The 55,389-nt window shown below is 40.9% G+C and overlaps 2 protein-coding genes across 5 annotated transcripts; both read right to left on the bottom strand.

The window, feature by feature from the left end:
* Window positions 1-11,227: 11,227 nt before the first annotated feature.
* On the bottom strand, window positions 11,228-34,214 carry eif4ba (eukaryotic translation initiation factor 4Ba). Of its 3 annotated transcripts, XM_034682726.1 has the most exons (15): window positions 34,088-34,214; window positions 29,430-29,624; window positions 25,662-25,867; window positions 22,584-22,700; window positions 22,388-22,442; window positions 21,624-21,767; window positions 21,347-21,475; window positions 19,069-19,257; window positions 18,568-18,913; window positions 18,157-18,245; window positions 16,407-16,659; window positions 16,257-16,282; window positions 12,868-12,997; window positions 12,446-12,518; window positions 11,780-12,200 (listed from the first exon to the last, which is right to left on the bottom strand). In XM_034682726.1, the coding sequence occupies exons 1-15, from the start codon at window positions 34,098-34,100 to the stop codon at window positions 12,123-12,125; spliced, it is 2,043 nt and encodes a 680-aa protein (XP_034538617.1). In that variant the 5' UTR covers window positions 34,101-34,214; the 3' UTR covers window positions 11,780-12,122. The 3 variants fall into 3 exon arrangements, with proteins under 3 accessions (XP_034538624.1, XP_034538633.1, XP_034538617.1); XM_034682733.1 differs by lacking the exon at window positions 12,868-12,997 and having other exon boundaries at window positions 11,228-12,200; window positions 34,088-34,100; XM_034682742.1 differs by lacking the exons at window positions 12,446-12,518; window positions 12,868-12,997 and having other exon boundaries at window positions 11,228-12,200; window positions 34,088-34,112.
* A 7,784-nt stretch (window positions 34,215-41,998) lies between these two features.
* LOC117818116 (keratin, type I cytoskeletal 18-like) lies at window positions 41,999-47,859 on the bottom strand. Of its 2 annotated transcripts, none has more exons than XR_004632321.1 (7): window positions 47,310-47,859; window positions 45,899-45,981; window positions 45,040-45,196; window positions 44,590-44,754; window positions 44,385-44,510; window positions 42,323-42,597; window positions 41,999-42,186 (listed from the first exon to the last, which is right to left on the bottom strand). XR_004632321.1 is itself a non-coding variant. In XM_034690990.1 (7 exons), exons 1-7 carry the CDS (start codon window positions 47,754-47,756, stop codon window positions 42,147-42,149), a joined length of 1,239 nt encoding a protein of 412 aa, XP_034546881.1. In that variant the 5' UTR covers window positions 47,757-47,859; the 3' UTR covers window positions 41,999-42,146. The 2 variants fall into 2 exon arrangements, 1 of the variants encoding a protein (XP_034546881.1); XM_034690990.1 differs by having other exon boundaries at window positions 42,377-42,597.
* Window positions 47,860-55,389: the final 7,530 nt, after the last annotated feature.

Here is a 55,389-nt window from a genome sequence, read left to right as displayed (position 1 = left end):
AGAGAGAGAGACAGAGAGAGAGGACAAGATAGAGAGCAGAGAGAGAGACAGAGAGAGAGAGAGAGAGAGAGAGACAGAGAGAGAGAGAGAGAGAGAGAGAGAGAGAGGCAGGTAAGTTGGAATCGTTTATTAATGCATATATATATATGTAATATATGGTTGATATGTATGTGATGAATATAATATGTAATGAATATGGTGTGTGATTAATCTATATATGGTGAGTGTAGCGTGTTGTGAATATATATAATGTACTGTATGAATTTATGTGCTTTGGCAATAATATCTTGTTGTTCATGCCAATAAAGCAAATTTGAATTGAAAAATTGAGAGAGAGAGAGAGAGAGAGAGAGAGAGAGAGAGAGAGAGAGCAACACAATGCACACACTACTCTTAATAAACAACACTAAGGACTCCTGGACTGCTTTCATGTATGACCCGTTGCATCATTCCCCTCCACTGCAGAGTCCACCCAACCAGCTGGGACTATGTTATCATAATTTGGCTTGGTAAGGCCCACACATACACAAGCACACATTCACACACAAAGAAACTCAGACAGACACACAACTGGAGCTTTAGGGGATTTGAAGTCACATGTGATCTGAGTAATGTTCTTGCTGCACCTCGCAGCAAATTTCAGTTCTCTTTTCTCTATCTGACATATAGCATGCCAGATTGTGATCCACTCTGACATGTGTGAACACAGAAATTCTGTAGTGTGGCCTTGGTGCTGAAGCAACACACACTTTTATTTTGGTCTCTATAAAAGTCCCCTGGTGGCTTTACGTGTGGAGCAGAGCGGCATGCTCCTAAATCCATACATGTTCCTAAATAGAGGCAGCAGACATGCAGACGGCGGGCCGGAACTGGACAGTAACTTATACCACTTCCTTTTGAACCTCGACCCCAGAGGGACATGATTAACATCAATTGAGTGGGTCATCCCTTACAGTCTGTGTCTTATTTTAAACTATTTCCTTTTGCATGCAGCAGGAATGACACATAAATAAGGACTTCCAAAACTTTTCACTCCAGCTCCAACATACCAACACGGCTACCTTGCATGCAACTCGTGCATCTGATGCAGCTCTAAGTGGGACCTGTTAACACAACATCTTTATGTTTGGGTATGCATGCATGCATGTGCTGCATGAGCTCCTGCTGCTCTGCTGACAGTGATGTCAACAAAATACAGAGGAGGGATTCTTTTTCTGGCATCGTCTAATTTAGAAACGTAATGATAATACTTTGGATTGCTTTGGTTGAGTAGTGTGTTGTAAAGTTGAGAAACTTATGCTGAGTCAAAAGGCAAAAAAAGTAAAGAGTGGCATCAGCATGAGCCCTAAAGGAAATCCATGACATCTATCAGGATCTATTGCTCTATAATAAAAAGAAGCTCTACACTGTGTATGATGATAACTGGGGTCCTTCTGCAGTGTATCACAGACTGTTTCCAGCTCCCTGAAGAGCACTCATTCACTTACCTCAGCAAGTTGTAGGATTTCAGGATGCACTTCTGGGTCTGCCTTTATGGGGATCCCTCCTGGGTCGGTATCATGCCAATGTTTCTTCATCCTGCTGCTTTTGCTCGTGCTGTGAACGCACCCCATACTTCCAGCAGATTCCTCTTCTTACCTCCGATCTTTAGTTTCCCCCCAACTTTTTTTGCAAACAACTCCACAAGGTCCCTCTGTTTCCTCCTCTCAGCGCTGCATGTCTTTCAAGAGCCACCTTATGCTCCTGCGACAGCTAACGTCTCCCTCTCCAACATGCTCTCGCTTCCCAAGCAACTCCTCACACCTCTGCCCCCTTCTCTTTGACAGCTTGTGCTGCCTTGTAATCCACCCCAGATGACTTTTTTTTCTCGCCCTCCTCTCTCCTTACAAGCTTTCTTACCCTGTCCAAGAAGTGTCACCAAGCACAGACCCTCCACTCTCCTAACCCCCTCTGTCCTTTGCTCCCTGGCTGTCCTCACTTGGAAAGCATGCAAACTTACACCTCTCTCTTCCCTTCCCCCTTTTTCACTTGCCAATACCTCCTTCTCCTCTCTTCTCTTTGCCTCTATAGACCCTCAAATGTCTTACACGCTGCTCTTTCCTTCTTGTCTCTCACAGACCCTCTAGTCTTTCCCCCCTCTCGCTCTCTCTCTCAAGCTCCATCAGGCTCCTCTTGCTGTCTCTCCACAGGGGAGAAGGGGGCAGCTGTTTTGGCTTGTTGATGTCAGGCCCTTCCCCTTTCCTTTGGCTTCTCCTCAGCCTCGTCTTGCTCTCTTCTTCCTCATGGGGGAGTGATTAGATAGAGGCTCTTTCACACACGTCATCCCTCTAGACTCTGTAACTTCGCACATGAGACCATACTGTAAGCTTGATCCCACGTCTTCCTTCCTTTTAGCTTATTGTGAGGAAGTGAGGACTTTTAATCATGATCTTCCTCGCCTGGAGCAATGAGACTCATTTCTTTTGTCAACATGGGTCTTTCATATCTCTGAATATTCCTTGGGTTTGAAAAAAGCGAAATCTAATAAACTCAAGGAGCCTGTTTGACAGGACACGTGACATTAATGTCCACTCTTGATTCTCTTAGCTGCTCCCTCCAGTGAAATTAAAACAAAGATATCCTCTGTGCCTAAATCTAAGATCTGCTTCTCCCCTCGATGAAACCCTTCAGACTACAGCTCTCTCTGTCTCTTTGTAACACACACACACACACACACACACACACACACGCACACACACACACACATACATACATAACTACATTCCTCAAACTGGGTTCTTCGGACAAAATGCTGCTTTAAGCTGGGAGTTTTAGGACTGTGAGGGGAAAAATCTCCAACAATAAGCTCTTTCTACAACCATGTTTTTAGCCCCCAGTTAGACCGTACAAAGCAGGCCTTGGTTTGAAAGTGAGACAAATCTGTGGCTGAAGGCTAATTTAGGGGACAAACCATCACCACACGATAGTGCCAAAGTCCCATTTGAAGCCACTTTAGTGTTGCTTCTGTGTCATAGTTCTAGAGATAACTTACCAATGCAAAAATATATCTTCAATTTGAAACTATTATAAGTTTTACCTGATTCGTTATACAGGGGAAAAGAGTGACACACAACCTAGTCATGTTGTGGTTTGAGGTGGAGTTGGTTCAGACCCTCCTGTGTGTACCAGCTGCTGATTCACATAGTAGGAAAGTTCGGGGGCTGGAGGGTAAGTTGCACAAATGTTAAACTCAAGGATGCACCGGCCTTCTTTGTCACAGACACATGAAGTGCTACTGAAAGAAAAATCAGTGTAGAAATTATACAATTAAAAAAAAGGTACTGTCCTCTCACTCCCTGAGCTGGACTCATTGGCTGAGAAAAACTGAGATTCACAATCCATAACTCCTCTGATAAGTTTGAGAGAACATGGAAACCTTTTGGAGACTACATTAGAGACAAGCCTTATTATAGAGATAAGCCTATATAATAATATATAATATAAAATAATATAATAATACTTCAAAACGCCGCAGCTTGAGTATTGACTAAAACTAGGAAGAGGGAGCACATCTCTCCAGTGTTAGCTTCTCTACACTGACTCCCAATAAAATGTAGAATAGAATTTAAAATCCTTCTTTTAACCTACAAAGCCCTTAAAAATCAGACACCCTCGTATCTTCAAGAGCTCATAGTGCCCTATTACCCCTCTAGAACTCTACGCTCCCAACATGCAGGCTTGCTAGTTGTACCTAAAATCTCTAAAAGTAGTATGGGAGGTAGAACCTTCAGTTATCAGGCCCCTCTCCTTTGGAATCATCTACCAGTCAGGGTCCGGGAGGCAGACACCCTCTCTACTTTTAAGAGTCGGCTTCAAACTTTCCTTTTTGATAAAGCTTATAGTTAGAGCTGGATCAGGCTTGGACCAGCTTTTGTCATGCTGCTATAGGCCTAGACTGCCGGGGGAACTGGCGCACTGACACACTGGGATCCTAGCTCACCCCCTTCCCCCCAACCCCCTCATCACTTACTTTAACTCTGCCTGTCCCATTAAAGTTACTAACCATAGACCTTTCTGGAGTCCCTGAGCTCCCTTGTCTCGTAGATTCCTCTGAGCTGCCGTAGACGTCCTCCTGCTGCGGACGATCTGGACTCCAGCTGATACGGACGTTCTGGACTCCAGTGGCAACAGCTTCTACTACTCGTCTCATCACTATCACTTCTCTCTCTTACTCCCCTCTATCTGTCTTTCCAGACCCAACTCGGTCGAGGCATGATGGCTGTCTAACATGAGTCTGGTCCTGCTGGAGGTTTCTGCCTGTTAAAGGAAGTTTGTCCTCTCCACTGTAACTAGCTAAATACTGTGATGTGCAATGCTCATGATGGATTAAGGTGGGGTCAGACTGAGTCTTACTCTGTCTTGAGGTTGGGTCTCTGTTCCTATGTTTGTAAAAGTGTCCTGAGATAACATTTGTTGTGATTTGGAGCTATACAAATATTGATTGATTGATTGATTGAAGTCATACCCATTATAAAACTCTTAATCTGCTGCCACTGTTAGAGCCCATCACTTAAAGTGAATTTTGATTGATTAACTTCCTTATTGTTGGGTTATCTTTCTGTTTATTTTTTATTTGTTTGTTTTTTTCGGTAAAGTTAGTAATGTTTGAATGTCCTGAATGTTTTCTAATAAGAAAATGATCAATACAAATATATTAACAAATATACAGTTGTGCTCATAAGTTTAAACACCCTGGCAGAATGTATTGTTTCTTGGGTAGTTTCTGTTGTCTTTATGATATAAAAAGAGTAAACACAGTTGTTTGATAAAAATTTTACTAAACTCAACCACTAACCATGAGGGAAAAATACAAAGTTTTTCTCTTATCATTCATATTCTCTGAAAAATGGCATAAAAAATCCCAAATTCTGCCAGGGTATGTAAACTTCTGAACACAACTGTATATATATATATATGAAATATAATAGAAATATATTTTGTGAATGTTTTTAACAAACATTTTTTATTCTACACTGCATTTAATTAAAATCACATAATTTTTTAAAAATTTAATATTTGTAGGTTTTGAAAATGTTTAATTTGGTGTTCATGTGAAATTATTTTGCTTTATGTGTTTGTTTTTTCCTTTTTTGAGTTTGATAAATATTTATCAATTTCAGGAAAAAAAAAACATTTAATAAAATACTTCAGTGTTTAAAAAAAAAAAAAAAAAAAGGGTAACTGAATTTCATGGATTTCATGGAAAAGTCCAGCCTGCAGGATCTCAAGTTAGAGCACAGAGGAAGTGTCAGAGTCGCTCAGCAGTTATATTACAATACAGTGTGGTTATATATTATTTTAAATTCTTCTTATTTTTAATTTGTATTATTATTATTTGTATTATTATTGTCTTCCCTAATATGTCTGACCATTGTTTCATTTCTGCTTCTTGTTTTTCAATCACTGTAAAGCACTTTGGGTTGCATTTGATTTGTATGAAAGCTGTTATATAAATAAAGCTTGATTGATTGATTGATTGATTGATTGATTGATTGATTGATTGATTGATTGATTGATTGATTGATTGATTGATTGATTGATTGATTGATATATCCCTGTTATTATATCAAAGTTCATCTGATGATTATTACTTATTAACTGAACTGGATGAAGCTAGTTGCTTTAGACCAGGGCTGTCAAACTCATTTCAGTTCAGGGGCCACATACAGCCCAAGTTGATCTGAAGTGGGCCGGACCAGTAAAATCATAATATAATAACCTATAGAGAAGGACAACTCTGAATTTTTCCCTTTGTTTTAGTGCAAAAAAGTACATTCTGAAAATGTTCACATTTAATGAACTATCTTTCTACAAAAACGGCTGTTGTATTTTTCGCCATGATGAGTCTCATAGTGGGGCCCGAATATGATATTCTTTGACCCCTGAAACCTGCTGCGAACACACCAAACACACAGGTTACCCATTCACCTGACACACAGAGTGTAATGTTTAAGAAAAGATAGATTATAATAATGAACAAGGTAGAGTTGACTATTTTGGACCCCCCCAGCTCCAGCATGAACAGATTGCTTGCTGGACAGTGTTGTATGCAGGGGTCCAAAAAGTCTGAATTTCTGCCGATTATGCAAACTGCAAATATTCTTTTTCCTCACTTTGAAAAAAAAAGTTTCTTGGTGCTGTTCAGGTGTCCTCTGTCAGCTGTTTGATTGTAGGACAAATTTGAAATAGTAGGTACTTTTATTGAAAAATTGCAGTTAATGTCTTCTCACTTTGCAAAGTCATCCCGCTGGCCGGATTGGAACCTCTGGCGGGCCGGATTTGGCCCGCGGGCCATATGTTTGACACCCCTGCTTTAGACTAACACTGCTGCTTAGTTTGATAAAAATGTATGCCTCAGGCTCAGTAGCAAAAATCTTATATAAACAGTAACGCCAAAAAAGCCTTCAGAGCAGATCAAGTGTTGTGTGTTTATCTGTAATTAGGGCCCGAGCACCGCTGGTGGCGAAGGCCTATTGTAACCCTAAGGGTTTCATATTATAGGAGATTGCAGTTTTGGACCCCCTGAACGTTAATGAAAGCACGAGTATTTTTGCACACTCATCGGGCCTGGTGAAAATTGCAAGTTATTATAGGTCTTGCAAAAAAAAATCTGTAGCGCCCCCTAGAGGTAAAAATAACACCCTACGCATCGAGTTTTTTGAGCTACATGCATGAAAAATCTTACACATATTTATGGCATCAGGACGCACAAAAAAGTCAGTGGCACCCATATTCAAAACTCAACAGGAAGAGCGCCACCTAGCTTTTAACATGAAAAAATGGGCCAAAATGGGTCCGTGCAAGGGTGCATACTTTTGCTAATTTCTCCTAGAGCTTTTCTCCGATTCAGTCCAAACTAGGCACATTCTATAGTAAACACATTGACGATTAATACAAAGTAAAGGCATTCCGTTTAGACGAAAGTTGTGGGCGTGGCAGACTTTGGGGAGGGGCTTAAAAAAAAAACGTCGGAAAATTGATTTTTGTGACTTTAAAATGCACGTAATCTCACCTCATCCAACACACTCGTCAGTGCTGGGAAAAATTGCGATATTTTATGGGTTTCACAAAAAAAGTTGAAAAAATTTGCTCACTAGCGCCCCCTACAGTTTTCAAAAAACCCTCCCCATAGGGGTTATTTTGAGCTACATGCTTGAAAATTTTTACACATATACATGGCATCAGGACGCACAAAAAAGCCTCTTGCACCCATATCCCAACCTCAACAGGAAGAGCGCCACCTTGCTTTGAACATGAAAAATGGCGTCAAAATAAGGGTGCATACTAACGCTATTAACTCCGAGAGCTTTTCTCCGATTCAGTCCAAACCAAGGGCAACCTATAGAAGACACCTTGACGAGGAAAAATTATCAGAACAAATTTTGATCAGACAAAAAATGTGGGCATGGCAGGTGTTTGGGCGGGGCATCAAACACACATACAGCTTTGAATGTGAAGAATGACACCCAAATAAGGGTGCATACTTTTGAGAGCTCCTCCTAGAGTTTTTCTCTGATTCAGTGCAAACAAGGCACATTCTATAGCCGACATATTGACGATTAAATTATTGTTAAAGGAATTCTGTTCAGAAAATGTCTGTTCTAAAATTGTGGGCGTGGCACTCTGTCAAGTTTGGAGCTTTTCTTGGCAATCTGCCAAAAACTTGGAACATTTGCCCCACCTGAGGTAGCATATACTCTCAGATCTTGCTTTGGCATCATGTGGTGGCAAATATCAGGCGGTGATTTACATGTGGCGGCTCGCGTAGTAGGCGGCGGCTCGCGTGCGAGGGCCCGTTCATCGCTGCTTGCGGCTTTAATTAAATATTATAACTGCAAAATAGTGTAGTATGTAGTCTAGTAAAACTTATATTTACCCAGACATAAAATAAAAAAATATGATTTCAAAGTTCTCAGGTAAAGTACTTAAAAAAGTGCTTTTTAGATTGCAGTCAACAATCACTTCTGGTTTCTGGTTAGCCCAGTGTTTAAATGTTAATTATAATTGTACAGCATTATGTGACCTTGTAATTATTCTAACAGGTAGTTGATTTTACACAATGAGGAATTGGCCAAAATATATGTGGATGTGTATGCATGTTTATATGTTTATATGTATGCATGATGTATGCATGTACAGACAGATATGTATGTGTATGTATATGCTGGACTATATATAATTTTTGATGAATCCCTCAGTGATTGTTTTGTTTTTTGCTTTTATTTATAATTTTTACATGGCTCCTATGTTGTGGAGGGATGTGTTCAATCAATCAATCAATTAATCAATCAATCAATTAATCAATTAATCAGGTTCACATAAACCTAATGCTCCCTGAGGGGTCACTTTGATATAAAAGCACACACTGGAATGACCGACAGGAAACTAACAAGTCAGTTTGTTATCAGAAAACTTTGTCATACAGAGTTGTCATTGTTAATGAAAAATATTATTACTCTATAGAAGCAGATATTTTGATTTTGGTCACTCAGTTTGAACCATCAAACTTGTCTGCGTCTGAAGAGTCTAGAGGGCACCCAATGTGTGTGTGTGTGTGTGTGTGTGTGTGTGTGTGTGTGTGTGTGTGTGTGTGTGTGTGTGTGTGTGTGGTGCAAAGCTCAGCAGGATCCTAACCAGCTGCCACAGGGAGTCTGGCCCTCAGCAGGAGGCTGAGACTGAAGAAACACTGCGCAAATTGTCTGCTTCAAAGACCACACCAGGAGATCATAAAACCGAGGGTAATTAGGTTTTTGTCCTGCAACTGTCATAGCTTCATTAAAAGGTTTGTTTCATCTGTTTGAGTTCAAATGTGAACATTTCTCTATTTGTCTAAAACAATCTTCTTTCCACATCTCCCTCCATCAAACTTCCTCTGTACATCCTGAGGTTTCTTTCCTGTTGCAGAGTGTCTGTTCATGGTGGATTCATGTTGGGTCTCTTATCATTTTGTAGAGTCTAGACCGGCTCTGTGTACGGGGCGCCGTTTGTAAAGTTGTGCACTCTGAAAATAACATTTCTCCACATTTAGCTCCAAAACATCCTAAAAATGTAGAGTGAATTTTTGAAAGTCACTTTTTTTTAAATCACATTTAGAGGAATATTTGTGATCTTCACATTTAATTTTGTTGTGAAAAATATATTGTTAAAATAATTGTTGAATCCAAATGCTAAATATAAATCCAAATGCTAAATGTAAATCTAAATGTTAAATATAAGTCTAAATGTTAAATGTAAATCTAAATGTTAAATATAAATATAAATGTTAAATGTAAATATAAATGTTAAATATATATCTGAATGTAAATCTAAATGTTAAATGTAAATATAAATGTTAAATATAAATCCAAATGTTATATACAAATATAAATGTTAAATATAAATATTAAATATAAATCTAAATGTTAAATGTAGATATAAATGTTTAATATAAATCTAAATGTTAAATATAAATGCTAAATCTATATCTAAATGTTATATATAAATCTAAATGTTAAATATAAATCCAAATGTTATATACAAATATAAATGTTAAATATAAATATTAAATATAAATCTAAATGTTAAATGTAGATATAAATGTTATATATAAATCTAAATGTTAAATATAAATGCTAAATCTATATCTAAATGTTATATATAAATCTAAATGTTAAATGTTGCTCTGCGATCCTAAATATTTATCTGATATGCAGATTCAACACTGCCGCCAAGCGGAAATACCAAAATAAAAGCTTCATAAAGAGATACAGAATTAGCAATAGCAACTTAGCTTGTCCGTACCATAGACTGGGTCAGTTCTGTCTCTGAGTGTTGTGAATTCTCTTTATATCCTCCAAAACTGCATATAAAACATTTTTACAGCGGGCAGTCCGGCTTTAACCTGTAGGAGTCATACTGACAGACTATGATTGATTGATTATGATCTGTCTCGCTTTATGAAGCTCTTATTTTGGTACTAACAGCGCCCAATATAAATTCACACGGCTGCCTAGCGGAAGTACCAAAATAAAAGCCTCATAAAGTGATACAGATATCCTAACTATAGTCTGTCAGTATGACTCCTACAGGTTAAAGCCCGCTGTAAAAATGTTTTATATGCAGTTTTGGAAGATATAAAGAGAATTCACAACACTCAGAGACAGAACTGACCCAGTCTATAGGTACGGACAAGCTAAGTTGCTATTGCTAAGTCTGTATCTCTTTATGAAGCTTTTATTTTGGTATTTCCGCTAGGCGGCAGTTTGAATCTGCATATCAGATAAATATTTAGGATCGCAGAGCAACATTTAACATTTATATTTATATTTAAAATTTATATTTATATTTAACATTTAGATTTATATTTAACATTTAGATTTATATTTAACATTTATATTTATATTTATATTTAGCATTTAGATTTATATTTAACATTTAGATTCATATTCAGCATTTAGATTTATATTTAACATTTAGATTCATATTCAGCATTTAGATTTAATATTTATATTTAACATTTATATTTAGCATTTGGATTTACATTTAATATTTAGATTCACATTTAACATTTGGATTTATATCTTACATTTAGATTTACATTTAGAATTTATATTTCAATTTACATTTAATATTTAGATTTACATTTAATATTTAGATTTACATATAACATTTAGATTTATATTTAGCATTTGGATTTAACAATTATTTTAACTTCATATATTTTTCACAACAAAATTAAATGTGAAGATCACAAATATTCCTCTAAATGTGATTAAAAAAAGTGACTTTTAAAAATTCAGTCTACATTTTTATGATGTTTTGGAGCTAAATGTGGAGAAATGTTATTTTCGGTGTCATTAATTGTGCTTTAAATAAGAGGGGATTGAATGGGTTTAAATTAAAATGTCAGTCATATGAAGTGTGCAGGGTGTTGACAAAGTGAAGCTGATTGGTGGTTCTATGCTTCTGTAAAATTTGATTCATTACAAATAGATTAAATGTTTAACACTGACAGTATTTCCCTCATGAATTGCATACTAAGTCAATGACAACATACTATGTGAATGTGCAGTAAGACCCCCAATTTATTTCATATTGGAAGACATTCATGTAATCTGGTGAGAATTGGCCCACCCAGTAGTAGACTGCAGACTTCTTCCAAATACATGTATTTCTCCTCACTGGAGAGAATGATTTGACAGCTGTAGAGTTTTTGAGACGACTGGAAACCATCTTCACAAGCCTTTAATTTGACGATTGCATCATTAAGTATAGAACAGAAAGACATCTGTACAATGGCGGAGGATGCCTGTAATGGCAGCTGATGGATTCAAGTGGGAAAAGTGAAGCAGCTGTATTTTCTGTTCAAACACTCAATACACTGCAGTGACACTGTTCTTTGTGTGCATGACTTAGTTTTAGAATTGAACCATATGTTGGTCATCTTACACATGATTGAGAAGTGTTGATAATTAATAATCAGCTTCAACATTAATAACTGTTGGTATTGGAAGACAAGATTTCTGTGATCAATTTAGGAGGAATTGAGTGAGTGTAAATGATTCACTAAATAAAATGGGTTAATAATGGATAACTGTGTATTCGATCCAGGGGTAAGTCAAGTCAATGTGTAAAAAAAGGTTAAAAAAAAATGAAGGTCACTCTTCACCTTCTGTCTCATAGACCAGTCTCACCAAACTTGAGATCCACAAATATACAAAATCATTTTTTCCCCACTTTTTCCATTTATTTATTACAATTATTCAATCTTATCCATCATTTTTCCATGTGTCAGCTACTCCTTTTTTCCATTTAAAACAAGTCCAGTATGTGACTATTCGCTCAAACCTGAATAGTCCTGAAGGTGGGGCTGGGTAAGGGATGGGGGTAGGTGGGGGTAGGGGGGGGGTGGATTTGAAAGTAAAGGACAGGTTTGTTGAAGGAAAAGAAAGGGGAGGGAGTGATATCCCCCCCCCCCCTCCCCCTCCAGGAGCCTCCCCCATGTGAGGAGTTTTTTTTTTTCATAAGCTATGTGAGATTTTTTTTTCTGCGTTGTTGCTTCTCTTCTTCTTGCAACCGTCAGGCCTTATCTCGTTATTTCCCCTCTATTCCACGTCCTCTGCGTCGTCTCCTTGGTCTCCGTCCATTAGCAAAGCGGCGTACTTACTGGCTGAGCTGAACTTCTGCAAAAACAAACCAATCAGGACTTGGATCAGTACGACAGCTTTGGATGCTTCAAAAAGCATGAAGGAAAAAGAGAGTTCAACTTTTTCAACAAGCCAGAAAAATCATAAGCAATCATCTTAGAATTTGATGAAGAGCAGTAGAGTAACTAATGAACTTCAGGCTCAAGTAGAACTACTTCAGGTTTTGGGGAGGATTGATTCAGGTGATATGTCTGACTAAACCTTGACAGTGACGGACTTACAGGGGTTGGGGTTTCTTCAAATTTCTTTGGCTCTGGGGGTGGTCTGGAGTCGCGGTCTCTTCTGATATCCTTTCTACAATTTGAAACAACACTGAGGTTGAAATTGATTTGCAAAGCTTGGTGAGGGAGACTTCATATCTTAACTGTTTATCCTTAAAAAAGACACAGCAGATAAGATTTACTTAAAAATAAAGTAGCACAAACCATGCTCAACTTCATTTTCTGAAAATTGAACATCTATAAGCTGCTTGGCACCAGGCAAACTTAATTAATTTACTTTTTTAAAAAGGCCCAAAATTCATCTTGGAAAACCTTTTGTTCCTCATGAAGAAGTCATCAGTTGTGAAACTGAGCAAAGGCCGTTCTTTACAGGTGCCGACTTAACTTGCTCCCTTTGGAGTAGCTAGCTCTGAATGGCTGACCTGTCTGCCTCCTTTCTTCGGTCTTTGTTGGGCCCCTCTCCTCGGCCCCGCCCTGCTCCAGGCCCTGCAGGCCCCCCTCTTGCCCGCGGGGGCCCCCGGTCCCGACGCACACCGTCAGCCTTGTTCTCATCTTAAAGAGGAAGCCAGACAGTAGAGTGAAGGGAGGTTTGTGGACTTTTAGACAGTGGACTAGACTCACAACACGCTGCAGCATCAAGGCCACTGGGTTGGATTCAAAGTATGTTAGTCACTGGTGGAGGGCCAAATGAGAGGTGGACCACACCTTACCTGAAAGTCCAGATTAATCATTTTCTGAAAATCTCAACCTTGCCTCAAATTGTCACCAAAGGTTTCAGATACACAGAGAGTTCTACTCTGACATAGTTAAATATATCTAAATGTTCCTCACTTTAAAGGGATACTTCAGTTTTCTTGAAGTGGGGTCGTATGAGTTACAGTACACTATTGCTCCTGTTAGCCACAATGAGTGCCGGTGAGCTCTTCCTCTTTTAATGAGAAAATTCCAGCAGGTAGGCTATTTCCTTTGCTGAAGGGGCCTCCTATTTAAGTTGAGAAAATATGGTCCAGGAACTCATCACGGTGCAAATGCATGAACCAGTAGAAAACATTGGAGCTCTTCAGTTTGCCGTCAGTCTTTGTTTTGGGACTATTTTCAGACGCACCTCGCAGACCGGTGTTCTTCCGCTGCATGAGCACGGATACACGCCGATCAGCTGTTTGGATCAACAAGCACGTAGCATTTTTAGCAAGAGGATCCCTCTATGAACCAGAGTTTACAGAGGAAGAATTCCAGATGCAGACCCAACGTACCAACGAAGAAGAAGAGAGGGGAGAAAGTTCTGTGCTAACGAGTGAGCAGGAGAGATCCCACGTTACCTGGTGGGGCCGGTGTGTAAACTGTGAGCCCATGCCGACGAACCCAGAGAGCTTCTGCTGTCAGGAGAGGGACTTAGTGACAACAATACTTCAGGACCTTTCTGAATCAGAGGATACCAGCGGCTCACATATGGCTCCAGTCTGCATCACTCATCATCCAGAGTTCCCTGCCTTACAGGAGGTTTGCTTGTTTTGAACAGCCGGGATAAAGACAGGTACGTCCCATCTTTTAAATGTGCAGAAAAGTGAGTTTAATTCACTCTAAAGACCGAGACCGCTACTTGATCCTGCTACGTGCTTGTTGATCCAAACAGCTGATCGGCGTGTATCCGTGCTCATGCAGCGGAAGAACACCGGTCTGTGAGGTGCGTCTGAAAATAGTCCCAAAACAAAGACTGATGGCAAACTGAAGAGCTCCAATGTTTTCTACTGGTTCATGCATTTGCACCGTGATGAGTTCCTGGAACATATTTTCTCAACTTTAGTGAAATTACATGAAATAGGAGGCCCCGTCTGCAGAGAATTGTAGCCTAGCTTACCTGCCGGTCCTCTGGGAATCTTCTCATTAAAAGGGAAGAGCTCACCGGCACTCATTGTGGCTAACAGGAGCAATAGTGTACTGTAACTCATATGACCCCACTTCAAAAAAAACACTGAAATATCCCTTTAATCTAAATTCTGGAGTCTAAAAACAAGTCCCTGGAATTTGTTTTTGTTGGGACACCGAGTAGTTCTCTGGAAGTGCAGACTAATGAGACATATTTTAGAGCTCCTCTAGTAAGAATACTCTCCACACAGGAAGATGAGCTCATCACCCGCTCCTATCATGTTCTGGCTCTGTTGATTTTTTTTTTTAACTTTAATGCAGCTGCAAAGAAGTGTGAAATGTAACAGCTGCTCTCACACCTCATCATTTAAGTGAGGAAGGAAGCACAGGAATTCCCCAATATGACGTGATAAAAATGTAGGATATGAACATGATTTCCTGCCTGGGTCATGAAGTTGTAATTCTAATGAACTTGAATGATATGAATTGGAAAAAAATGAACACTTTACACGTCAAACCTTTTGTTGACCAAGTAAGAGTTTGAAACTACGCCTAGCTTTACAATGTGGATGATCTTAAAGGTGACATATCATGCTTTTTTTCATCAACATATATTGGTCTAAGAGGTCCTCAAAACATGTCTTTAAACTTTATTGCTTATAAAAACACTTTGAAATCAGATTCTGGTCTGCCTGTAAACCCCTCTTTTTCAGCCCTGCTCAGAACAGGCTGTTTTCTGTGTCTGTGCCTTTAAATGAGAATGAGCTCTCTGACCACGCCCCCTCAGGAAGTGGATGTGCCCTCGGCTGTCCAGCACCTTGATCTAATGTTTACATGTTGGCTGCTCACAGACACCCTCTGAATCTGATCCAGAATCTGATCCTGACGGAGAGGCGCCTGCAGCAGGACCTTTCTGAACCATTGGTCACAGATTTTGTGTTTCTTGTTGTTTTATTTGTCAGTATGTCGACATGTGTCTTGGTACACAGCGACCAACATGTAGCTATGTGGCTATGCTAACTAGCGCTAGCACTTTTCCATGAAAACTAAAAATCATCCACTAGATCTTCAAATCTGCAGACGTGGGGAGTAAAACCGACCTCTGTGTTTATTAAGACAGCCTACAACTAGCATGCCTCCCTCCTAAGCTCCTTGTTAGCACACATGTGTGCAGGGAATGAAAAACGGAGGAGGGGTTGAGTTGTATTTTATACAGTCTATGGGCTGAACAAGCTCCGAGCTCTGACTTTCTGTTACAGACCGGATGGCGTTGTGACGTATGAAAAACACTGAAAACTGAAACGGCTGGTTTCAGCACACATTTACAGAAAGGTGGAGAAATCAGAACAGGGGCAGGATGGATTCTTTTCATTTTCAGGGGGTTTGTAGACAGGGACACATATTTCAGGTAGAGAACCATTAAAAAGTTGATTTTGCATGATATGTCACCTTTAAACAAGGAAACTTGATGTAAGTAAACTTCTGCCTTTTTCCAGCAGGAGAGTTCTGGTGTGTGCTTTTGTGGTGCTAAATAAATGTTTCCATGACAGTAATATCTGGACAACTCTCATTGGGTATCACACAGGCACCGTCCCAACACTTTTTCCTTTGAGTTCAATGATGTCACTGTTGCAGTGAAAACATCAGCACCTGTGCTGAAGCTGTACAACAAGTCTACAATTAACATCAACACTAACACTGTCAATTGAGGTCTTCAGTCCAATGTTCTTCTCCAAATGAGGTCTAGTGGAGGTTAGCACAGGTGAGTAGAGAATGGACAGTATCATTTTTGTTTACATAGTCTTCTATCTTTGATTTAGATGAGCCCTTTTAGAGTTGTGTGTAAAGCCAAACTGACCTAGTTTGAATGCAATAATATGTTACACATGGTTGGTTCATGCTTGAATTGATTTGAGTAAAATTGAAAAATTCTAATTGGTCTTACCTTTTCCAGATTCTCTTTCATCAGAACTTTAAGAGAGAAAGTAAAAAAGCCTGGGTAAGTATATCAAAGTCTTGCATGTTTTTCATTTGAATTCTTCATTTGAAAAGACATGATCATTCAATCATTACACTGATATACAAAATGTCTCACCTGAGTTTGGGAGGAGTTAAACCACTTGGGGAGACTGGGGAGACTGGAGGTCGTCCGTCACCGTCACTAGAGCCTGTGCTGGCAGCACTTCTCTTGGCCCAGACGTTTTCCTTAGGAGGAGGAGCAGGCATCACCTTCAGCGGCTCCTTAGAGGAGGGAGGTTGTGGAGAGGACCCTGGGGATGAGGGTTCACCTTCTCTACCACTAAAAACCTCATTCTCCCCAGAGTTCTCACTTTCTCGACACCTGGATCCTGAAGGGTGAAAAAAAGAGGAGACACTTGTTTCAAGGTGTTTTTACAAAACATGCTCTTTTTTCAGTTTTTGCTTTTTCAGATTTCCACCATTTTGAGTTTGTTTTTGTCAAAGATCCAAAGCTTGATCCGTGAGGCAACTGGACTGGTAAAAAGGCTTCTTCAGTTCTGACCAGACTGGTAGTGTCCGTGACGTCACCCATCTGTTCCTGAGAGTTGTTTTGAAGCCAATCGACGGCAGCAGCCATATTGGAAATGCTGAACTCAACCAGGCAGAGTGTGACGTAAAGGGGCGGAGTTTGAGCCTCCTAGCCAACAGCTATGTGTTCCTGACCGGGAGCCAAGTCAATCAAGCCGTTTTTTGAACCAGGCTGTAAACATGTTTATTAATGCTGCAAAGATTGTCTTTTTCCCATTCATGTCTACGTGGTTTCCTGTGTTTCTGCAGCCAGCCTCAAGTGGATTCTGGATGTATTGCAGTTTATAACACTTCTGCATGGACTTCATGGTTTGAGACTGGAGGTTGCCGCTTGGTCCTGAACAAACTGGGGAAGAGCTAGAAAATATAAGCCACTAACAGTCATGGGTGTGTCCAGGAGTCACAAAGGGTCCTAAGTGGGGTCGTTAGTCTAGTTTCTGTTAGTCATTCTGTACCTCCTTATACCGTGGGTGTGAAACTAGACTAACGACCCCACTTAGGACCCTTTGTGACTCCTGGACACACCACAGACTGTATAAAATATGGACGTAGTATCAATGACGTCACCCATCTGTTTCTGAGAGCTGTTTTGAAGCAAATTGACGGCGGCAGCCATATTGGAAATGCTGAACTCAACCAGGCAGAGTGTGACATAAAGGGGTGGAGTTTGAGCCTCCTAGCCAACAGCTATGTGTTCCTGACCGGGAGTCAAGTCAATCAAGCCGTTTTTTGAACCAGGCTGTAAACATGTTTATTAATGCTGCAAAGATCGTCTTTTTCCAATTCATGTCTATGTGGTTTCTTGTGTTTCTGCAGCCAGCCTCAAGTGGACTCTCAATGTATTGCAGTTTATAACACTTCTGCATGGACTTCATGGTTTGAGACCGGAGGTTGCCGCTTGGTCAGAACTGAAGAAGCCTTTCAGAGGAGAGGTGAAACGTCTTCAAGAATTTTCTACCAGTCCAGTTGCCTTTACAGATCAAGCTTTGGATTACCATGACCTGGAGGACTGATAACCTTCACAGACATCTTGTCAAAGATATTTTTTGAACATTTGTTTCAGTAGGAATAGGAGTCTAGTTTTAAAAAGGTTTGGATAATTGAAGTGTTAGTGTCCTGTGGTTGGGACAGCTTTGATATGAATGATGAAAGGTCATACGAAGAAAAAAAAACTGTTCTATGTTAAAAATAAAAAATCAACTGAACACAGAAGTCTTATCTTTCCTCTTCAACTTTCAAAAGAACAGCGAGACACTGCAAAACAAGCTGGGCAGATAAAGAATTTAAAGATATCTCACCTCTTCCAGAAGTGCTTCCTGGCTGTGAAGACTCACTTCCTGTGCGGGATCGCTCAGTATGAGTTTCCTCATTGCGCCAGCTTGGATCCCTGAAAACATCAGAGAAGGCTTAGACAGGTATGCAAACTCCAGAGGGACTTGAGCGAAGTCAGAATTCTGAGAGTGAGTGTCAGTGTTGCTGCAGGGCTACACAGAGTTAAAGGGAAACAACTACATTGTCTTTAGCAGCACACATGGTCACAGTGGTTTACTTAGGCATTTGATTTATTGCGAGCTATGAAAAATATTCTGCAGCCATCTTAAAAATTGGTGCCTAATCACTAAATATGAACTATGCTTTATAAAAGGCAAAGTAACCATGTCACAATCTGGTTAAATACTCTGTAATGAGCATTCATGTCAAACTCTGACCTGTCTCTCATCCTTCTTTCAGGTCCTCGGCCTCCTTTTTCCTCGTCTAACTGCCTCTGCAGCCTCTCCTCTTCTTTCTTCAGCCTCTCCTCCACCTCCCTCTCTCTGGCTGCTGTGTCAACTGGTTTGGCGGCACCAAAGATAGATGAGGCCCTGCTGCCACCGCCGCCACCACCACCACCTCCTCCTCCTCCGCCACCGCCACTGCCTCCGCCTCCTCCGCTGCCACCTCCACCGCCACCACCAGAGGGTGGAGTTGGAGCCGGGGATGTACCGCCTCCAGGAACTTCATCCTCCTTGGGCACGCTTCGGGGTTTGAGGACCAACTTGGGTCTCTGTTGAGGAGCTGGAAGGATATCATGAGGAGGGATATAAATATATGTATGTTTCCACAAATACAAATAAGTTCCTTCACTGATTCTGAGAGAAGTGTGAAAATTCTTTGGCTGTTATATTATTCTGTACTAAAGCTGAAGTCATGTGTGTGTGTTGAATTCTCACCTCTATCCTCACGCCTGTCGTCCCGTCTCTCGTACCGTTCTTCACGTTCGCCGTAACGATCCCGGTCCCCATAGCGATCACTGCTACCTCGACTGTCATCGTAATCACGGCGGAAGCCACTGCCAAAGGAACGACGACCTCCATCGCCACCACTGCTGCCGCCGCCGCCACCACCACGAGAGCCATAACCTAGAAGGAGCACAGGAGGAGAGCGAAGGAGAGAAAAGGGGGGGAAGAGATGAAGGTTAAAGCGTTACAAGTACTTATAATAGAATTCTGATCAGGAAGCCAACCGCATATGTGTTGCTAGCATCTGAAGAGTGTTTTCGTCAATGATGACATTATTTCGTTGACGCCCCTTTTTTTCATGACGATAATGAGGCGGTGACGAGCTAAACGTGGCTCTTTGATGACGAAAGCATGACGAGACGTGCGTGAGTTTTTGTGGACGAGAGTGGACGAAAATGTTAGTGAGTGGTAGGGGTGACCCCAAATAGTTGAATATTGGACGATTCGTTCTAACCATAGACTGTAAAAAATATGGACGTAGTATCCGTGACGTCACCCATCTGTTCCTGAGAGCTGTTTTGAAGCAAATCGACGGCGGCAGCCATATTGGTAATGCGGAACTCAACTAGGCAGAGTGTGACGTAGTGTGAGTCTCTTAGCCAATGGCTGTGTGTTCCCGACCGGGAGTCACGTCAGTCATGTCCTTATTTGGGCAAAACTCATAATCTTAATATCTTCTTAACCGTCACGTTAGAAAAAAATTCACCCCCCGTACAGTGTGTGCCATTAGAGAGATTAGCGTTGTAGGGCCAAGCTGTTTTTTGAACCAGGCTGTAAACATGTTTATTAATGCTGCAAAGATCGTCTTTTTCCCATTCATATCTATGTGGTTTCCGGTGTTTCTGCAGCCAGCCTCAAGAGGATTTTCGATGTATTGCAGTTTATAGCACTTCCGCATTGGCTTCATCGTTTGAGACCGGAGGTTGCCGCTTGGTTCTAACGAATATTTGCATATGAAACGTGGATCATTCCATTCAAACTATGGGGGTGCTCAATGTCGAATTTTACATTATTTTCCTGTTTCCCGTAAAAATAGTGTCTCATATATCCTATTTTAATATAAATATAAACTTATTTAATGTGATTCTGAGAACAGCTCTTGAAGTGTTAAATCTCCCCTGGTAATCAAAGGTGACATCACGCTTTTTTCATATTGCATTCAAATGTAACAGCTGCTCTCACACCTCATCGTTTAAGTGAGGAAGCGAGCACAGGAATTCCCCAATATGACGTGATAAAAATGTAGGATATGAACATGATTTCCTGCCCGTGTCATGAAGTTGTAATTCTAATGAACTTGAATGATATGAATTGGAAGAAAATGAACACTTTACACGTCAAACCTTTTGTTGACCAAGTAAGAGTTTGAAACTACGCCTAGCTTTACAATGTGGATGATGTTAAAGGTGACATATTATGCTCTTTTTCATCAATATATATTGGTCTAAGAGGTCCCCAAAACATGTCTATAAAGTTTATGCTCAAAAAAAAACCTTTGAAATCAGATTTTGGTCTGCCTGAAAAACCCTATTCTTCAGCCCTGCTCAGAACAGGCTGTTTTCTCTCTGACCACGCCCCTCAGGAAGTGGATGTGGACTCGGCTGATGTAGCTATGTGGCTATGCTAACTAGCGCTAGCACTTATCCATGATAAATAAAAATCATCCACTATATCTTCAAATCTGCAGACGTGGGGAGTAAAACTGACCTTTGTGTTTATTAAGACAGCCTACAACTAGCATGCCTCCCTCCTAAGCTCCTTGTTAGCACACATGTGTGCAGGGAATGAAAAACGGAGAAGTTGAGTTGTATTTTATACAGTCTATGGGCTGAACAGGGTCCGAGCTCTGACTCCGTGACAGACCGGATATTGTTGTTACGTAACAAAAACATGGAAGTCTGAAACGGCTGGTTTCACACACATTTACAGAAAGGTGGAGAAATCAGAACAGGGACAGAATGGATTCTTTTCATTCTCGGGGGGTTTGTAGACAGGGACACATATTTCAGGTAGAGAACCATTAAAAAGTCCATTTTGCATGATATGTCACCTTTAAAAAAATAAAAAACAAACTATCACATATAGAAATCACTAAAATGTGAGTAAACTAATAAGCATTTTCATCCAAAAGACCAAAACTCAGATAGCTCCCAAAAACAACACTGCATCTGAATCCCATCACAGGATCCAAGCAGGCACAAAGACGCACCTCTGTCGTAGTCTCTGCGGTCCCTGTCGTCATAGCGATCTCGGAAGCGGTCTCTCCCTCCATCATAGCGGTCATTGTCCCGTCTTGGCCCATCTCTGTATCGATCTGACTCATAACGGTCCCGGGACCCTGCAGGAATTATTAATGAAAGAGATGATGATTAAGGAATATGTTTTCTTCCAGCTGTTGGTCTGACTCAGATGAAACTGTGCACAAAAGAGATCCAATCAATCATTTTCTCCCTTTACTTTAGTGTCCAGGGGAGATTAGTACTTACTCTCTCCAAAGGCATCGTCTCTCCTGGGGGGGGGATCTTCAGCCTCTCCAGTGGGTCTGGCCCTCCAGTCTGAGTCTGTTTTGTCAGGACCCATATCACTCATCCGTCCACCACGGTCTCTGCCCATAGACCCACCGTCCCTCTCTGCCATGGGATGAAAAATAGAGATGCAAGGTTATTTTAGAGTCAAAATTTACTGAGAAGCTTTGCAAATGCAGCAGTGTTAATTTTGGCGATTTAGTCTTAGTCACATTTTAGTCTTTTCAGCCCTTTATAGTTCAGTTAATGGAAACTCAAAACATGTTAGTCTTTGATTTTGCAGAAACATCTTCTCTCTTTAAATAATTCATGTAGTGGATCAGATATCGGTATCAGGGTTATACCAAGTGTTCAAACCATCAACTATTGTGTAATATCTGAAGTTAAATAATTCAGCCTGGCCCTGCTAAAATGTCAAAAGAAAACATTCTTGATGTGACCACTGTGACTGTGTTTTGATTCTCCTGATTCACAGAAAAATGCCATGAAAGGACTGTATTGCACATTTACGACGGTCCTTGAATGCACCTCGCAGCGACAGAGGCAGTCAGTCAGTCAGTTCACGGCACTCTGAAATGCATCTGCATATTTGATGACTATGAGTTGATCCAAACTTGCTAAATGTGTCTGATGTTTCACCAAACTGGATTAAATCAAGCTGTAGACGTGGAGCTTTTTTTTATCGGTGATGCACTTTAGCTTGTCAGGTGAGGTCAGCAAAGTACCTTTATCATTAGACTGGTCTGCAATGTCCACACGGATCCTTCGGTTTCCAAGGTTCTGTTTGAAAGATCACATAAAGGGGACACATTAGTGATTCCACTATAAGAATTTTTGAGCCCTTGTGATTCAATTGATTCAGTTCCAGGCACTGAACTTAAAATGCAAAGCTATACAACCAAACTCTTGAAGTATTCTCACCTCCTCATTAAGACTGAGGGCCCTCAAGAGGGAATCCACATCATCAAATTCAGCATAACCGAAGCCCTTCAGCCTCTCCGGGTTGGTGGGCTCTCGGGGCAAACGCACAGCACTGATCTAGAGACAAAGACAAAATAACATATGAAACAGAGGATTCTCCAATCTGGGCCCAACACGGTTTGGTTTCTGGAACGATAACAGGAGAACAGGAGAACAATGATGGTTAGGCAATAGGGAAGCTCTGAAACAATAGGTTGTTTTTTTGGATGAACAAAGCGGCACAGCAGTGTTCATAACCGATTTCTGTCACAACCTGAGATGGAAAAGGGTTCAGGTCAGAACTGTGACCGGCACTACTACCTCATGTCCAACATAACTTGTTACTTGAAGATATGTGAGACTCTTCTAATCTTAAGATATATGAAGGCGCTTTAAAGGTGACATATTCTGCTCTTTTTCATCAACATATATTGGTCTAAGAGGTCCCCAAAACATGTCTTTAAAGTTTATGCTCAAAAATTCTTTGAAATCAGATTTTGGTCTGCCTGTAAACCCCTCTTTTTCAGCCCTGCTCAGAACAGGCTGTTTTCTGTGTCTGTGCCTTTAAATGAGAATGAGCTCTCTGACCACGCCCCCTCAGGAAGTGGATGTGGCCTCGGCTGTCCAGCACGTTGATCTAATGTTTACATGTTGGCTGCTCACAGACCCGCGTTACTTCAACCCTCTGAATCTGATCCAGAATCTGATCCTGACTGAGAGGCGCCTGCAGCAGGACCTTTCTGAACCATTGGTCACAGATTTAGTGTTTCTTGTTGTTTTATTTGTCAGCATGTCGACGTGTGTCTTGGTACACAGCTACCAACATGTAGCTATGTGGCTATGCTAACTAGCACTAGCACTTTTCCATGACAAATAAAAATCATCCACTAGATCTTCAAATCTGCAGACGTGGGGAGTAAAACCGACCTTTGTGTTTATTAAGACAGCCTACAACTAGCATGCCTCCCTCCTAAGCTCCTTGTTAGCACACATGTGTGCAGGGAATGAAAAACGGAGGAGGGGTTGAGTTGTATTTTATACAGTCTATGGGCTGAACAAGCTCCGAGCTCTGACTTCCTGTTACAGACCGGATGGTGTTGTGACGTATGAAAAACACTGAAAGCTGAAGCGGCTGGTTTCACACACATTTACAGAAAGGTGGAGAAATCAGAACAGGGGCAGAATGGATTTTTTTCATTCTCGGGGGGTTTGTAGACAGGGACACATATTTCAGGTAGAGAACCATTAAAAAGTCCATTTTGCATGATATGTCACCTTTAAAAGGAGGGATGTACCACAAAGGTATGCATGTGTTACTGATTAGTTAGAAGGTGTTGAATGAGTTCATTGGGAGGATTCTAAAAAGAGATTTTGGATATGCTTTGTTACAAGACTTAGTTTCCCTCAACCTTTGTGGCTTTTTAAAGAAAACTGACGTATTAACTTGAAATTCAGCGAAAACACTGACAGCAAGTAGATCCTCTGGTTTGCTCGTTTAGTAATGCTGAGGAAACTCAACTCTTTTGGTGTCAGCAAAAATATATTATGTTCCTTTCATCCTTTTAATGACTCGTTTGTTGGCCATAGACACCAAACTGGCTACGTTTGCAGCGGTGTTTTTACTATTTTTGTTCCTGTGTGTGTCCGGAGATCCTGCGTGTATTTACATACGAGATCAGCTGTTAGCAACCCATAGCATGTTGATGCTAAACGATGCTAGGCCCGATGTTCCCTGTGAGCTGAGGAGAAGGAGGCAAGGACGACGTGCTGGTACTGAGGTGCAAGCTCAAAAAGAAGACATCGACCTGTCCTTATGGGGAATGTAAGATCTATCTATGATAAGGTGGACAAGCTAACCCAGCACCAGAGTAGCATCATGCTAACAGAGCTAACACCGGACATGAACGCCACATTGGAAGGATTTCACCTGCTGTGGGCGGACAGGATACAGGAGAGCAAGACTGAGCTAACTGGGGAAGAAGGCCAGCTCAGTCCTGGACCCTGTGGAGGTGGTGGCTGACAGGAGAATTATGGACAAGCTGTCGTCTTTGATGGACATTTCTTTTCTATATACATTCTTGTTAAATTCTTGTTCTGTACACCTTCTTGTTTGCTGCTGTAACTCCATTAATTTCCCCATTGTGGGACAAATAAAGGAGTATCTTATCTTATCAGAGTTCTATTTAAAGTCTTCTAACGTATTCCTTTATATGCTGGTTTGGCTGTCTCTCTGTGAAAGACAAGAAGTGTCTGAATGACATCATCAGGCTGTGCTCCAAGGTCACTGGAGTCCAGTTTAAGGACCTCTGCTCCCTTTGGACAGTGCGGGTGGTTCCAGAAAGCGAACCGAATTTTGACCCAACCAGGACACATACTTGGCAGTGAATTCTCAATCATGCCCTCAGGTCAGCGGTATTATGTTCCAGTGTGGAAAACAAACCGCTATGCTAATTATCTTATTCCTTCTGCATAAGGAAGCTAAATGCACCAAAGGCAGAATAAATCAAGAGCTACCTAGCATCCCGCTCTGCTGTACGGTCACTGGTTGTGGTAGTTGCTGATGTCACGACGTGTTCTTTATTTCCTTACTGTATATTCTGTACTATGGACAGGTTGACTGTAAAACTGATTCTGAATCTGAATAGTATGGAGTACTACTTCAATGCCTCCCTGAATATGACAAAAGGGTTCAGAAACACGAGGACACTAGTTACACATCTACAGATAAAATCAAGAGACAGACGTAGCTCTGTAGACTCCAGCAGTGAATCGTTGTAAAGACAGGGTCAGCAAGGACCAAGGACCTCAGAAAAAAAGGCCTAAAAATACAAATGTGATTCATTATTGATGATAGTGACTAGCCTGACGAGATGGAAGGAGTTAAGTCTTTACAGCTCTTGTAAAATGAGGGAGTTGCAGAGTTTGTTGTGACTTGCAAACCACTTTACATTATCTTTAGCCTCAAAAAAATGCCTTGAGTTACATATCCCATGGTTCATGTAACTCAAGGTGTGTGAGTCAGGTGTTTGCTCCACTTACTCCCAAGCCGCGAAAGAAGTCTTTGATTGAGTCCTCAGTGACATCATAGGGCAGGTTGCCCAAGAAGGCCGTGTACGGCGGGCTCCGGGGCAGTCGGGATCGGTCAATACTGGGTTCACGGGCTGCGCGAGGCGCTGTGGGAAGGCAGGCCCGGTCAATGGGTGGTGCCCGGTAGCTATCCTCCTCTGTGTGCCATGAAGTTGAGACTGGAGGGATAAAAAGAGAAGAAAGTTAATAAAAACTGAAAACTTCCTTCAGTTACTTCACAACAACTCGTCATGTAATGCCTGAAACAAAGCTCGTACAATTTATAGTGTTCTCAACAGATAGAAAATATTTCACAACCATGAATTCTAATGGAAACTATACAGGTTTTGGCAGACAAGTGGGGTCGTATGAGTTACAGTACACTATTGCTCCTGTTAGCCACAATGAGTGCCGGTGAGCTCTTCCCCTTTAGGGAGAAAATTCCCAGAAGACCGGCAGGTAAGCTAGGCTACAATTCTCTGCAGACGGGGCCTCCTATTTCATGTAATTTCACTAAAGTTGAGAAAATATGGTCCAGGAACTCATCACGGTGCAAATGCATGAACCAGTTGAAAAAATTGGCGCTCTTCAGTTTGCTGTCAGTCTTTGTTTTGGGACTATTTTCAGACGCACCTCGCAGACCGGTGTTCTTCCGCTGCATGAGCACGGATACACACCGATCAGCTGTTTGGATCAACAAGCACATAGCATTTTTAGCAGTAAACACTTTTAGGAACAAAAACTACAAACTGCAGAAATGAGTGATTCTGACAGCGACCATGACATGCCGTTTACTGTGGACACAAGAGGATCCCTCTATGAACCAGAGTTTACAGAGGAAGAACTCCAGATGCAGACCCAACGTACCAACGAAGAAGAAGAGAGGGGAGAAAGTTCTGTGCTAACGAGTGAGCAGGAGAGATCCCACGTTACCTGGTGGTGCCGGTGTGTAAACTGTGAGCCCATGCCAACGAACCCAGAGAGCTTCTGCTGTCAGGAGAGGGACTTAGTGACAACAGTACTTCAGGACCTCTCTACCCGTGGGGACAGAGCTTTCTCAGTGGCGGCCCCAAAGCTGTGGAACAGCCTACCTTTCCAGGTTAGAGCTGCACAGTCTGTGGATCACTTTAAAACACTCCTGAAAACCCATCTTTGCTCCTTGGCATTCAGTCCCAGCTAAACAAGAATCCTTGGCTTTTCCCTTCTTTACTCTTTTATTTCCTAAATTGAGCTCTTACTATTCTTTTATTGTTTTTATTTATTGTTATATTGTGAATGATTATACTGTATTTGAATATCTGTACAGCACTTTGGTCAACTGAGGTTGTTTTAAATGTGCTCTATAAATAAAGCTTGACTTGACTTGAGAGGAGACCAGCGGCTCACATACGGCTCCAGTCTGCATCACTCATCATCCAGAGTTCCCTGCCTTACAGGAGGTTTGCTTGTTTGAACAGCCGGGATAAAGACAGGTACGTCCCATCTTTTAAATGTGCAGAAAAGTGAGTTTAATTCACTCTAAAGACCGAGACCGCTACTTGATCCTGCTACGTGCTTGTTGATCCAAACAGCTGATCGGCGTGTATCCGTGCTCATGCAGCGGAAGAACACCAATCTGCGAGGTGCGTCTGAAAATAGTCCCAAAACAAAGACTGACGGCAAACTGAAGAGCTTCAATTTGTTCTACTGGTTCATGCATTTGCACCGTGATGAGTTCATGGACCATATTTTCTCAACTTTAGTGAAATTACATGAAATAGGAGGCCCCGTCTGCAGAGAATTGTAGCCTAGCTTACCTGCCGGTCCTCTGGGAATCTTCTCATTAAAGGGGAAGAGCTCACCGTCACTCATTGTGGCTAACAGGAGCAATAGTGTTGGGTTATTGTCTCTTTGTTTTGTTTCTGTCTTGTTTTGGTGCTTTGTCTTTTTCGTCTTTTATCTTCTTCATCTTGTACTGATTGATGTGTGTTGTTTTTTATCTCTCTGGTTTCTGTTTTTTTGTTGTTGTTGTTGTTGTTGATGTCCACTTTGAAAATTACCAAAATATATATACAAAAAAGATGTGATAACAAACAATCAGATGCTTTCTTTTTTTAAACCACCTGAAAAAATTGTGCAGTGTGAAGTTACAGCTAACACATGGAGCTCATAGATCTCTAATATCATTAGTAAACCTGAAGGAGAACTTGTTTCACGCTGCATATAGCGTATAGAGGTTAAACCTGCTGTTTCTAAATCTTACACGGGGTAAAGAATGAGGCCACAAATGTTTATGGTTCGACCAGTGTGAGAGCACTTTCATTTCTCCTCACTCGCCTAAAAGACTCAGTCATCGACATGTCAGGAAAATGATAAAAAACATCAAATATAAATTTGACAAACTTTAGACACATAAGAAGCTGTCTTTCAGTGGATGCAGCCAAGACTTTTATGCATGCTGTGATCCTTTCCCACATGTCATACTGTATCACATGCTGGGGTCAGACTGTGGAGACGGTCATTAAACCCCTTCACTCTCTGTAGAAACAAACCTTAAAAATACTGGACCCAAAAAAACACTGCAATATCATCACTGTAGGATACTGGAGAGACTTCATCTTTTGAGCTTTGAGAATTTTAAATTGTTTTCAAATTTGTGTCTCTTGTGTATAAGATTTTAAATGCCTTGGCCCCGCCTCCACTGCATCAGTTTATCAACTTCCACTCAGTGGACTCCATTAAATCCACAAGGATATCTTTGTTTAGAAACTGCAATGTACCCTTTTGCTGTACCGCCTTTGGGCAGTCAGCTTTTTCTGTGAAAGCCACAACTCAGTGGAACACCTTACAGGAGGATATTACTTTAACTCTGCATGTCCCATTAAAGTTACTAACCATAGACCTTTCTGGAGTCCCTGAGCTCCCTTTTCTCGTGCTCCTGCTGTGGAGGAGGATCTGGACTCCAGCTGATACGGACGTGCTGGACTCCAGCGGCAACAGCTTCTACTACTCGTCTCATCACTATCACCTCTCTCTCTTACTCCCCTCTATCTGTCTTTCCAGACCCAACTCAGTCGAGGCATGATGGCTGTCTAATGAGTCTGGTTCTGCTGGAGGTTTCTGCCTGTTAAAGGAAGTTTTTCCTCTCCACTGTAACTAGCTAAATACTGCGATGTGCAATGCTCATGATGGATTAAGGTGGGGTCAGACTGAGTCTTACCCTGTCTTGAGGTTGGGTCTCTGTTCATAATTTGACATAGAGTGGTCTAGACCTCCTATGTTTGTAAAAGCGTCTTGAGATAATGTTTGTTGTGATTTGGCGCTATACAAATAAAGATTGATTGATTGAATCTCTCAGCAGCTTCAAAACCAAACTGAAAAGTCTGCTAAAGGACACTCAACACTGCAACCACTGATTTAATACTTTTAATTTGGTATACAGAATTGTGTGTGTGTGTGTGTGTGTGTGTGTGTGTGTGTGTGTGTGTGTGTGTGTGTGTGTGTGTGTGTGAGTGTTTTAACAATGTGATGTTTTAATTGTGACCTTCCAATGGACTGTAGATGTAAATTAGCTTTAAGCTAACTCTGGTACAATGCATCAAATGGTGACATTTATGTTAAATATTGTACATGGTCCCTTTACAAATAAATCAAATTTAAAAAAACAAAACTGTATTGATTAAAATCAACCGTATTGATTTGACTACTGTTACACAAAAATTCTGCAAAGGACTGTCTGTGAGTATATCAGGGTGTGCTCACCATCTCCATCCAGGTCATCAGTCTCATCAGCCCAGCTGGTGGACTTGGACGGGTAGCTTGGGGGGGCATTGCCGCCGCCGCCACCGCCGCCGCCACCGCCGCCGCCGCCACCTCCACCGCCGCCACCACCACCACTGTCCTCTGCCAGGAAGTCAGTGAGAGTGAGGGTCTTCCCCTTCTTATTCTTCTTCTTAGCTAGATGGGAGGTGAACAACAGAGGAGTGGACAGTTAGACACAAAAAGAGAGACACGTTGGATCATGTTCATCATGATCAAGGAAGTCTCTTGATCTATTATCCACCTTGAATGGAGTAATATCCACTAGGGATGGGAACTTACAGTAAAAAACACAAAACTTAAAAAGGGAGCATATCTCCAGTTACCATGTTGGTTATCATCAGGCTATTCTAGACTGCCTGTTATCTGTCTTTGCTGTTTTCTCCTTGTTCTTTAAGTGCATGTGGTTAAAGCATCAAACTAGTATTTCTATGGTATGCAAGTTTAACGCCGCATATCTTGCACTGCACATTAACTTCATCGTTTTTGCAAAGTACATCCAGACATTAATTTTTAGCTGACATGTTGCAGGTGGTTCTGTATTTGTTGTGCTTTCCCTTTCAGTGGAATAATCAGTTTTTTGTGATTGTTGCGGCCCCAAAAAGTTTGATTTTGCGACAGCTTTTTGAAAAAATTGCGGTGAAAGTTGCGCTTTTTCACCCCAATAACATCTCAGGGGCAAGTAAATACACTAAATTACAGTTGTTTTTAGAAAACATTCTTGATGTGGCCACTGTGACTGTATTTTCATTCTCCTGATTCCCAGAAAAATGCCATGAAAGGACTGTGTTTCACATTTACGACGGTCCCTGAATGCACCTCGAATGCATCTGCATCTTTGGTGACGAGGAGTTGATCCAAACTTACTAAATGTGTCTGATGTTTCACCAAACTGGATCAAATCAAGCTGTAGACGCCGAGCTTTTTACGGTAATGGCGGCAAAAACATCAAACATCAAATATTAAACAGACGTTGTGTCGGTTGTGTCTTTGTCACTAACGCACACCAGGGGGGTAAAAATCCTCAATGAAGATGAGACAGATGCATGGAGGTGAGGAGAGCTGGTTCATAAAGCACACCTGCTGCAGGTAGAGACCAAGCGAACACTGAGCCCCTCAGATAAGAACTCTAGTATCTACACCACGTGCACAATTATTAGGCACGTGAGTATTTTGGTGAATATGTTAAAAACTATGTTAACAGTCGTTTTCAAATTTGTCAAGAAGTCAGATGGTGAATATATTTCTTCAACTGTGTGGTTAAAACGATGCTTTTCAAATTATGTTGGCTGTATTTTTAAATAAACAACCACTTAAAATGGTGTGTGGAGTACCTCAGGGATCCATTCTGGGGCCTCTGCTATTCAACATCTACATGCTCCCCTTAGGTCAGATAAGAAACAACAAAATAAAATACCACAGCTATGCAGATGACACACACATTTACATCACCATATCACCAGGGGATTATAGTCCCATACAAACACTGAGTAAATGCATTGAACAAATCAATGACTGGACGAGACAGAACTTTCTTCAGTTAAACAAAGAAAAAACTGAAATGATTGTTTTTGGAGGAGGAAAGGTTAAAGGTTACTGCTCAGCTCCAATCTGCACAGATGAAATGTTCAAACCAAGCCAGAAACCTTGGTGTAGTCTTAGACTCAGACCTTAATTTCAGCAGCCACATGAAGACCATTACAAAGTCAGCCTACTATCACCTTCAGAATATATCAAGGATTAAAGGACTTATGTCTCAGCAGGATGCAGAAAAACTCCTCCATGCATTTATCTTTAGCAGACTAGACTACTGTAACGGGGTCTTTACAGGACTCCCTAAAAAGTCCATCAGACGCCTGCAGCTCATACAGAATGCTGCTGCTCGAGGACCAATAAAGTAGACCACATCACTCCAGTTCTTAGATCTCTACACTGGCTTCCTGTCTGTCAGAGAATTGCTTTAAAATCCTGCTGATGGTTTATAAAGACCTGAATGGTTTAGGCTGATCTGCTACTCTATAAACCACCTCAACCTCTGAGGTCATCAGGTACTGGTCTGCTTTCAGTCCCTAGAGTCAGAAGGAAACATGGTGAAGCAGCGTTTAGTCATTATGCACCACATATCTGGAACACACTCCCTGAAAGCTGCAGGTCTGCTCCAACTCTCACCTCTTTAAAATCAAAGATTAAGACTATTGCCTTCCTATCTTAGCTCATTTTAACTCACTTTAAATTAAAATTTTAATGTAATTTTCAATATATTTCTAATTTTCCTTTTCTGTTTTATCATATTTGTCATTTTAATGATGTTCTTTTATGCTTGTCTGAATGTCTCCAATGCTTTTAATGTTTTAATGTAAAGCACATTGAGTGAAGCTGCCTTTCCTTTCCTTTCCATAAAGAGTAAAAATACAGTCATTAAAGCTGCTACACACCAGCAGGTTGTATTTTCAAAGAATATTTCTGAGTGCACGCGTCCCTGCTTGTGTGACAGCTGCCACTCAGCAGACAAACACTACAACAGTTTCAGTTGTTGAGATGTTGTCAAGTTAAGTCAGATAAGGGGACAGCACTGTGCGAGTGATAACAAACAAAAAAAACACAGCAACTAATTTTCCTATTGGAGAAAGCAAAGACACAGGGAGTGGCTGGCCTGGACCAACAGTCACAGTGCAGCAGGTCAGACAGGGTTTGGTGCATTTCTTGTCTAAACCACTGGGCTGCATGTTTGCTACGTTTCTGAGGAATGCACCTTGAAGACTTTGAATCAATGGGTCATGCACCTTCCTCTTAAATGTCTGATTAAATAGCAAAACAGCAGATCAGATCGTGGATTCACCTCATAGATCAGGTCTGGTTTGTTTTGGTCTGCAGCAGAAAAAAAATAAAAAAGAAGAGAGAGAGGGGCAACAAAAGCAGGCTGGGGAGCTTTATTGTGAAAAGCCCAACTGTCAGGACATTCTTTTGCACACATCGTTACAAAAAACCTGCACACACACACACACACACTCTTCTACAGGGTCACACCATGTTCTCAGGGGATAATGCAAAGTCACTGTTTACATTTAACAGGACGTGTGAACCAGTTAGCTTCTGAAAGCTACACAAAAACCAGTATGCAGAAGAAAAAAAAAAGGCATTGGTGTCGACCTGCACCCCCCCCAATCCAGGACTTGTACTGGTCCTGGGCCAGGAAACGGGCAGGTAGCATCACCGCTGACTCCTCACACCCTGGACACAAATTCTTCAAACCTGCCATAAGAACAGTTTCTTCCCCCAGGTTGTCACTCTGATGAACACTAAGCCATAACAGTGTCATACCTATTGGATCAGTACTCTCTGTAAATATACAATGCAACAATTCTCCAAGCAGAACTCCATATTTCTATTTATTTTATTATCTAACTATAATTTTTATAATGTGAAAACCACCTCTGCTACTCACCACTGCACTTCTATCATACTATTTTAGCCTGTACATATTAGTCATGCCTATTTGTTGTTCTTTTGTATTTATAGCTGAGGTTATTGTTATATTTATATTTTTATTTGTGTGTCTTATTCTTATGCCTTGTACAAAGAGAGCACAGTTTTCCAAAGTCAAATTCCTTGTGTTCAAGCATACCTAGCCAATAAAGCTGATTCTGATTCTGGTATACAGGCTGGTCAATGTGCTCTGCAGCAATGTGACATTAAGCTACAGGCTAATGTTAACTTTCTGCAGCTGATAAAGCAACATGGCAGAACAGCTGTGAGGACAACCAGCGTCTATCTTACACTTAAGATTGTTTATTCCCAATGTAGGAAGGCCGCTTTTCTTTTTATGCCTTTGCGGGTTTAGCAAAGGACTGCTGACGGGAGTGGGGGGGGTAGGTGGGGGGGTGGAAGTCTCGCTGCTTAGCTGGCTAGCTTTTAGGGCCTAGTGCGCGTCGCAGTGCCAGGATCCAAGTGCGCCATCATCGGAGCGAGACTTGGACCGCGCGGATGGGACACCGCAAAGTTATGAAGCTGCCAGGGGGGAATGTTTTAAAAAAGGGAAGCCACCAAACAGGCCCAAGCTGCCCCGTTTCATCAAACACCCGATACCAGGGCAGCAAGCCTGCACACGTGGGGAGACTCCTCGGGCTGCCCGGACTCCTCGGCCCAACCCCTCCTCCACGAAACGCGCTTGCGCTCGATGCTACACTGAGCTCTGAGCGCCACGGCGAGCCCCGCTCCGGGTCTGCAATGTGCCAGTTCTGCACGCACTTTCAAACACATCATAGCACGTGCCGTTCAAGCTAGTTCATATGTCGTGGGTAGGTCGGATACTTCAATAAGAACACAGCAGAACCCCCCCCTCTCTCTCTAAAAAGCAATTGTTCTCCACATTTTAAGATTGATGAAGTCGTAGCTTCGTTCATTCGCCTCCCTCCAGCAGTTACGTCTTTGCCGGGGCCAAAACAACCGACAGAGCAACGTGCACACGCAGGACAACGACGCGAATCATAAGCACGAGGCTTTAACAATCATCAACAGTTATGTTTTTGGTTTTATATCGAGTTATATCTCCCTTTAATCCCCCCAAACCCACCAAGATCGTTCACCCTCATAAACCTCACCTGACGCCGCCATGTTGGAGAGCGAGTTCGTCGTAGTTCCCGGATGAAGGCGTCAGAGGTTTATTATCGGGAGCGCGCATCGCCGTTCACGAGCATGATGTCTCCTCCCATGTTTGCGCGCTCACACTCATCTGATCTGCTGAGCAGGAGCACATACAGGCATGGCCAAAAGTTTTGAGAATGACACAACTATTACATTTTCACAAAGTCTGCTGTTTCAGTTTTTATAATGGCAATTTGCATATACTCCAGAATGTTATGAGGAGTGATCAGCTCAACTGCAATTCATTGCAAAAGTCCCTCTTTGCCTTGAAAATGAACTTTATCACCAAAAACACATTTCCACTGCATTTCAGCCCTGCCACTAAAGGACCAGCTAACATCATTTCAATGACACACAGGAGTTTATTGAAGACTTTGGATGATGAGCCAGTAGCATTTATCTGTTTTAAATGCAGTGACTTCCACTACAGAGTCATGTCTGTTTATAATGCAGTGACTTCCACTACAGAGTCATGTCTGTTTTTAATGCAGTGACTTCCACTACAGAGTCATGTCTGTTTTTAATGCAGTGACTTCCACTACAGAGTCATGTCTGTTTTTTTAACGCAGTGACTTCCACTACAGAGTCATGTCTGTTTTTAATGCAGCGACTTCCACTACAGAGTCATGTCTGTTTATAATGCAGTGACTTCCACTACAGAGTCATGTCTGTTTATAATGCAGTGACTTCCACTACAGAGTCATGTCTGTTTTTAATGCAGTGACTTCCACTACAGAGTCATGTCTGTTTTTTTAACGCAGTGACTTCCACTACAGAGTCATGTCTGTTTTTAATGCAGTGACTTCCACTACAGAGTCATGTCTGTTTATAATGCAGTGACTTCCACTACAGTGTCATGTCTGTTTTTAATGCAGTGACTTCCACTACCGAGTCATGTCTGTTTATAATGCAGTGACTTCCACTACAGAGTCATCTGTTTATAATGCAGTGACTTCCACTACAGAGTCATGTCTGTTTATAATGCAGTGACTTCCACTACAGAGTCATGTCTGTGTTTAATGCGGTGACTTCCACTACCGAGTCATGTCTGTTTATAATGCAGTGACTTCCACTACAGAGTCATGTCTGTGTTTAATGCAGTGACTTCCACTACAGAGTCATGTCTGTTTATAATGCAGTGACTTCCACTACAGAGTCATGTCTGTTTATAATGCAGTGACTTCCACCACAGAGTCATGTCTGTTTTTAATGCAGTGACTTTCACCACAGAGTCATGTCTGTTTTTAATGCAGTGACTTCCACTACAGAGTCATGTCTGTTTTTAATGCAGTGACTTCCACTACAGAGTCATGTCTGTGTTTAATGCAGTGACTTCCACTACAGAGTCATGTCTGTTTTTAATGCAGTGACTTCCACTACAGAGTCATCTGTTTTTAATGCAGTGACTTCCACTACAGAGTCATGTCTGTTTATAATGCAGTGACTTCCACTACAGAGTCATCTGTTTTTAATGCAGTGACTTCCACTACAGAGTCATCTGTTTTTAATGCAGTGACTTCCACTACAGAGTCATGTCTGTTTATAATGCAGTGACTTCCACTACAGAGTCATGTCTGTGTTTAATGCAGTGACTTCCACTACAGAGTCATGTCTGTTTTTAATGCAGTGACTTCCACTACAAAGTCATGTCTGTGTTTAATGCAGTGACTTCCACTACAGAGTCATGTCTGTTTATAATGCAGTGACTTCCACTACAGAGTCATGTCTGTTTTTAATGCCGTGTCTTCCACTACAGAGTCATCTGTTTTTAATGCAGTGACTTCCACTACAGAGTCATGTCTGTTTTTAATGCAGTGACTTCCACTACAGAGTCATCTGTTTTTAATGCAGTGACTTCCACTACAGAGTCATGTCTGTTTATAATGCAGTGACTTCCACCACAGAGTCATCTGTTTTTAATGCAGTGACTTCCACTACAGAGTCATGTCTGTTTATAATGCAGTGTCTTCCATTACAGAGTCATGTCTGTTTATAATGCAGTGACTTCCACCACAGAGTCATCTGTTTTTAATGCAGTGACTTCCACTACAGAGTCATGTCTGTGTTTAATGCAGTGACTTCCACTACAGAGTCATGTCTGTGTTTAATGCAGTGACCTCCACTACAGAGTCATGTCTGTTTATAATGCAGTGTCTTCCATTACAGAGTCATGTCTGTTTATAATGCAGTGACTTCCATCACAGAGTCATGTCTGTGTTTAATGCAGTGACTTCCACAACAGAGTCATGTCTGTTTTTAATGCAGTGACTTCCACTACCGAGTCATGTCTGTTTTTAATGCAGTGACTTCCACTACAGAGTCATGTCTGTTTTAAATCCAGTGACTTCCACTACCGAGTCATGTCTGTTTATAATGCAGTGACTTCCACTACCGAGTCATGTCTGTTTTTAATGCAGTGACTTCCACCACAGAGTCATCTGTTTTTAATGCAGTGACTTCCACTACAGAGTCATGTCTGTTTTTAATGCAGTGACTTCCACTACAGAGTCATGTCTGTTTATAATGCAGTGACTTCCACCACAGAGTCATCTGTTTTTAATGCAGTGACTTCCACTACAGAGTCATGTCTGTTTTTAATGCAGTGACTTCCACTACAGAGTCATGTCTGTTTTTAATGCAGTGACTTCCACTACAGAGTCATGTCTGTTTATAATGCAGTGACTTCCACCACAGAGTCATGTCTGTTTTTAATGCAGTGATTTCCACTACAGTCATGTCTGTTTTTAATGCAGTGACTTCCACTACAGAGTCATGTCTGTTTATAATGCAGTGACTTCCGACACAGAGTCATCTGTTTTTAATGCAGTGACTTCCACTGCAGAGTCATGTCTGTTTATAATGCAGTGACTTCCACTACAGAGTCATGTCTGTGTTTAATGCAGTGACTTCCACTACAAAGTCATGTCTGTTTTTAATGCAGTGATTTCCACTACAGAGTCATGTCTGTTTTTAATGCAGTGACTTCCACTACAGAGTCATGTCTGTTTTTAATGCAGTGACTGATGCTGTTACAGTAGTCAATTCTGGAGGTGATGGAAGCATGGATCAGGGTTTCAGCTGCAGGGAAGGAGAGTAGTGGGTGGAGTGGGGCAATGGTTTTTAGGTGAGAGAAGGTGGTTTTGGTGATGTTAGTGACATGCTTTTCAAAAGCGAGGTTGTACCGAGGTTTGGAATATGGGTTGATGGAGTCAGAGTGGTGTCACACACATTAACACAGGTGTGGGTGTTGATGAGGACAAGGCTGGCGATCAATCTGTCATGATTGAGTGACTGGACACTTTAAAAGGAAGATGGTGCATGACACCATTGTTCCTCATCTGTTAGCCATGGTTACCTGCAAGGAAACACGTGCAGCCATCATTGCATTGCACAAAAAGGGCCTAACAGGGAAGTTTATAGCAGCGAGTAAGATTGCACCTCAGTCAACCGTCTATCGAATTATCAAGAACTTCAAGGAGAGAGGTTCAATTGTTGCAAAACAGGCTCCAGGGCGCCCAAGAAAGTCCAGCAAGCGCCAGGACCGTCTCCTGAAGGTGTTACAGCTGTGGGATCGGGCCACCACCAGTGCAGAGCTTGCTCAGGAATGGCAGCAGGCAGGTGTGAGTGCATCTGCACGCACAGTGAGGCGAAGACTTTTGGAGGAAGGCCTGGTGTCAAGGAGGGCAGCAAAGAAGCCACTTCTCTCCAGTAAAAACATCAGGGACAGACTGATATTCTGCAGAAGGTACAGGGACTGGACTGATGAGGACTGGGGTAAAGTCATTTTCTCTGATGAATCCCCTTTCCCATTGTTTGGGGCATCTGGAGGAAGGCTTGTTCGGAGAAGACGAGGTGAGCGCTACCATCAGTCCTGTCTCTTGCCAACAGTGAAGCATCCTGAGACCATTCATGTGTGGGGTTGCTTTTCGGTCAAGGGAGTGGGCTCTCTCACAATTTTGCCTAAAAACACAGCCATGAATAAAGAATGGTACCAGAACGTCCTCCGAGAGCAACTTCTCCCAACCATCCAAGGGCAGTTTGGTGATGAAGAATGCCTTTTCCAGCATGATGGAGCACCTTGCCATAAAGCAAAAGTCATAACAAAATGACTCGGGGAACAAAACATTAAGATTCTGGGCCCTTGGCCAGGAAACTCCCCAGATCTTAATCCCATTGAGAACTTGTGGTCAATCCTCAAGAGGCGGGTGGACAATCAAAAACCCACAAATTCTGAAAAACTCCAAGCATTGATTATGCAAGAATGGACTGCCATCAGTCAGGATTTGGTCCAGAAGTTGATTGACAGCATGCCAGGGAGAATTGCAGAGGTCTTGAAAAAGAAGGGTCAACACTGCAAATATTGACTTATTGCATGAATTCTGTGTAATTCTCAATAAAAGCTTTTGATACTTATGAAATGCTTCTAATTGTATTTCATTATACCATAGAAACATCTGACAAAAACACCTAAAAACCCTGAAGCAGCAGACTTTGTGAAAATGTAATATTTGTGTCATTCTCAAAACTTTTGGCCATGACTGTATATACCAGCCATGTCCAAAGTACGGCCCGGGGGCCAATTGTGGCCCAAGGTCCATTTATTTATGGCCCCAAGCTTCCATCTTAAAATGTGTTATTTATAGCAAAGAAATGAATCACCTTCTGAATCATCTGTACATTTGCAGTTTCTTTCAAGTGCACAAACAAAACTAAAGTCAATCCAGAAATGTCTCAAAAAGCTTCATATGGACTACTTGGAGAAAGCCAAAGCTCTGGGAATTCTTCAAGACAGCAATAAAGAAGAAACACAAGAACTCTTAAAGCTGACAGGTTTTCAAATTAATGTTTTTATCATGATGTGAAAATGTTCTTGATGAACACTAAAAGTTCAGAAGACACAAAAGAGGACACAAGACAAGATCAAAATTATGAAATTGTGCAGAAAAGGCCAAATTAGGTGCATCAAAAATGTTCAGAACTCAGGAAAATAATTATTTTGTCATCAAATGTTGTCTGCTGGTCAGAACAGTCTTAAAAACAACATGAACAAGAAGTGTGATGAAATCCAGATCGTGATCCTGCCATAGGAAAATAATGAGACAATATTTTTTCCCACATTGCCCGACCCTGATGAAAAACATTTTCCCCCAGAAGAAGATAACGTTTGCTAATCTTTACATGGTACTTCCTAGTTACTGTTTTATTGAGAAAACATTTAAAATAATTGTTATTAAATATTTCATATATAACTTTTAGGATTCCAAAGTCTCAGTAGGAGCCACTGGCCCTGAGGTATTCTGACAACATCATATGTGGCCCTCTTTGAAAAAAGTTTGGACACCCCTGATATATAACCATAGGAAAAAAAATTAAGAGAGGAGATCTCAAAAGTGTTTCATTTCTGTCTCCTAGACAACAATGAGATCTGTTTGAAAGCAAAATGAGACTATAGCTTATGTCTCCTGTTTCTCATTCTTGCCTCCAGAAAGAAAGTTGTAAAAAGTCTCAGCTTAGTCTCCCTTTCAGTTCAAAAGGAGATCTGGTCAGAATCTGAAATGATTCTCAGGTATTTCTCAAGTGTTGTGACTCCTTTTGAGCTCAGGTGGAGAAATCAGGGAGCTCTCTCAATTGTCTCAATCTAACCTCATCCATTTGTTTTTATCAGACTCAGTTTTTGTGTCTCAAGTTGAGCTCAGATGGAGCAAAGAAAGAGCCTGAGCTCATCTTTTCATCAACATTTATAGTGCCCTGTAAAATTAACACTTCAATGTAATTGTCCACAAACTTACAATTCTCATTAAAACATTTGAACCACTTCAAGATCAGATATTTAGATGTGAAATGATCTCTTCTTTGACTTCACAGTATGGTCCTTCCTTTACAAGTCTGTTTGGAACAAAACAACTTCACAAAGATTTAGTGGATTTGAGAGAAACTGCAAAAGATAGAGATTTCATATCTCCAGGTATGACAGACCATTTATTTAAAATATGGGCCGCAAAAGGGCCGACCAGATTTATCCAGATTATTACAATTAAAGGGGTGGACTCTTTTGGGCGATGGTGGCCTAGTGGTCTAAGCACCCCACATACAGAGGCTACAGTCCTCATCACAGGGGTCGTCGGTTTGATTCCCAGCTGGTCGACCATTTCCTGCATGTCTTCCCCCGCTCACTACTCCCCACATTTCCTGTCTCTCTTCAGCTGTCCTGTCAAATAAAGGCAAAAAGGCCAAAAATATATTTTAAGAAAATAGAAGAAAATTAGCCCACCAGGGTCCGGGAGGCGGACACCCTCTCTACTTTTAGGAGTAGGCTTCAAACTTTCCTTTTTGATAAAGCTTATAGTTAGAGCTGGATCAGGCTTGGACCAGCTTTTGTCATGCTGCTATAGGCCTAGACTGCCGGGGGAACTGGCCCACTAACACACTGGGATCCTAGCTCACCCCCTTCCCCCCAACCCCCTCATCACTTACTTTAACTCTGCCTGTCCCATTAAAGTTACTAACCATAGACCTTTCTGGAGTCCCTGAGCTCCCTTGTCTCGTAGATTCCTCTGAGCTGCCGTAGACGTCCTCCTGCTGCGGACGTACTGGACTCCAGCGGCAACAGCTTCCACGACTCGTCTCATCACTATCACTTCTCTCTTACTCCCCTCTATCTGTCTTTCCAGACCCAACTCAGTCGAGGCATGATGGCTGTCTAACATGAGTCTGGTCCTGCTGGAGGTTTCTGCCTGTTAAAGGAAGTTTTTCCTCTCCACTGTAACTGGCTAAATACTGCGATGTGCAATGCTCATGATGGATTAAGGTGGGGTCAGACTGAGTCTTACCCTGTCTTGAAGTTGGGTCTCTGTTCATAATTTGACATAGAGTGGTCTAGACCTCCTCTGTTTGTAAAAGCGTCCTGAGATAACGTTTGTTGTGATTTGGCGCTATACAAATAAAAATTGATTGATTGATTGATTGATGTTTGACACCCCTGACTTAGGTCATCAAACCAGCTGCTCCTGGCAGTACCTCGGTCCAGACTCTCTACTCGTGGGGACAGAGCCTTCTCAGTGGCGTCCCCAAAGCTGTGGAACAGAACTACCTTTCCAGGTTAGAGCTGCATAGTCTGTGGATCACTTTAAAACACTGCTAAAAACCCATCTTTGCTCCTTGGTGTTCAGTCCCAGCTAAACAAGAATCCTTGGCTTTTCACTTCTTTACTCTTTTATTTCCTAAATTGAGCTCTTTATATTCTTTTATTGTTCTATTTGTGTGTGATTATATTGTATTTTAATAACTGTACAGCACTTTGGTCAACTGAGCTTGTTTTAAATAATAATAATAATAATTTTATTTGTAGAGCACTTTTCAAAACCAGGTTACAAAGTGTTTTACATGGGCAGCAAAATAAAACAGGCAGATCATAAAAACAAGTCAAGGTAAAGAAATAAAACAGATTTTAAAAGACATAAAATTCTCCTAAAAGAACTCTAAAGGAATACAATTCTTGTGCTTTATAAATAAAGCTTGACTTGACTTGACTAGATTTACCTTGTGTCTATCTTCTGCATTAGTTACAAGTTATCCTACATCTTCCTCGTGTTCTCTGTGCATTGCTTTCTTCCAGTGATTCTTGTGTTCCCTGTGTTTTCTTTTTGACTTTTTGGATTTAGTTTCCTGGACATTTAGTAAGTTCTGTTTTTACCTTTTGCTCTTTTGTTATTAAATCTTTAGTTTTCTGCATATGGCTCCTCCTCCTCCATTTTTTCCCATGTGTGTATTAAAATCATACAATTCCTTTAAAATGTGTTTATCAATCTGTGACAACTTAGCATGAACACTTTAATTTAACATTCACAAATGCACAGGAGACATAACAGTTATAGTGGTTGCATGTAAGTTTATTTTGCTGTCAAGCCAGCATCAGTTTTATTTGATTGAGTGGACCAGCATGGACTTTTTTTTAGAGTGAATTCTTGTAGTTCCTTCTTTCAGTATTTGGGATGGTACCAAATTCTTTGTTCCAAATTAGATTGTTCCGGCAAGCTCATCCAGTGCATCCTCGAACCTGTGCAAAACACAGACATTCAAGTTGTTGACTTTTAAAGCATTCATCTTGAAACTGAGTGGAAATATTGGCTTATCTAATGACATAGTTATAATTGACCATGCAAAACATGATAACAAGTTATTATAGTATTCACCTCCACCACCACCACCATCTGATTTTTTTCCGTCCACCTCTTTATAACTCTTACTTGAAGTCTCCACCATCCAGCAGACTCTTGTACATGGAAATCTCAGCCTCTAGTTTCATCTTCATGTTGAGCAGCGCCTCGTAATCCTGCGTCTGTTGCTGGATGTTTGCACGCAAGTTGGTCAGCTCTTCTTCAAGTCGCATAATAATGGCGTTGTACTTTTCCATTTCCATGTTGTTTCTTAGCTCTGTGTTGTTTAATGTGTCTTCTAAAGAGGCTTTCTGTTAAGAGAGGGAATGAAAAGAATTACATTTATGGAGAGCAAGACTAATTCCCCAGGGGGGAAATTCAGTTGTTACAGCAACCCAGACATAAGTACAATCAAGAAAGAAGTTTCAATAAGTAAAAATAAGTAAAAATAAAAATAAAAATAAAATAAAATAAAATGAAATGAAATGAAATGAAATGAAATATGTAAAAATAAAATAAAATAAGTAAAAATGAAAATAAAAATAAAATAAAACAAAATAAAATGAAATGAAATGAAATATGTAAAAATAAAATAAAATAAGTAAAAATGAAATGAAATAAAAATAAAATAAAAATGAAATTAAATAAAATAATATGAAATAAAATAAGTAAAAAAAAAATGAAAAAAAAAAAATAAATAAAAATAAAAATAAATAAAATAAGTCAAAATCAAATCAAATCAAATCAAATAAAAATAAGATAAAATAAAATGAAATAAAATAAGTAAAAATAAAATGAAATAAAATAAATGAAATAAAATAAATAAAAATAAATGAAATACAATGAAATTAAATAAGTAAAAATAAAATGAAATAGAAATAAAATAAAAAAAGTGAAAATAAAATGAAATAAAAAAAATAAAAAATAAAAAAAAATAAGTCAAAATCAAATCAAATCAAATCAAATAAAAATAAGATAAAATAAAATGAAATAAAATAAGTAAAAATAAAATGAAATAAAATAAATAAAATAAAAATAAATGAAATACAATGAAATAAAATAAGTAAAAATAAAATGAAATAGAAATAAAATAAAAAAAGTAAAAATAAAATGAAATAAAAAAAATAAAAAATAAAAAAAAATAAGTCAAAATCAAATCAAATCAAATGAAATAAAGATAAGATAAAATAAAATGAAATAAAATAAGTAAAAATAAAATGAAATAAAATCAAATAAAAATAAGATAAAATTAAATTAAATTAAATAAGTAAAAATAAAATGAAATAAAATAAAATAAAAATAAATGAAATACAATGAAATAAAATAAGTAAAAATAAAATGAAATAGAAATAAAATAAAAAAAGTAAAAATAAAATGAAATAAAAAAAAAAAAATAAAAAAAAAAAAGTCAAAATCAAATCAAATCAAATGAAATAAAGATAAGATAAAATAAAATGAAATAAAATAAGTAAAAATAAAATGAAATAAAATAAATAAAATGAAATAAAATAAATAAAATAAAATAAAAATAAATGAAATAAAATGAAATAAAATAAGTAAAAATAAAATGAAATAGAAATAAAACAAAAATAAAATAAAATGAAATGAAATAAATAAAATAAAAATAAGATAAAATAAAATGAAATAAAATGAAATAAAATAAAAATAAAATAAAATGAAATAAAATAAAATAAAATAAAATAAGTAAAATAAAAATAGATAAATAAAGCTAGAATACAATTTAGATATACAATGTTACAGTGGAATATAAATTACTTATTAATAGTAATTACAGGCAGTAATAAAAAAATTCAGTAGTGACAGGTTGACATGGTGTGATTATGGTTGGTAATGACAAATTAAGCAATAAATAAAAAATAATATTGGTATGTAATATGACCATGAGTGAACAATGAACATGGGAAAGTTGTTAAAAAAACATCCTTTTCTGGTTTATATAAAGGCATGGCTTAAAGTTTTAATGGTAGTTACTTAGTGTTTAGGATATTCTAAAATCTAGAATTGAGTATCATATAGTGTGGTTTAATCATAACATGTTTCTTACAACTCAGCAAATTTGAGTGAAATGCAAACTTACCAAGCTCTGTTGGGACGCAAGTTCAATTTCCAGGGTCTGTATCTGCCTGGTTAGGTCGCTCCTCTCCATCTGGGCTCCCTGTAGGGCTTCTGTGTTCTGTGATACCTGCACCTGCACCTCTGAGATCTAACAGGAAGACAACATAAAGGTGTGAGCCAAGAAAAATAAAAAGTTGGTGCAAAAAAAAGTTTTCACACTGCATTACCTGATTTTCATGCCACCGTTTGAGATCCTCTGCATTCTTCACTGCTATCTTTTCATAGTTGCTCCTCACGTCCTCCATGACCTGAGACAGGTCCTGACCTTTAGGAGCGTCAACGTCCACCTGCACGCCTGATGAAGAGATCTGATTCCTCATCTCCATCACCTCCTGCAGAGCAGAAACAAGAACCAAAGTGAACAAAAACACAAAAGAAGAAGAAAGGTACTTTATTAATCCCCAGGGGGGATATTCAATTTTTCTATTCATGCTTTTTTTTGGGCATGCAGTTGGGGGTTCGGTGCCTTGCTCAAGAGCACCTCGGCAGTGCCCAGGCAAGTGAACCAGCACCTCTCCAGCCACCAGTCCAGAGCTACTGCCGCCCCCAAAAGACATGCAATCCTGAAAACCACTTCCCCAAATCAGTCAGATGTGGTGTTAAGAGGGATGACTCACGTTCTCGTGGTTCTTCTTGAGGAAGGAGAGCTCCTCCTTCACAGCCTCGATCTCACTCTCGATGTTCATCCTGGTCATGTTGGTGTCGTCAATGAGTTTCTTAAGCCCGGCGATGTCGGCCTCCACAGACTGGCGGATTGCCAGCTCATTGTCAAACCTGTGGGAGTGCACAGACACAGAATCTGTTACAGACACAACCAGCTGTTATTCACACTCATCTGTTTAGTATGAAGTAATGGATTTGTGAAGGTTTTACTTGGGCTGCATAGATGGAAAAAAGAAAAACTAGAGGAACTGCAGTTCTCATTACTTCATTACTTGAATTCAAGTGTTTATATAAGACAGATTTGATATCAGACCTGTTTTCATGGCGTTCACATGAACACTGTATTTATACAGGTCGCCCTACTGAATGCAGAATCTCACAAGGCAGACAATGTGTGTATTGTTCTAGGTCAAGTCTCCTTCACTATCAGGGGAGTCTGGTATTTCAACAAGGTCCTTGTTATCATTACTTCCAGACAAACAGAGTCTGAGCACATGAGAATGTCCAGTGTGAAGGGCAGTTATGAAATAGCACAAATCAATTTCAACCACTGATGAATCATTGCATGACCAAAATGATATATATATATATATATACAAAGAATTCTGGATAGAACCTGCATTTCTGTTCTTTGTGTAGATATTGTAAGTACCAATCCAGATGCAGGCTACTGTACAGTGTCTGCTTAGGCGCCTATTTGCAGTTTAATTTTGAGCTCTTTGCAGTTTTACAGGACGTGGAGAGTGATCCAAGATGTGCTTTATTCACATAAGCAACATGTATTCCCTTTGGTATACATTTAAATCAACATACTTCACTTTGAAGTCGTCAGCAGCAAGGCGGGCGTTGTCAATCTGGAGCACAAAACGAGCGTTCTCTGCGATCTTATCGAAGATCTGGAAAGTGAAAAGAGGTTTACCTTCATCAGTTCACATTTTTTTTTGCTATTTTTCCCTGTTAAAATGCACAAAAAAAACATGCAACCACAAGCAATTCATTCAACACATAACTTTGTGTTCTGCTTCAGTCATTTTCTTCTTGGAGACATCAAGACATAGAAATCAACATGTGATTTGAATCAACGCTTCCTGTTATGCAACAACAGAACCCCCAGAGTCAAATTACACACTAGAGCTGGAACATATTTGAATCCACAGTCAGAGAAAAGATGAACCACAAAGTGAAGAACAGGAAGAGGGAATGTCCCTGTGCCAGAACAGAATCTGGTTTGTTTTAGCAGTTTTGGAAAGATGGGTTTCCTGTCTGAGTAAGTCATACAGAGAGAGTTTTAGCTCTTCAAGGTTAGACCCAGTACTACCTTTTATTTCTCTGTATACATGTCTATGTGTGCAAAGATTGCAAGATTCTTTGTGCTTGTGAGCTTCTTCCAAATTTGAACATCCTGCCTCAGTTTACAAAAAGTAAAATCCTCATCCCTTTATGTGTTGAGAAAAACCAAAGGGTCACCATAAATGTGTCATTATGTGACACAGAAGATCTGGGGTCTGCACAAAAATGTGACATTTGACTCTGCAGACTGAAGCTGATTGTTACACAACCCATGTACTCACACGCATGCACTGTATGTGCACACACACACACACACATGCTCCGAGACCCTTTGTGCCTTTGTGTGTGTGTGTGTGTGTGTGTGTGTGTGTGTGTCACCCATCTGTTTCACATTGAGATCGGCCCACATTGAAGAATGCCAGTGAACCAGCAAATCTTAAAGGGGGGGGCCTTTTGGGTATGTCTTTGTCTGTCTGTCTGTCTGTCTGTCTGTCCTCGTTCTGTCTGTCTAGCATGATGATGCCCACATGCTGGTGATTCATCAGAGGAAGTTCATACCCACTAGTGGCACTAACTAAAGTTTGATGGGGGGAGGGTTGGAGCTTGACAACCACACCCTTTAGTCTGTTCCAGGAAATATGATAACCAACAAAGGAAATACAGAGTGTCTGCTTAAATATGCAAAATCTTAATTTTTACTATGAGATATATTAGATGTGAAAAAACTCATACAGTTTTTATTTGCAGAAAGAGATCTGCATGTGAAACAGGATACATGCACATTATAGCGCTTATTGACGGTCATGCCAGAGGCCCCTAAATATCATTTTTAATCATATAGACTCACTTCTCTTATGTTCTGTGCACCTAGCTGCATCTCAAACAACATCCATATGTCTTTTCAACGGATTGTTATTTATTATTATATGCTTACCTGTCTGCGCAGGTCATCAATGATTGGCTCGTACTTGCTGTAGTCCCTCATGTCTGGCCCTCCCTTCTCCAGAGCCTGCCTGATCTTCGTCTCCAGCTCCTGGTTGGCTTTCTCCAGGTTCCTCACCGTGTCCAGGTAGTTGGCCAGGCGGTCGTTCAGGTTCTGCATGGCTCCCTTCTCGTTGCCCAGGATCCCAGCACCACTGGCACCACCGCCAGCCGCCACAGATGCACCGGCACCACCAAAACCTGAGCCCATACCTCCACCCATTCCACTGCTCAGCCGGGAGGCCGAGGAGGCAGAGATGAAGGGGGCACCAGAGCGCATGGAAGATGTAGATGGAGAGGAAATGCGGGACCCATACCCACCAGAACCAGCATGGACACTGAAAGAACTGTAGTTGGGAGTGGAGCGGGAGAAGGACATCTGGTTTCTTCTTACACTCATTTTGGAGAAGTTAAGTCACGGAGGAGACTGAAGTTGCAAAAAAAAAGTGAGATGTGGAGACTAACAGCTTGCCGGCAAAGAAAGTGACGCTGGCAGCGGGAAGTGGGGGAACTTTATACTCTTGCTTCTCTCCCTCAACCCCAGCTGCTCTCAGACCCTGCCCACTTTCACATCGCCCCGGTCCCCCCCTTCCTGCTCTCTTGTGCTCACATTCACCCACATGTTCCCTTTTTCTAACCGACGGGGAGTTTTCTGTCTCCAAGGAAACCTGAAGGCATTTTTCTGTTATGAAAACACATAGAAAACCTTCTCATTCAATCAACTTTAGCATCAATGTTTAGCTGAGATATGGTGAATACATTAACTGAAAAAGCCACTGTAGACATATGTTGTAGGTCAAATAAAGGCTCTTATAAGGACAGCTGGTAAAAGAGTTAAGAGTTAAAAAGGTTGAATATTCTTTTCAAACTGAGCTTGATTTTGCAGGCATGTTAGTAAATTCCTTTGGTTTGCCCATAAAAGGTTTAAAGTCTGCCATTTGCTGCATAGTTTCTAAGTTTGTGGTAAGCCACGCTCAAAATAAACAGAATTTTCCTATCTGGACAAACCAGGAAGTGAGATACAACAGCTACAAAACAGATCCGTTGAGTCAAAGCTAAAACAATGATTGACTAATATAGATAGCTGAATAATGATTGATAAATGACATGAACTTATTCTATCAAGTAGTTGCAATCAGATAGCTTTAAATGAAAAAAGGGAAGCTTAAAATTGTTACACACTGAACTGATTTACTGATAAAACAGCTGCACATACAATCACACTTCAACACAGACCAAAGGATGAATAATAGTATCAACAGAGATGCTGGCCATATTGTAATAAGAAACCAGAACACCCAAGCTTCAAACATACCTGAGATGAGATTAGAAGACTAAAGGACAAGAGTAAGCCAATAGCACTTTGTTGAAAATACAATCAAAAAGAAAGAAAAGCTGACCTCATTCACTGTCATACAGGCGATTATCTATGCCGATCAGTTCTGTTAAACAATCATCTTTGAAATCGGATCAGGTGTTGCACCGGTCATGGGATCTACCTTTGATTGCTCTTTGTTTTCTATTGATTCCAAGATTTCTGTTACCTTTACTCACCTCTCGTCATGTGTTTTCTCCTGCATCAAATAGACTTAACAGCACAGAGCCTATCACTATGGAAACTTCTAAACTCAGTATAAAGCAAAGAAACTGCTCTTTTCCCCCCAAAAAACAAGCTGCAGCACACACAGTTCAGGCATGACCTCAGGCAGGTTTACCTACAGTGGATTTAACTGAGGCTGTTTTCAAAGAGGGTTTTCAGTCTGGCCCCCAGAGAGCTGGATAACAAAACCAAATTAAAGCCGCAAGCAGCGATGAACGGGCCCTCGCACACCCTCCTCCACCGCCACATGTAAACCGTCGCCTGATATTTGCCATCACATGATGCAAAAGCAAGATCTGAGAGTATATACGGCGTCAGGTGGTGCAAATGTTCCAAGTTTTTGGCAGATTGCCAAGAAAACCTCAAAACTTGACAGTGTGCCACGCCCACAATTTTAGTCTGAACAGAATTCCTTTAACAATAATTTAATCGTCAATATGTCTGCTATAGAATGTGCCTTGTTTGAACTGAATCGGAGAAAAACTCTAGGAGGAGCTCTCAAAAGCATGCACCCTTATTTGGGCGTCATTCTTCACATTCAAAGCTGTATGTGCGTTTGATGCCCCGCCTCAACGCCTGCCACGCCCACATTTTTTGTCTGATCGAAATTTGTTCTGATAATTTTTTCTTGTTAAGGTGTCTACTATAGGTTGAACTTGGTTTGGAGTGAATTGAAAGTATGCACCCTTATTTTGGCCCCGTTTTTCATGTTCAAAGCTAGGTGGCGCTCTTCCTGTTGAGTTTGGGATATGGGTGCAAGAGGCTTTTTTGTGCGTCCTGATGCCATGAATATGGGTAAAAGATTTTCAAGCATGTAGCTCAAAATAACCCCTATGGGGAGGGGTTTTTGAAAACTGTAGGGGGCGCTAGTGAGCACATTTTTTTGACTTTTTTTGCGAAACCCATAAAATGTTGCAATTTTCCCCAGGCCTGATGAGTGTGTTGGATGAGGTGAGATTACGTTCATTTTAAAGTCACAAAAATCAATTTTCCGACGTTTTTTTTTATGCCCCGCCCCAAAGTCTGCCACGCCCACAATTTTCATCTGAACAGAATGCCTTTACTTTGTATTAATCATTGGGTTTACTATAGAATGTGCCTCGTTTGGACTGAATCGGAGAAAAGCTCTAGGAGAAATTAGCAAAAGTATTCACCCTTGCACGGACCCATATTGGCCGCATTTTTCATGTTCAAAGCTAGGTGGCGCTCTTCCTGTTCAGTTTCAAATATGGGTGCAAGAGGCTTTTTTGTGCATCCTGATGCCATGAATTTGCGTAGTACTTTTCATGCATGTAGCTCAAAAAAACTCTATTCGTAGCATGTTATTTTTACCTCTAGGGGGCGCTACTGAATTTTTTTTTTTTTTGCGAGACCTATAATAACTTGCAATTTTCACCAGACCCGATGAGTGTGCAAAAATATCCGCGCTTTCATTCACGTTCAGGGGTCCAAAAATGCGTTTTAAGTGGCGGAAGAAAGAACAATCCTTAGGGTTACAATAGGGCCTTCACCACCAGCGCTGCTCGGGCCCTAATGAACCACCCAACTGGCAAAGGCTCAAACACCCTCCTGAGCTTCACACAACCTGGGGTCTTTTCTTTTCTGATATTACCTCACCTTCCTGGAAGATAAAATTACACTAATTCTACCACTTCACACCAGAAACTCATTGTACACTCATTCACAAACCTTTTTGAAAGTACTCGGTTTAAAGAAAAGAAAGCACATAGAGTGGAAAAAAAAGCAAAGAAAATGTGAAGGGAACACTGGTTGACCTGGGATAAGGACAGTCACATCTGAAGAGGAAGGATAAATTCAATCAGCATGACTCATACCTCATGACAGCCTCTCTACTGTGTTGTTTGTCTGAATGTTTGTTGGCAACATTTTGCCTCACTTGCCTGGACCAAAAAAACAAGAGAGACTAGAAACTGAAAAATAAATTCAAGAAACTGCTTTGATCCCTTCATTCAAATTAGAAGATTCAAGATTTGATGCCTGGCTACACCACAAACAGTTTTTTTTTTTTACTGAATGACAACTCTCCACATTTTACTTTCCATCTTGCTTTTATCTCAGTCTGAATCCAACACCTCTTTCACCAGTTAAGACAGAGAAAAAGAAGAGAACAAGAGAGGGAAGCTGGAGTCTTTGAGTCATTCTGCTACAGCAGGAATCTGGAAACAACTAGAGGAGTTTATGTGCCTCACAAATCTTGGACAACTGTCAGCATATTACGACCCGCAGCCAAGCGTTGCCTTGAATGAACCCCACTCCCCTCCTCCTTTCTCTTTGGGATCCTTTCACTGAGCACCACTGCAGAATCGGCACTCTCACAGGCTTTTAAATGAAGTCCAAAGTGTGTATTTGCATATGCATGATGTGCATTGTGGGATCTCTGTTAATGCAAGACAGAATACAACAAGCATTTGAGTGTAATACACTGTAACACATTGCTTCCGGATCCTCCCTTCCTCTTTTGATCACTCCCTCACTGACTCACCCGTGATACCCAAAAGGCACTACGTCAATTCTGTTTCGCCTTTTTATCTTTTGACCATGTTCTAGTTTTATGACTACAACCCTAGCACATCAAAAGTGTAGGATTCACATGTCAGAGGTTAGTGAAATGTGTCGGCTGAGAGACATTTTCTCTGTGGGATGTCAGGTCCATTTCTAGCATGAAGACATTTCACAGGAAGACATAAAAGAAGCAGTGAAGAGCTGTCAGAGGAGAGTCACCTATACTCTCATTTCTCATGTGGAAACAAATGATTCATTTTCTACAGGAAGTGAATAGTTTCCTTAGAAAAAAAAACAACCTCTACCAACAAAGTAAATGCCTCTTTTCTTTTGAAGTAGCATATTCTCTTACCTCTTTGTAAGAATATGTTGGGCATTTGAGAACAGAAGCTAAACAACTCATGTCAAATCATGAAAATAAAGGGAACACTTAATCAACCCATCCTAGATCAGGATTAATGAAATATTCCAGTTGAAAATCTTTATTCATCACAAAGTGGAATGTGTTGAGAACCAAATAACATAAAAATGATCAATGGAAATCAAAATCCTTAACCCATGGAGGTCTGGATTCAGAATCCTACTCAAAATCAAAGTGGAAAATCAGATCACAGGCTGATCCAACTTCTGTGGAAATTCCTCAAGACAATTCAAAATGAGGCTCAGTAGTGTGTGTGGCCTCCACGTGCTTATATACACTCCCTACAATGTCTGGGCATGCTCCTGATGAGACGAAGGATGTTCTCCTGAGGGATCTCCTCCCAGACCTGGATCAGGGCATCAATCACCTCCTGGACAGTCTGTGGTGCGACATAGCGTTGGTGGATGGAACGAGACATGATGCCCAAGAGGTGCTCTATTGGATCAGGTCTGGGGAACAGGCAGGCCAGTCCATAAGAAGAAGAAGAAGAAAGGTACTTTCCCCCAGGGGGAAATTCAATTTTTTCACTCGTGCTATATTGGACATGCTACACATACAGTTTTTTTTTTGGTATATACATACAATGCACACACATGCAGTGAACATGCTTAGGGAGAGATGTCAGAGTGAGGATACTGCCTTCAACCAGCGCACCCCGAGCAGTTGGGGGTTCGGTGCCTTGCTCAAGGGCACCTCGGCAGTGCCCAGGCAGGTGAACCAGCACCTCTCCAGCCACCAGTCCACTTGCCAAACTTCGTCCATACTGGGACTCGAACCGGCAACCCTTCGGTTCCCAAGCCAAGTCCCTATGGACTGAGCTACTGCCGCCCCCAAAAACATCAATGCCTTCATCATGGAGGAACTGCTGACACACTCCAGCCACATGAGGTTGGGCATTGTCATGCATCAGAAGGAACCCAGGACCAACTGCACCAGCATGCGGTCTTACAATGGGTCTGAGGATCTCATCCCGGTACTTAATGGCAGTCAGGGTACCTCTGGCTAGCACATGGAGGTCTGTGCGGCCCCAAACCATCACTGACCCACCGCCAAACCGGTCATGCTGGAGGATGTTGTAGGCAGTAGAACGTTCTCCACGACGTCTCCAGACTCTGTCACGTCTGTCACATGTGCTCAGTGTGAACCTGCTCTCATCTGTGAAGAGCACAGGGTGCCAATGGCGAACCTGCCAATCCTGGTGTTCTCTGGCAAATGCCAATCGGCATGCACGGTGTTGGGATGTGAGTACAGGACCCACTTGTGGACGTCTGGCCCTCATATCTCCCTTATGGAGTCTGTTTCTCACAGTTTGAGCAGGAACATGCACATGAGTGGCCTGCTGGAGGTCATTTTGTAGGGCTCTGGCAGCGCTCCTCCTGTTCCTCCTTGCACAAACGAGCAGATAGCGGTCCTTCTGCTGGGTTGTTGTCCTCCTTCAGCCCCCTCCATGTCTCCTGGTGTACTGGCCTGTCTCCTGGTATCTCCTCCATGCTCTTGACACTGTGCTTTCCATTTCTTGTAGCCTGTTTGCAAGCTAGCATTTGCTTGTTAGCAGTAAATACAAACTACAGCTGGAACTTTGGTGGTTCATGTTTAAAGATAAAGGCTAAAGGATAGCAGTTAATTGAATTGGATACTAGACTTTTTAAAATCTATCAGAAATTGTGCTTATTCACTCAGGACCATTGACTGTATATCAATGTGGACAGCTCCATCTCCTCCTGTATCGAGAAGTGAAGCCACAATACTGCCTTTGATGGACGCTGATGTATTAGACCTCGTGATGTGTGCATGTCCAGTATGAGCAGAGGCTGGTGAAGCTGCAGGAATGACTTCCCACCCCTTCTGGGAACCAAAGCACACATTGTACTTAATGATAACATTTCAAAGATCCCTCAGAACTTTGATATACTTTTGTCATCCCCCCAAATGTTCATCCTCTACTCTGCTTATCCAGTGAATACGCTGTTGGAGTTCACATTTGTCAACATAGATGTCAGGTGGTCATCTTAGAAACATCAAATAACTAAAACTAAACTCAAAAAAGCTCATAAATTAGGATTTTAAGAAAGAACTGCTTTGACAGAAAGCATGATTGAGAAAAAACAAATATTTGAATTGTTTTATACTTTTCTAGTTTGACTAATGTTCCATATGTTAACATTGAGGAGGGGGGCTTCATGACTTATACTGCAGCCAGTCACTAGGGGGAGCTTGAAACTTTTGGCTTCACTTAGAGGGGTATGCACTCCATTTTTTGTAAAGTCTATGCCCAAAATTGCCTTCTGGTTTCTGGTGAGGTAAACATAGTATAATAAAGCTATATGGCATATCTATGTATGTGTACATTTGCATCTATCATACTCAATTAAATATCAATCAATCTTTATTTGTATCGCGCCAAATCACAACAAACGTTATCTCAAGACGCTTTTACAAACATAGGAGGTCTAGACCACTCTATGTCAAATTATGAACAGAGACCCAACTTCAAGACAGGGTAAGACTCAGTCTGAGTTTGAGTCTGAGTCCAGTCTTGAGTTCTCAGAGTTTAAGTAAGAGTCAGAGTCAAGATGAATTCAAGTTAAGACTGCATTACCTAAATCCAAGTATGATTACATTCTCTATAAATAAGTCATGGTTGTCCTCGTCATCTGAGAAGTCCATATGCAGGGAATGCTTGAGACCAAGTCCAAGTCTGAGTCATCAGGGATCAAATATAGATTCAATCAATCAATCAATCAATCTTTATTTGTATAGCGCCAAATCACAACAAACGTTATCTCAAGACTCTTTTACAAACAGAGGAGGTCTAGACCACTCTATGTCAAATTATGAACAGAGACCCAACTTCAAGACAGGGTAAGACTCAGTCTGACCCCACCTTAATCCATCATGAGCATTGCACATCACAGTATTTAGCTAGTTACAGCGGAGAGGACAAACTTCCTTTAACAGGCAGAAACCTCCAGCAGGACCAGACTCATGTTAGACAGCCATCATGCCTCGACCGAGTTGGGTCTTGAAAGACAGATAGAGGGGAGTAAGAGAGAGAGGTGATAGTGATGAGACGAGTAGTAGAAGCTGTTGCCGCTGGAGTCCAGAACGTCCGCAGCAGGAGGACGTCTACGGCAGCTCAGAGGAATCTACGAGACAAGGGAGCTCAGGGACTCCAGAAAGGTCTATGGTTAGTAACTTTAATGGGACAGGCAGAGTTAAAGTAAGTGATGAAGGGGTTGGGGGGAAGGGGGTGAGCTAGGATCCCAGTGTGTCAGTGTGCCAGTTCCCCCGGCAGTCTAGGCCTATAGCAGCATAACTAAAAGCTGGTCCAAGCCTGATCCAGCTCTAACTATAAGCTTTATCAAAAAGGAAAGTTTGAAGCCTACTCTTAAAAGTGGAGAGGGTGTCTGCCTCCCGGACCCTGACTGGTAGATGATTCCAAAGGAGAGGGGCCTGATAACTGAAGGTTCTACCTCCCATACTACTTTT

The sequence above is a fragment of the Notolabrus celidotus genome, chromosome 1 (assembly GCF_009762535.1).
Source record: "Notolabrus celidotus isolate fNotCel1 chromosome 1, fNotCel1.pri, whole genome shotgun sequence".
In the NCBI taxonomy this organism is placed as follows: Eukaryota; Metazoa; Chordata; class Actinopteri; order Labriformes; family Labridae; genus Notolabrus; species Notolabrus celidotus.
This window is presented reverse-complemented; position numbering and strand designations above follow the sequence as displayed.

Coding starts and splice junctions, on each gene's coding strand:
- eif4ba (XM_034682726.1), bottom strand. Junction 16,283..16,406: donor TTAACTCCTCCCAAACTCAG/GTGAGACATTTT, acceptor TCTCTCTTAAAG/TTCTGATGAAAGAGAATCTG. Junction 12,201..12,445: donor TTGAAGAAACCCCAACCCCT/GTAAGTCCGTCA, acceptor TTGTTTTTGCAG/AAGTTCAGCTCAGCCAGTAA.
- LOC117818116 (XM_034690990.1), bottom strand. CDS start 47,756: ATGAGTGTAAGAAGAAACCAGATGTCCTTCTCCCGCTCCACTCCCAAC. Junction 44,511..44,589: donor AACGGTGGCATGAAAATCAG/GTAATGCAGTGT, acceptor TCTTCCTGTTAG/ATCTCAGAGGTGCAGGTGCA. Junction 42,598..44,384: donor TTGCGTCCCAACAGAGCTTG/GTAAGTTTGCAT, acceptor CTCTCTTAACAG/AAAGCCTCTTTAGAAGACAC.